Below are 58696 nucleotides of genomic sequence, written 5' to 3'. Positions count from 1 at the left end.
TTTCACCCCAAGGGCAATTTCACACAGGGCAGATTTGAAAGAGATGGGAAATCCACTGCATTTACAGTAGCAGCAAAGTGCATGGGATCTTCAAAATCTCATTCGCATGCAGTGGGAAAAATTCACAGAAATTGACAGGCGGTGCAGATTTAAGTCAGTAACATATCAAATCATTTTTGATGTGGATTTTCTGCTGCAGACATATCACCCCAGAGGCGTAACGTGAAGCTCCTGGGCTCCAATACAAAACCTGGAACGGGGCCCCCCAACTATAATGCTTTATTCATAGTAGTGGGCTCCATATATAGAGAAAAGAGGCCTTATGGGCCCCCCAAGGCTCCTGGGCCCAGTTGCAACTACATCCTCTATAGTTACGCCCCTGTTCCACCCCATGTGAGCGCGCCCTCAGACTACCTGGCATATTTACAATGTAGTCACACACCTGGATGATTTTGGGGTGGGGATTACTACTGTTACTATTGTAACACCAAAGAGGCAAATGGAAGTCTGAGCACAGAGTTACCTGCTTGTATCATGACACTCACACCAAGGTTCCTGCAGGAAGCTGCATGATTACAAGGAGGAGACAGATGTTCCTAATGCACCCACCCTCATATTGTGCACCCTCAGTCCACCCCTTCAGGCCCAGATGAAGGGCTAATACTTATGCACACAGGACCTGTGGACGCCCTGCTAGCAATGGAAGGGTTAATAAGGCGGGTTCAGATACAATCATTGAGGTGGTGAAATGTGTTCAGACTGAGGGCCCATTCACACTGTTGCATGCGATTTACCATTTCTACTGCGTGCGTATATGCACTTTTTGGGGCATATATGCGTTTTTTTACGTCCCTGTTGCATCCATTTTCAGTGTGCTTTTTATGAGTACACAAAAAATGCTAGAAGGACCAATTGATGTCCCTTTTTTCTTCCACTGTCTCCTGGCAACTGTGGGAAAAAATACGGTGAATATGCATGTAACATCTGTTTTCGCTACATTTTTTATACTGCCATAGACTTTTATGGGAAATTTGGGTCGGACCAAAATAGGATATGCTGCGGTTTTATTTATTTTTTCACGTGTGTAAAATATTCACGTCTGAGTACACCAATTTAATTCAATGGGTCCGTATTCAGGGCTTATTCAAATGCGCGTATATCGGCCAGTTTTTCACACCCGGGCCGATATACACTGCCCCTCTGATGCATTGGCTGACAATGCATCAGTGCACAGGGGCGTATATCAATGGCGTGAAAGCGAAGGGAGGTGGGAGGGAGTTTAGCGGCGTGACTGCTAAACTTCCTCCTCCTTCTCTTCTCCTCTCTGCCCCTTGCCGCTGTTTGCAATGGGAGGGAGTGAAACGGGGGCGGCCCCCTCCCATTGCAAACGGCCGGAGGGGGGAAGAGAGGAGGTGAGCCGGCAAATGGCAGGGGAATGTCTTCCCAGGCACCACAGTATTTCAGCCTCGGCGTATATGCGCCTGAACCTTTCCTGTTCAGGCATTTTTACGGCGCCTGCGGGCGCACGTAAAACGCCTACAGCCATGCAAACAAGCCCTCAGGCAATAAAAAAATATGGACTGCATATGGACTGAAAATACACCCGTGTGAATGCGCTCTAAGGCTATTTTCAGTTGAGTGTATTGTAACACATCCGTATTACGGATGTGTTACCTGTAGAGAACATTATAACCATATGTCATCAGTATTTTAATAGTATTTGATCCGTATTTGGCCAATAGAAAATAAAAGCAATGTGCAGGCAAAAACGGAAAAAATAGCTCATGTTGCATTTTTAAAAAAACGACCGTGAAAAATACGGCCGTGTGAATACATGTATAAATTTACATTAGCTCTCTATTACAGTCCGCAAAACGCAGACCAAATACAGAGCTGAAGTACGCTTGTCCGAAAGTGGCCTTTCCCACATGTAGTATTCACCAGGTGCGGGAAAGATGGGGCGGGTCCTATCTTTTCTTGGCCGTACAATTAACGGGCGAGAATCCCGATGATGAAAATGAAACTACTGAAATCCGATTGAAATCAGTGGTTTCGTTTTGTCCCGCTATGCGGCCGTGATTATCGCAGCTGCAGAAAGGGAGTAAAACACGTTCGTCTGAATCTGCCCTAAATCTCATTCACACGCTATGAAAGAAAATCTACATTGGAATTGACTTGCGGTGCAGATTTCAAATCCGCAGGAGATCAATTTATACTGCAGATTTACGACGCGGATCTCACCCTTTGCTAAACGTAGGATGCATTCTGCAGCGAATCCACATATAACACATGCAGATTTGGTTGCGGATTCACTGCAAATTTTCTACTGTGGAAAATATGTCTCATGGTAATGCACGCTTAGTGGATGTGGAGGTATTCTCCAAGAAGCCTCTAGGAGAAAATACTGCAGTCCACATGCATAGTTGCCAACAGTCCTGGAAAACAACTGCAAAGGGATCAGGGCTTTTGCTCATTACCCTAAAGAGGGTGGGTGGCTTGTAGACTTTCCTTGGTGATTTCTGCCCAGTCCCTTTCTGTTAGTAAGGGATAAAGATAATGTATAGTTAGTGGCCAGACGTCCAGGGTTAATTTTTCTGTAGCAGTTAATGTACAGATTACAATACTGTGAATCGTTGTTGTGGTGGAAAAAAACTGACAGGCACCAGATTTTAAAGAAGTTCCGTTTGTAAACTGTGTTCCTAAGGGCTTATTCAGACGACCGTATATCGGCTGGGTTTTCACGCCTGGCCGATATACGGTGTCCTTGTCTGCAGGGGGAGGAGGATGGAAGAACCAGGAGCAGGAACTGAGCTCCCGCCCCCTCTCCGCCCCTTGCCACCTTTTGCAATAGAAGGGGCGGGGCGGAGCTAAGTACTGGCGCTTAGCTCCGCGGGGAAGGGGTGGGAGCTCAGTTCCTGCTCCTGGCTCTTCCATCCTCCCCCCCTGCAGACAAGGTCACCGTATATCGGCTCGGCATGAAAACTGAGCCGATATACGGTCGTCTAAATAAGCCCTAAGAGTGGTGCCAACCATCAAATGGAGAAGATGGCAGGCCCGAGTCATGACTAATGACCTATTGTCACAGTATGTTAATACTTAATTGGGCCTCCTTTGGTCCTTATGACATTTGACATTCTCTGTGCCATATTTAATATTAAAGCTTGATACACTTCAGCTGGTATTTCCCTCCATTCATCCTGAAAATGTCTTGTGAGTATTCTGAAAGAAGATGGGCATTGGTTATATTTCCTGACTAGAGATGAGCGAGTATACTCGCTAAGGCACATTACTCGAGCGAGTAGTGCTTTAGCCAAGTATCTCCCCACTCGTCTCTAAAGATTCGGGGGCCGGCGCGGGTGACAGGTGAGTTGCGGCAGGGAATGGGGGGAGAGAGGGAGAGACAGAGATTTCCCCGCCGCTCCCCGCCGGCCCCCGAATCTTTAGAGAGGAGCGGGGAGAGTAATGTGCCTTAGCGAGTATACTCGCTCATCTCTATTCCTGATCCAACATTCTAGCTCATACCAGAGATGTTCAGTAGGATTCAGGTTAGAACTCTGTGCATCCAGTCCAATCGTGTAACATTCATATCCTCAAACCAACATAAAACAGTGTTAGATTTGTGACAAAGCCTGTTATTTTCTTGAAAGTGTCGCTGACCAGTCCCAGAGTATTGTCACAATATCAGACATGTGGGAATTATAATACCCAGAAAGATGATCAAAATCGGGGTTATTTAATTTAAAAAACATAGACGGGGTTCTTTACTGTAAGAGCAGTGAGACTGTGGAACTCCATACCCCTTGTTAAAGTCTTGTTTCTAATGGAACACATTAGCATATTCTGTGGCTCCTACTGACATTTTCATGTGCCTCCTATTTGTAAATAGCACGCCCCCAGTATGCCCGTTCACGTGATATCAATAAGTGTCACGCCCCCAAAGCGATGTCACCACATTAACCCACATGGTACCCTCACGGCCATTTTCTTCACGTCATTACGCCAAATGAACACGTATCACGGCCTGCAAACAGCGTCATCATGTCAGCCCACGTGATACCTCCACGGCCATCCTTTGACGTCACCCACATGACATTATCCACAAACCCCCCACCCCCTTGCTTGTCTGCTAGGCGCTAGGTATGATTGTGCCCCATTGAAAATGCTCGTAGTCTATTAAATATGACAATTTTTCACATGCGGCGTCCCATCCCTGACGCTATTATGTCACGTGACAACAACTGCGCGCCTTCACCTCTTGACGCGTCTATCAGTGGCACGCATCGATGCGTTCCATTGAAGCCGCCGGAAGTGACACTAATCTGACTGGAAGGCATGTCAGGATTGAGACGCCGAGACCAACCGGAGACTCCACATATACACGGGGAGGTAACCTTTATTTGTATATATTTTGTGTTATTTGTAATATATTTTATGCTTGATAAAGGCTTCTTAGGAGGCCGAAACGCGTTGTATAATAAACCTACTGAACTTTGAAAACATCTTCCTAATCTGTTTTACTATACGCCTTCTGGGATTGAGGGGTGCCGTGGACCTGGCACCCCTACGAAGTAAGTTATCCATCATATCCATACTGCTGGAGCGCCCGGAGGTCGTTTTTTCACCGTTGTCTAGCATCCTTTCTTTTCCCTGGTATCTATATACCTAGAGCCACCTCGCGACGCTCTCCCCCAGGGATGTCGGTCCTACCAGCTCTATTGGATCTCCCATTGAATTCCATCAATTGAATACAACCTTGGTTACTCTCTGCCTCCCAGGATTCTGGACCTTTCGGGCCACAGGAGGGTCCCGTTATATCTGGGTGAGTCCCATACGTTGTTTAAGAAATTCTTTGTATCTCAATTATTTTCCGTAACCATTGGAGCGCTATCATTCTGTTTCTTGTTTTGCCTGTGTACGTGGGGATTGCTAATTCATTAAGAGAGTACAAGAGGGGCCTGGACATCTTTCGTGAGCGATACAATATTATATGTTATAATCACTGATTACTTCAGAAGGGTCGGTGAATCGGGGATCATTCTGATTGCCAGACTGGGAGCCCCGAAGGATTTTTTCCCCCTTAAATGAGGAAAATTGGCTTCTACCTCATTGGGGTCTTTTGCCTTCCTCTGGATCAACATTGGGAGGTAATAGGCTGAACTGGATGGGCATATGTATTTTTTCAGCCTAACATATGTTACAATGTTACTTGGGACTACTTACAACCGCATCTGATATGGCTAGTAAGGTCTAAAGAGGAGTTACATCCGACCGATAATGGTCCATATCTCGTTACAGAGAATATTAGCATGGTAGCGCCATCATTTACAGTTCACCACTCATTCTGGACTTGTTATTTTGCAGCCGTATCGGCCGTGCCATTTCCAGTTCAATAAAAGTTCAGTAGTGAAAATGAGACACAGTTCTGAATACTTGGCCTGCCCCGAAGCTCACACCCACCTATCCTATCTCAGAAACAATACCATGAGGTCCGGCACAGGCCTGCTGTGGATTGTAAAAGGCTGGGTCCTGGCCATGAGGCTTTAATTTCATACTTTCCTTCCACTGTAGAGAAAGAAAAAAAGGATGCCCAGGAAAGCAGCTTCAGCCTGTCAGATGGAGGTCTAGCTGCTGGTTACTGCCTCGGCCACAACAACTTCCCTGATGGCAAAGGACTTACCCCAACCACCACCTCGGCCATCCGCTTCTCTTGCATGAGAGATCAGATACACCAGGTGGTTGACAATTGCTTACCTCCCAAAAAATAGCATGCATGTTCTTTTCTGCCAGATGTATATGCTTATGAGATAGAGCTACCAGACGAATAACATAGCCAACAGTTACATCAAGTATATGGCTAACCTTACTTTAATGCACGTTGGACCCATGTACTGCTGTTTCTGTATGCTATTGTTGTTGACTTAGAGGTTTTCTGGGCTATTTTTATTGATGACTAAGGATAGATGATCAATAGTTGATCAATATGGGGTCTACCGCTTGGGACCCTGACCAATCAGCTGCTCGAGCATCCACTATCACTGGCAAAATATACACAGCACAGAATGTAAGCCAATTCCTCTGACCCCTGTATAGTGGCCGGTGCTAGTAATTGCAGGCTCAGCTCTCATTAATTTTAATAATAATAATTCACTATACAGGTGTCAGAACATCAGCTTCCACACTGATCTGTCAGGGTCCCAAGCGGCAGACCCCAGCCGATCAACTATTTATCATCTATCCTGAGGATAGGTCATCAATAAACATTGCCTAGAAAACTCCTGTAAACTGACCCTCCAGTTTCGGGAAAATAATTCTGTCCTGAAAGGAAAGGGTTGTGCATTACCTGCAGTTGTTCTTTTCTGACGTCCCTCAAAGCTATCAGCTTGGGTCCTGTTTTCAACTGTCCAAGATGCCCGATGCAAGCTTCTGACCACCTAATCGCCAAATTGGGCATTGGTAGCATTAGACTACCTGTTCTCTGATTTGCTAAAACTGATCACATGATCAGCATCAGTGAATCAGAGAGAAGTGCATCAGGTAGTTATAAAATTGCTGCAGCCATCTTGGACTGCTGCAAACCGAAAACTGATCATAAGGGCGGCAGAAAAGAACAACTGCCGGTAATATACCCACCTCCACTTCTGGTCCCGGGACACAATGTTGTCCCAAAATTAGAGGGTCACTTTAAGTTGTGTGCTTACCATCAATGTGGCCTATAGCATTCTGTGTTCACATTGGCTCCAAAAGTTGCATTAGTAGCTTCTGGCACAGATCTGTCCCAAAATATAGCATGCTGCTCTGCATGGGAAAATGCTGGAGAGCAAAAGCTGAACGACCCCATATGGTCAATGATGTTCATCTGACATTGTTCGATTCCGACTTAGGGTCCATTCGGGCAGTGATTTCGTTTTACTACTGCCACAATGGAGCAGGAAAACGGAAACCCAAAGTGAGTCTGAACGCTGCTGTGAAGCTGGCCTCATAAGTATATCTTTGTATAGCTAACAAATAGTAAGTTTGTGAGATACCCATAACTTCCACTGGGCCAAACATGCCAAAGCAGCGTCCGCATATAAAATGTGATCTAAAATGTGCTCTAAGGCCTACCTGGCTTTAATAGTGCCCACGAATGTATTTGGTGATTTGGATCCACACAGGTTCATATTGACCAGACTGTAGTTGGCTGAATAATATATGTATTATATGTAGCCATCAGAAGCTCTCAGTAGTGCAGCCTCAGGCTTCGGGACGGTAACTTCAAGTAATCATATCTCAGCATAGCAGTAATATGTTAAAAAAGCATTTTCACACATTGAAGCTATGGTAAAGGGCTTAGGATCTACAGAAACTGTTGATGTTCTTGATGACTTGTATGATTATACCATATAGTGTTGAGTAGAGATGAGCGAGCGTACTCGCTAAGGCAAACTACTCGAACGAGTAGTGCCTTATGCGAGTACCTGCCCGCTCGTCTCAAAAGATTCGGGTGCCGGCGGGGGAGAGCGGTGAGTTGCGGGAGTCAGTCTTGTTTCGGATAGAACTTTGCTAAAAGAAGAAGGAAAAGGGAGAATGCAAAAGAAGAAGGAGAAGGAAAAAGAAGGTAAAAGAAGATTAAAAAAAGAAGGAAAAAAAGGAGGAAAAATAAGGAAGATGAAAAAGAATGTAAAATAATTGTTCCTTCTTTTTTCATGTTCTTCTTCATTAACTTTGCCTTAAAACAGCTCAAAAGTCCTCAGATACACTTCTAGGTGACCTAATAGTGTCATGCAGGGCTTTATGGCTCTTAGAAGGTGTCATACACTAGTTTTAGAGATATTGGTGAAGTTCCGGCTCAGTTCAAACTGAACCAAACTTTTTGCCGAAATTCGGCAGACCAGCCGAACTGCACTTTTTTAAAACTAATACCAAATGATGTATATGTGTAGGACCGTTACAGAAAACAACCGAGTCTCCATATTAAAGTTTTCTTTATGACACATATACTGATCACAGAACAGACATTGATCTGAATGAATGATTACAGCTGTCACAGATCAGACATACAACACATTGAGATACCAGCATGCAAAGATACGCAGCTCTGTGTCTGCTGTGGCCACACCGGCCCAGCCTGTCCCATCCAGAATGCATGTCCCCAGTTCTCTGTGCATTCTGCTTTGCAGCGTCCTGCTTGGTGCAACTTCAATATGCTCCCCTAGCAAAAATCCCTTAATAAGAATAACTGTCCTCTAATGGTGGCCTAACCCTTGTAGGATCAGCATTAGATTGCTTGTAAACATTGCCTCCGTGACAGGTATGAAAGTCTAGATTTTAGTGCCTTTACCCCCCCCCCCCCCTCCCTCCCCCATTGGGTAACTACAGAGATATCCATTATACTGGAAACCTCAGAATAAGCTTGGCCGCGGTGTGTGACGATGACATTGTGGATAATGATCACTCTTATCATAAATATTCTCCCAATATAATTACAGTACGAGCAGTCAAGGTCATAAAAAGAAAAGAAGAGAAAAGTTGCATGAGGCCATGTGTAATTTACAAATGCAAGGAATGGATACATGGTAAATCCATTCAATGTTGTTTTTTTTCATTTATTTTTTCATGTTTTTACATGCATTTTCTTCTCTCTTCCAGGAATCAAGTGTTACAGCTTGTGCTTAAAAAAGACTGGCTGTCAACTGGGAGTTTTGCACTCTTCTCCACCTACAGGACATAGCAGGTAGTACAAGTCATTTTAAAAAGTGACTACAAGACACCTCTGCAAGTAAAGATAAAATGTAGTTGAAGGTGTTTATCTCCTAAATTTACTGAATAATGATTTTTTTGCTCATGTTGCGTATTATTTAGTCTGATTTATATTGTAGTTACTGTAACAATGGTGTTTCACCTTCAATATTTTTTTTTTACCCACTGTTTCATTGACTGTGACTGTCAAAGGGGTTCTCTGGGACTTTTACTATTCATCAGCAGGAGTTTGCCGCTTCGGACCCCTACCGATCAGCTGATCAAGGGGCTTGCTGTCAGTGTGGATAGCAGTGGAGACAGATAGTGCTGTCCGTATTGCAGTGGCGCGGTTTGGTACTGTAGGCAAAGCTCACACTAAATTTAATGTGAGCTTGCTTGTAGTACCAAACCAAGCCACTGCAAGCTGACAGCGCTATCTGCTTCCAGCATTGTCAGCAGGCCCAGTGATCAGTGGGAATCTCAAGCGTTGGACCTCTGTTGATCAACTATTGATGAAGCATCCTTAGGTCATCAATAGTAAAAGTCCTGGACAACCCCTTCACACAAAAATAAAGCTTATTCATCGTATAATGAAAGGTTCTGAAGCGTTCGAATACACTTTGTGTTTTGATTTTGTAACTATTTCAAGATCTATGATTGCTATTAGTGAATGGTAAGTATTATACATCCCCGGACTCAGTAGGAGTCTATTTAAATTGAATGTCCATTTTTTTTATCTATAGGTCCCAAGTTATATGCTGATTAATCTTTATTAGTATATCATTGTAGCGGTCTAGCTCGTTTTTTTTTCAATATATTTCCAAATCCAGTGCCTTGCATAGACACCTCATTAATTTCTACTATTCTGACGGCCTTCAGATGCCACTATGGGGAATTTAGGAGCTTACTGCATACTGTTTAGTTTAATGTCTGCTTCTAAGCTTACCTTTTTGATGCTGCAGGCAGTCAGAATATATTATTCAAAGATATTTTCCAGGACGAGGATATTGGTGACTTATCCTCAGGATAGGGCATTAGTATTCAATTAGCAGAGGTCTGACACCTGGGACCCCTGGTGATCAGGTGTTTGAAGAGGCCAATGATATCACATTCATTTGTCACTTGGTCTTTCAGCAGCTCATTCCCATTCAAGTGAATAGGACTGAGCTGCTATACCAGACACAGCCACTACAAAATGTACGACACTGTGCCTGGCATGCAGCGAAGATGCTACAGAACTTAGGTTCTTCAAACAACGGATTGGTAAGAATCCTGTGGTGCCGGACTACCACGGATCTGATATGATGGTCTACACTGAGGGTAGGTCATCAACATCCAACTCCTGGAAAATCTATTTAAGACTGGTGACAAGTGAGCATATTATGGCTGCCTTTATGCATTCATAATATGGATCGGTGCCCTGGCCTTACTTACCAAGGGTCTCCTGACCTGAACTATGAACATCACTCATCTGTTACTGGCCATACTGTCTATACAGAGGATTTGAAGCTCTGTATGATAAAAGAAATGGAGCTTTGATAACTATAAGAATATGCTGAGAAAGTAAAGGGGTTGTCCAAGTGTATATATATATATATATATATATATATATATATATATATATACACTACGCTGGTTCCAGATGAATTTATTACAGCTGTATTTCTACATCTGCGGTATGGATGTGTGTCCTGCACTATGATGCTCCAAGTTCTGGTCAGTAAACCCTACAGTTGGAGCGGTGGGGCATGCCCGTATTATGGGTGCAGAAGAGCAGTCATAATATGCTTGTCTGAAACTGGCATTAAAGAGCCTGTTTGACATGACCGAGTCAGGTTTGTAGCCTCTGGACTGTAACATTCACTACAGCAAGCAGAGATCTTGAAAACAGTGAAAAACTTTGTAAAAGTTCCATAACTTTTGTTACATAATAACTAAGCTTTATTTACATCAGTCTGGAAATTCCTGATACCTTTGGTAATGAAAGGAATACGAAACAAACGGCAAACGCAGTAATGAAATAATCCGTAACAGAACAATTACAACACGAACCTCCTACAATGAATATTCTGAACGACCCAGATTTTTGGATTTGAAGAAGTGACGGATGACCAATACGGGGGTCTTGCAGGTTGGCAGTGTGACACACAGGAAAGCCATTGAAGAACCAGGCTTGTTTTGGATACGTGGAAGCCAAAGCAGAAGAATGAATCAAAGAGCTGCCATCTTTTAAAGCTACGACCTCTTGGAGTTAACGACAAGCCTCGGACTGTGAGGTCCCTGTTAACTGATCCTTGGGACATTGTATTTTATACTTAAAGCTGCTTTTTAAAAAAAATGTTTTTCAGTCCGCACTGCCCAAAGTCCTTTCTCCACGGTGACCTTTTGGTTTAAGTATGAAGTTTGGTGGCTACTGTCTAGTTCCACGTAGGGTTGTGAACTGAAGAGGTAGTGCAAGAGAATTAAGAAGGGCAGTAATCCGTGCTGAGATTGAAAGTCCAGCTGTTCAGATCTCCTCAAATCCACCTTAAATATAGTGCCATGTGGAGGCAAGTGCATTGGATCTAAAACCTCACAGCATTCTGTGGATGCAAAGAATGAGTTACAAAAAACTGGCCTACAACAAACTGTGCTGAAGGAAGTGCGGGGAAAAAACATGGAGATTAACAGAACAGAAGGCGCCGCGAGAGACGGCCACAGTAACAGGGAGACGCCTGCATGAAACATGGAGGGATGCCACCTTAAGAGAACGGTGGCCATCAGGATATCATACATACAATAAAAAGGATTCGAGTAAAGACGCAGCATCTCGCTGCTATAAATACGCACACACATCAAATATTTTATATATTACTTTGTCGTTTTCATAAGATGTATAAAAAAATAAAGATCCGTCATATCTGAATAATGTAACGAGGTGGAAGCGAAGCAACATAGGGGACGCATTTAAAGGAAAACTACCAAGTGGATGTCTTATAGAATAGATGTAATCCAGATTATTAAAACGCTTGATGTATTGTCTTATGAGACCCCCCACTCCCCTAAAGGACAGAGACCCCCTCCATTCTATGTGCTGAAACCATAATAACCCTATAATATCACTAGGATATGGTGATATCTTCTTTATACAGAATGTTTTACCTGTGCTGTCATATCAATGGGCGACAGGTGTCTTCTGAGTGCATTTAGCATTGTGGCCAGCAGGTGTCACTATAACTACTTAGAGTAGTTCTCAATACTTTACACTGTTTGTCACCTGTTTCCCTCCAGCTGTTGTGACACTACAACTCTCAGCATTCGAAGGGTGCAGACCAACGCTCTGCCTAAAAATGGCGCTTTTTACTTTTACTGGTTACATCTTTGTGGACGACCTTTAAAAAAATGCATTCTTATGATAGTTTTCCTTTAAAGACCTTGTAGGCGTGAGGGGAGGGAGGGTGACAGACATACTTGATTTGCACCATGTGATTTGGATACGCTCTCATTTTCTAAGCTCTACCAAAATCCAGTAAATGCAAGAAGCCACATTACACGGGTGCTTTGGATATCGCTAGACCTCGGCTGCAATGATATCTGTGTTTGGTTGCAGTTGGAATGGTGACGTATGTTCACCCTTGTACTGCGCATTTCATATTACTGACCTATATTCCGACCCGCTATAAGAAAGGGGCGGACGGGGAATTTCGGAAAAAATCTTTGACTGTAGAAATGTTCATTACAAATTGGATTTTGCATGCGGAAATCTGCAGCCTTTACGATAACAGCAAAGTGAGCGAGATTTTAAAGATAGAACTGCGGCAAAAAATTGTTCAAAATACGTGCGAAAATTGACCTACGAAGCAGTTTCTGCATCTGCAGCGTGTCAATTTTAGCATCGGATGTTGGGTACATTTACTGCGTATTCTTGCCATAGACTTCAATAGAGAAGCCAAAATCCACAGTAAATCTGTACCAGTAGCTGCGGATTTGCTGCAGATCTTGCACAGCGCGCTAAAAATACACAATTAACCCTTTCCAATCCAATTTGTATCCTGGTTTTCTAGGGGGCTTACTCTTTTCTGCCATTATACAACGGCGCCATATGCTGGCTAAAGCCAGTACTGCATGAGACGACACGTTGGATAGGCTCCGACAGCAGAGAGGCTGGCAATATACAGTAAGAGAACCCCGACGGACGTCTTCCAACATTGGAGCTGTGCAGCCTTAAATCATAATGTCTTCAGAGGTCAGACAGTGGATTGGAGAGGGTTAATCTGCAGAAAAATCTGCCAAAAATTTGCAACAGTAGCCGCGGACTTGTAAAGCTCAGATTTTCTGATCATAGCCTTACATTTAGGGTTCATGTAGGTGAACCGCACATAATATTAATCTGTAAACACTAAATAAATGATACATTACTCTGGTGACCCCGTTATGGTTATGTTGCTTATGTCAGCAGATTAAAGTAGGATTGGTCAATTTCCAGGGGGAGTAACTATAATGGGTGCAGAAGATGCAGTTGCACCCAGATCCTGGAGCCTTAGGAGGCCCATTATGGACCTTTCACACGGGACGGAATACTCCACAACAGAATATGCCATCGGGTGAACTAATCAGCCCACGCATACGCACTGCTAATAAGCAGATTTTGGTGCGGAATTGAAAATGGCAAAATCCTGCCAACCATTCTGCATCAAATTTCGCAGCTAGCAGTTCGGATTTCTGTGCAAAATTCCCCAGCTGTGGATTTGGCTGCGTCTTGCGGCGAAATTGAGTCCTGTGTTAAAGGTCCCTTAGGTCACTGTTCCCTAGATAGCACAAGCAATGAGCTTCCCCTTCCTAGAGCGATCTCTAAAGAAGAAGAGGCAATTTGGCTTCCTGTTACGTCATAAGATGCCTCTTGGCAGTACCCATTGGATTGGCACACTGGGTCAGGGAACCCACCACATGAGCTCATTAGCCTACGTTTCCACGTAGTAGGGTAGGGTGATTTAGTGGGTGTAATTGCCCCTTCTATTAGAGCTTCACTAGTGTATGGCTCAGATACCCATATATCACAATGACAGATTCCATTTGAAATGCTGTGACCCTCAAAACGACCCTCGGTTCCCGGACAATCCAAGATGGCCACACTATTTCTTTGACTACCTGATCCACACTGTGCATTAGTATTCGGAGGTAGTCTAAGACACTACACCTGCTCTGATTGGCCAGTGCTGCTCACATGATCAGAGTTGGCCCATCAAAGGGGTGTAAAGTGTTTTTGACTATCGATGCCTACTAATGTAGTCAGAGAAGCGGTGCAGCAATCTTGAATTGTTCGGGATCAGTGGGTCGCTTTAAAGGGGTATACTATTAATGATGTACCCTCAGGATTGTTCATCAATATCAGATCAGCCGACATCTGCAACCTCTACCAATCTGATATTGATGACCTATCCTGAGGGTAGTCATCAACAGTCTACTCCTGGAAATCCCATTTAACGAGCACTGTCCCCAAAACAGTTGTGGCATCCATTTGGTGGGCTGAGCTAGTATGCACTAATGCTCTTATTTCATGGCTGTTGTTCATGAAGCCTGGCCAGTTTTGTAAGCCACTGGTTCCTAGTAAATTGGTTTGCTGCATCCTTATAAAATGGCTTCAGGCCACAAAATATGCCCACACTGTAGGTGGCGCTGTGGTTACAACTAGCTGCCTTCAGATAGCTCTAGATTGCGTTATGCTAAGAGGTTACTATTTCAGTTACTTAGTAAATGCTTTATAGGCCTTGACTGGGGTCTAGTCCTGTAAATATATTAATCTGTAAGGTCAGGGCAAGATAATTAATGACTAAAACCAGTCCCAGATCAGTGGTCTGCAGCCTATAGCTATAACTCCTAGCATACCATGGCAGGGTTTGCCTGGATTTGTAGTCTCAAAACAAGAAAAGATTTGGGGGATACTGGTTCTCCTTGTGGAGATGCAACTGGTGTAGGGAGTCTTACATGCAATGCTTTCTGGGAAAAAGTATGCAAATTAACGTTCCTCCAGAAGGAACAAAATGGTTTCTCTAGTGCCACCTATAGGTACAGACCAAAACGCTAGAGAATTATGTAACTTGTGATCTGGAATTAAAGGGGATTTCTGGGTATTTACTTGATGACCAATAGTTGATCGGCAGTGGTCTGCTACTTGCGGTCCCCGCGATCAGCTGATCCTCTGCTCTGCTGTCAGTGCAGCCGAACTGAGTGTCCACATTGGGATTGGAACTGGAAATGAAACAATAGGAGTGATGGCTTTTGTTACATTTTCAGCTCCAACCCCAATGCGGATGTCCGGCTCGGCAGCGATGACAGCGAGAGGGGCGGGGATCCTGAGTAATAGTAAGTACCCCTTTCATGAACTTCTTTGTCTGAAAATAGCGCCAATGTCCTTGGATGGATGTTCACAGTCCTAAACGGGAGCACATGCTACATTATATGGTGGCTTTGCTGTATGTTAAGGAGTAGATAAAAATATTTACCTACTCCAAAAAAAATGGCGGTGCTCATGTTGGGACCGCTGCATGAGTCCCCACTTTCCACCCCTTGTAGGATAGAAGAGAGGAAGCCCTTCACATGCCACCAATGAGGAAGAGGGATAAAGCCAACCTTTGTTCCTCCACCCACCGCCCCATAGCTGCTTCTGTGCCCCGTGCACCCCTTGTTCTGCCCATATTCTTGGAAACAGTCTTGGAATCAGGAAGGATCCTAATACATCTACAAATAAATCCGAGCGGGGCTGTTAGGATTCTGCACATACCGTTGCTGTATAATCACTTGTCATGAGTCAGAATCTCTGAAAATTTGTGAAAATAATGGAAACTTCGATGAACTGTGAATTATAAACAAGCTGCCATGACGTTCATACCCGAACTATACTTAGGATAGTAGTTGCACGTTACGTAAGGATAAGTTTCCCTTTTAGGGTTCACACGGGCCAATTTTGTCCCGGCAACATATGCACCCTGCTGGCAGAGTGCCACTGACTGTTGCCATGCAGGCTGCAGTATGTAATTGGGGCACAGTTGCTAAGACAAAAATTGTGTGAAGAATACATTGGAACATTTTTACATTTCCGCTACTGTACTTTTGTGTTGATCTAATCGTCGCCCATCCATTTTTTTTTTCTTGCAAATATATGTCGGAGCCCGAATTTGCCGCGGACTCCCCGTGCATCAGTAGCCTCGCACTTTTCATATTGCACTCGTGTCCCCATAATTGGGAATTCTTTTGCTTTTATAAATAAAAAATAAAAACTGTACAATTATCCCCATTGTGGGCTAAAAGTCCGTGAGCCAGGATGGGGAGGGTCCTGGGTTCACCTCCCACCAGTCCCCAAATGACGCGTTAGCTGCAATAATCCATTAAATATTCCATTCAGCGAATCTCCACACGTGACACAGAACTGGGGGGGTTGTAAGCGGAGACACTTATACACAAGATCTCAATGTCTGTCTGAGCAGGACAGAAGACATGTCTCTAGGCGTCTTTTTCTCTCCCGCTCGAGCGATCCAAGAGCTGGACAAGAAAGCCTCCTGGACGGCTGAGCAACAGGAGAGACAATGTACTAGAGGAGAGGTAGAGGAGGAAGATCCAAGTGCAGCGATGGTGGGAAGAACCTTCATTGGAAAGTCGCTGTGAACCACAAGTTCTGCGCACCCGGCAGAACTTGCAAGAATGCAATGGGCATCTGTTCTCCGCAGGTGACTCCCTCCGCTCCTCTTGCCATGACGGACCAGGCTTTGGCAGGGCTGGTAATGTTTGGATTAGGGTTTAATTTTTGGGATTTCTTTATTAAGAGGTGTTCTTGGTGTCTGACATTTCTTGGCTGTCTAGCAAGGTAGTTTCATTTGTATATCTGTGGTATTTTTTGTTTTTTGGATTTCAATTAGGTTTAAAGCCAAAGAGTTGAGTGAAGTTTTAAGTAAAATAATTTCCACACCCCCGTTATAAGTCTGTTCCCCCCTTAAAGGGGGTTAAAAAAAAAAACACAAAAAAAGAAAAACAGTGGGGCTTTTGTACAGTTAACCACACTGACACAGATCCTAACCCACCCAGAGGCAACAGGGGGCAGCGAAGTCTTCACAGAGCCCCTTGTTGCACCTGTTGGGTGCAGCTAGCCATGTGGCTTGGTCTGTGTTGGCTGACATTTAATGCCTGTTGTATCCATTAGCGAGAAGCGGTATCCAGCAGGAGAGGTGTTGCAGGGGTCCCAGAGCGAGAGGCTGAACTGCTTGCAGTGGGACTGGCCGCAGGTGTGGCTGGGGTGGTTGGTGCTGGTTGTACAGTGGGTGGGTGGTGCAAGGATTGGCCGCAGACATGATGGTGCTTTTCCCAGTCTTTGTGTTGGCAGAAGGATCCGCAATATCGTGCCGTGTTGCAGCCGCTGCAGGTCTCACTTGCTTTCCGGCCACAATTCCAACAGCTCTGCGTGAGATGAAAATATTGAAATGTCACTTTTGCTAATTACACTTCTCATTAGCCCAGTTTATGAAAACGTAAAAATAATGATGTGCTTGCTATGTGTGCATATGGCCTATACAGTAAAATACTAATACTGTTTTGCATCTTATGACACATTTGCCAAAATACACTCTTACGCTTATTAAAAGATTAACCATTTCGCCACCGCCCACTGTAAATTTACTTGGCTGCTTGCTGGTCTTTATGTAGCAGCAATGTAAATTTAAGTCTTGCAGGCAATGGGCGATGGTGGACCTTCCCGAGAGGGTGAAACACCTGAAACGGGTAGTAACTAACAGCCTGTGGTTCAGGTGCTTTCATTGGGACCTGATTGGTTCAGGTTCTGATGATGTCATCAGAGCTACAGCCATTTGAAGCACCTGAAGGGAAAGTTTGCTCGCATTTAAGTGTTGTAAAAGCCTCTTCCTCTCTTCCCTGTCACTGTGAGATCAGAGGAGAGGAAGACAGAGCACACAGAGGATCTGGATAAGTTGGGGGTAGAAAAGTGGCAAATGAGGTTTAAACACTGATGTAAGGTTCTGCACATGGGCAGTGAAAATACGTGTCACCATTACACACTGGATAGAAAAGGACTTGGGGATTTTAGTTGACTGTATGTTTAACTGGAGCAACCAGTGTCAGGCAGCTGCTGCCAAGGCAAATAGGATCATGGGGGTGATGAAAAGAGGTCATGGAGCGCATGACGGGAACACTGTTCTTCCTCTTTACAAGTCACTGGTCAGACTACACATGGAGTACTGTGGACAGTTTTAGGCATCGGTATTCAAGAAGGACATATCAGAGTTTGTGCGGGTATAAAGGCGGGCAACTAAAGTAATAAATGGAATGGTGAATAAATTAGGAATATTGGCTTCTTTCTACCTTATTGTTTTTTTTTGCCTTCTTCTGGATCAGCATTATGGGCAGGGGGATGAGTAATCGGCAGAACTGGATGGATAGATGTCTTTTTTTCAGCCTAACATATTATGTCACTTAGGGCTTATTCAGACGACCGTATATCGGCCAGATTTTAACGCCCGGCCGATATATGGTGTCCCACTCTGCAGGGGGAGGAGGCTCGAAGAGCCATGAGCAGTGCACTGAGCTCCCACCCCCTTTCCGCCCCTCTGCACTATTTGCAATGGGAGCGGCGGGCCCGGGACCGAGCTAAGTCTCGGAACTTAGCTCAGCCCCTGTCCGTCCCTTCCATTGCAAATAGTAGAGAGGGGCGGAGAGGGGGTGGGAGCTCAGTGCACTTGCTCATGGCTCTTCCAGCCTCCTCCCCTGCAGAGAAGGACACCATATATCGGCCAGACAAGAAAACCCGATAAATGGTCGTCTGAAGCCGCCCTTAGAGTGACACAAAACAGATTTCCAAAATTTGGCTTGTTCATTAAGGCCCAAACAGGCTCGGCCCTGAAGGGGTTAAAAATCTTTTGGAAAAAATGCGATCTGCTCATGAGCTTATCCTGCAGCCTGATCATTGTAATAATGTTAAAACCAGAAAATAAGATTTTTGTAAATGCCTCCACGGCCGTTACCTCACTTGAGTCTTCCTGCTGATTGATGACGGACACGGCATCCTCTGACGCTTGCCGCTTTGCTTCCGCCAATGCTCGCTCCATTTTGGCTCTCTCTAAAGTGATGAGGTCGTGAGCCTTGCGTTCTGCTTCCGACACAGCTTTCTGCAACTCCGACATGGCCTGGCGTTTGACTTCGTTCACCGCCTCCTCTGTGCGGGCAGAGAGACAGCTCAGATGGGAAGATGAGCCCTGAGAGGTGGGGGGGACTCAGGTATAGGAGGGGTTTAAAGATTTAAGTATATACCCTACAACACAACTTTTAGATGTGCACCTTCCATTTTGTAGTGGCCACATAGCACAAATGCATGCATTTATTTGCTATAGAAACTGCAGCTCGTACTGTAAAACACTATATAACATTTGACTAACATGTATGCTATATTGCCAATAGTTATCTAGGGCCCAATTTACACTTTAAGAGCCCCTTGTAAACAATGAACATAAAACTACAGGATCAAACAATGGAAAAAAAATGGTGGGTGCAAAGATAAATGACTGGGACAAAGTTAGCAGCAACATCATGACATTAAAACTTCAATATGGACTGCAGAAGATGCTTATGGTCAAAATCACATTATTTGCTGCTCATTTCTGCATTATGCCCTCTCAGTAATACCCACAGAGTCACCACTCACCTGCCTTCCTCCAGATCTCTTCTGGCATATACCCGGCTGGTGGCCTATGTAGAAATTCCCGTGATGGTTCTATAGGGTTAAAATTTAATGCTATAAGTTCAAAGGGTCAAACAGAAACAGTTTCCTTTCCAATTCCAACGCCACAATCATTCGCTTGTTACACTCAGATGCTACTTCTGCTAACCTGCTGGGGAGGACTCAGTGCTAGAAGAACTGCTGAGATGTCTTGCAGGCTGAGGCACGGAGCTGACACTCTTTTTCAGGTCCTCTGCATCGCTGTAGCGGCGTATCCAGTGGTTAAGCTCTTCCCTATCTGCTTCTTGGCAGCGGCGGAGGACAGTCAGTGAACGGCGTGTTTTTTCTACCATATCCATGATACAGTTTAGCAGCTGTAATAAATAATAGACACGTTTTTTTAATAATCCACTACTTCAGACTTTTACCAATAAGGCTTTGTTAATATCTGGCCGACCGTTCTGTAAATCCAAAGGGGAGAAACTCTTTTTCTAAAGTAGTATCAGTTTCCCTTTAATACTATGATTGCTGCCTACTCACGTTGTTGAGATGTTTCCATTCCTCCGCCCACTCGCGTTCCGTCAGCCTATGATCAATTACTTCGTGCACAGCTGAAAAGCGAAAACACAAGCTGGTTAAATGAGGTCCTTTGAAACAATTACTGTTGGTTTGTTTTATAGTAGCCTGTTGGGCCGGAAGTCGTAGGGTCTTGTGTATGAAGTATATAAATGGACTGACGGGTGGACTGAGCAGGCATATTTTAGACCTTTCGTAATGTCAACCTACAAGCCCGCAAGAGTCTTGTATGTCAGTGGTGTGATCAAACTATTCTCCGGTAGGCTGAGAGGCACGTAGGATAGTGGTGTTATCACACAGCACAGCAGTTGATGCATGAGTGACACACACTGTAATGGTGCGATCACACAGTTTTATTGGCATTTGCTAAATTATAATGTAAAAGCACCAAGAATAGAATCCTTCTGACAATGTATATTGTAACTCTAATACAAATCATTGGATACAGTTGCGATCAAAAGTTTTTAACCCCGACATTCCATATTAGGTCTTTTTGCAAAATTTACAAACTTTGAGCTGTTAAGAGCACCCATTTGAAAATCTGGTTTGTCTCAAGCACACCTGATGTAATCAAAGGCTTCACTAATTACATCAGGTGTGGTTGAGATAAAATACATCAAATACCTGGACTGGCTCAGGCTTTGTTGACTGTGATGCTTAATTGCATGTTAGAAATATGACAAGTCAAGAGAGTGGTCCAAAAAGTTAAAAGAGGAGATGATCGCTTTGCAGGAACAAGGAAAAGAATACAAAGAGATAGCAAAGGCACTGAATGTTTATAGAGATACAGTTGGAAGCAATTAACAAGTTGAAAGGTGACAGAACATGGGCTGCACTACTATCTGGACATGGCAGAAAGAGGAAGCCATTACCAGCTACCACCTGATTCCTGAGGTGGTCAAAAACCCTCCAGTAACTGCAAAAGATCTGTCACAAAATTTGGTGGCAGCAGACACCGTGGTTTCCATTTGCACAGTAAGGCTCATACTAAATGCTGATGATCCTCATGCCCGAACTCCAAGACGTACACCTCTACTGACCCAAACGCAGAAGAAAAGTCACCTCTAATAGCTTAAAACCATATGAATAAGGCACAGAAGTTTTTGGATTCTGTTCTGTGGAGCAATGAAACAGAACTGGAACTTTTGGGTCTCTGGATCAGCAGTATGTTTGGAGCAGCTCTCCATTCTCATTCATATTGGGGGACTCCTGAGCTGGTGACCCCCATCTATGATGTTCATATACCCTAACAAGATGTATAGGCAGGGGTTGCAAAGTCTTAGCACACAGAACTATCTCCCTCACCTGCCTGTCGGTGACGTTCTCGCATCTCCCGTGGATCTGTATGTCGGTAGTGGTGGGCTAGTACCATATCCTCTAAGCGATAGTGCTGGGTAGGTGGAGGAGTAGGGTGTGGGAGACCATTGGTGGGTGGGTGAAGGAGTCCATTACTTGGACTGTATCTTTGTGCTGGACTTGTGGTGCATGGACGCTTTGGGAGGTGATCCGGATGGAGACCTTCCTGCGCGCTGTCTTTGGTCCTGATAGTGAAGAAGAGGATGCATATTAATTTCTAGTTACGAGTCCATGTGGTCCTCTGCCTTTCTGCAGACATATACGGCAAGATAAATTAATCCTTTTTGCAATGACCTATACACAGAAATTTGCTCCGCTTTGTACAACCAGAGATATGCTAAAGATGATCATGAATGGAGACCTTGAAATAACTTGTGAATGAACATGCCTTCACTGGCTCCAGCAAAGACTCACTGAAAATTGGCTTCACTTTCCTCGGGCCATGTATCCATCATAAGCAAAAACTCCTATGGGACACATTTACTAAGACCAGCACTTCATAGCTGGTTTTAGTTCAATGCCCACTGGAGTAAGATGTGAGGCATTTATTAAGAGAAACCTTATTGGATTGGTAACTAATTCTAAAAGACACCTCTCTTTGGGCCAAAGGCCTCATTAGAAGGCTTTTGACCGAAAGCTAGGTTTTTTTTTAGAGTTAGGAAACCATCCAATAAGGTTCACTTAGACGTGGCAGATGGGCCCAATGTTTTGATCAAAATATGTGCTGAAAACCTTGCATTTTAGGCATTTAGTATAAACACCAGCTATGCAATTATTGTCAAACATTAAATGTGTATAAGTGCCGAAGCATGTGTTTCTGTTACTGTATATGTTCCACCTTCACATTTAATTTATCTGTTGGAAGTGCTGACTTTATTTTTTTTGTTGTATGTGCATTGGTGAAGGAGTAGCTGACTGCATTTTTGTTACGCACTCCATTCACCCATCTGTTCCGGGAGTATATAGTCCAAGTTCATTTGGAGGCCTTTTGCACAGTTAGAGTTAGAACCCATCCAATTGGGTTCACCTGGACATGGCGGATGGGCCCACGTGTTTTGATCAAAGTATGAGCTAAGAATCTTGTATTTTTTTGCGATAAGTATAAACAATTGCGTAGTTCTATGTAGAAATTAGACGTGTATGAGTGCTGATGCATGTGTTTCTGTTACTGTATTTGTTGCAGCAATGACATACGGTATATGCATTTAATTTATTTGTTGGAGATGCATATTTTTTTGTTGAATCTATTTCTTAATAAATTTGGCGCATCTCTGACCATCCATGCTCCAGATGGTCAAATCCAGGCCTGCTCTGGCGTAGACTGGTGCTATTGGGCGTAAACTATAGTAAATGTGTTGAGCCACAAGCTTGGCCCATCCTTTTGGCTAAGTTCTGCACACTTTTTCAAAAAGCACCATGGATGGCAGAAAAAGGGCAAGAGGTCACAAATTTTTACACAAACACAGATTGCACAAAAATACGCTACTTGTTTACACCAGAGCTGCCCTTCGTAAATACTTCTAATGTGCATGCACCGGTCTAATGTTTTTAGATGAAGCAATCCCATAATGAAACATATCAGATACCAATCTTCCCCTCAACTATTGCCTAAACCTCTGATCATCTCTGAGAAAGCAGCAAAAAATGTTAGTTCTTTATTCTTGGTTTTCTCTTGCGGGGGTGAAGGAGGAAGAGGGGGGGGGATATGTTGTACCTGTCAGGGGTCCTCCTTTTGCCATTTTCATTCACTTCCAATAAGATCTCAGAAGAATCGCTAGGAGAGCTGCTGACACTGGTGTCAAGGAGGAGCTGTTCATGCTGTGCTAAATACTGTGCAGGACTTTGCTTCGCCAGGCGAGCACAGTGGAGGAGCTCTCGCTGCAGTAGTGGGAGGTTGGCCTGCAACAGACAGTAACACCAAGCCTATAATTTAATGTACTTCAGTACTAGGATGTGCCAGTCAGCAAGGAGAATTTAAAGGACGTATATCATAGAGCCAGATGAAGGAGGTAATGCTACCAAACAGCAAGACCCTACATATATATAGATACACATAGGATAGATAGAAGATAGATAGATATGAGATAGATAGATAGATAGATAGATAGATAGATGATAGATAGATAGATGATAGATAGATAGATAGATAGATAGATAGATAGATAGATAGATAGATAGATAGATAGATAGATATGAGATAGATAGATAGACTATAACAATGAACATACTACTGCTAATTCTCCTAATAATATAAGTTAACATATAGGTTTATACGCCTCATAGGATGATTTTATGAGTTATACCTTAAGGAAAGGGATGACAAATGGCCGGAGAGGAAAGTTGGTGGCTTCTTGTAGCTTCGAATGAAACTCCTCGATTGTGAGTGTGGAATTCTGCAAGAGTAGGAAAAAAGACAACCTTTACTCCTGCTGATTCATTCTAGATTTTCCCTGGATCTCTATGCCATTTGTAAGGAATTATTATTCGAATGATTAAAGGGGTTCTCCGAGACTACTTGGAATCCTCACCGATCAGCTGATCCCCAGGCCTGCTTGTCAGTGTGGACAGCGCTGGAAGCAGAAAGTGCCATCCTATTACAGCGATATGGTTCAGTATGCCGGCACAGATCCCATTTAATTTAATCGAACGTGTGCCTGTAGTACCAAACTGGGCCGCTGCATTGTTGCTATCTGCTTCCAGGACTGACTGTAGCCAAGGAATCAACTGATTGGTGGGGATCCTGAACAGCAGAGCCCTGACGATCAACTACTTAAGATCTATCCTGAGGCTAGGTCATCAATAGTAAAATCCTGGAGAACCCCTTTAAATTGATTGTTCAAAATTCTAAAGTTATCCTCTATCAACAGGACAGTGGATAACTTTAGGACTGCTAAGTTCCGACTGCTGGGACCCCTCACTGATCCCAAGAACGGAGGTCCGCTCAGGCCCTGGGCGAATGGAGTGGAGGTTGTGCAAGTACGCTGCTGCAACATTCAGTGCAATAACAGTGCTGGAGATTGACGATGCGCTTGAACTCGATAATCTCTGGTGCTGTCATTGACGTGAATGGAGCAGCGGTGCACTTGCGTGATGTCTGCTCCATTCATTTAGTGACCGACTAGACCCCTGTTCTTGGGATCGGTGGGGTTCCCAGCAGCCAGCCCCATCGCTTGGATAACTTTAGAATTTAGCACAACCCCTTTAATGCAAATTAATGGTTGCCAGAAAGTACAAATCTTTTAGTCCAGCATCTAATAATGTCAATTCCATTAGTAGTACATCTTAGGCTCTATTCACACTTAGCTTGTAGCTTCCATCAAAGGCATACGTTGGGAGTATTCTGAAACATATGCCTCTGATGTGAGCCACTGTGTCATTTTGATTATTGATTTCAACTGTCAAAAAGACATACACTACATGGTATACAGTAAGAATAAAATGATATGATGACACATAGCAGTCCAGCGTATGCCAGAAGAACATTTTTTGGCGTATGTTGGGTACATGGGGCCGATAAATATGAACGGTATGTGAGCCGGAAGCTTTCCACACTTTTCCAGATAGCTCCATCCCCTATGTAGTGGCTGTTGCTCGTAATTGCAGGCTGGGGTCCCATTGATTTAAGTGAGAGCTGCGCCCGCAATTATGGGTACCGGCCACTACTCTGGGTCGGAGTAGCTACTTCCGCTCCGACCCCGGTGTATCCCAGCACTGACAGTCAACTTTGCTTGGAAAACCCCTTTAATATGTATACAGGATCACAATAAATCATTAAAGCAACCCTACAGTCCTGAACAAATGAAGATGGAAGCATCGCTTCTCTGAATACCTGACACGCTGTGCATTGTTAGTGCAAGATCAAGTAGTCAGACAAGAGGACATCTTTGTTTCATCAGGACTGGACTGTTGCTTTAAGGAAAGAGAAAAGTTCTGCACATTGGTGGTGTCCCAGTTGTGGAACCCCCAACAACCAAACATTTATGGCCTATTCTATACTGGAATACCCCTTTAATATATGTGATATACACACGTCCAATAAGCTACATTTATTTTTTAGCTATATATAACTGATCACGTTTCTAAATCTTTTCACTGAATCGGGTTTGGGATGCTGCTTTCAACTTTTTCAATCTTGTACTCACCACGAGCCCGAGCACCAAGGCCCGCACACGTTCCCCAATCTCTGGAGATATATCACTGCCAAACTGCTGTAAGGTAGTCAGGAAGCGCTTGAGTTTGCTCAGCTGACGAGCTCCGCAGGCAGGCGGTAACTGTTGGTTGGTTAATGCGGCAGATGATGATGCTGAAGGTCCGTTACTGAAACCATTGGGGGTAGAGGGCGCTCCGTTGATGGCGGTGGGAGAGTGGCTGCTCCCGTTCATCACTGTAAGGAAGAGTCATTAAGGATTATTACTTCATGAAACTGCACAGTTGCACAACCCAACGCGATATTTATAAACCACACACAACATTCCAGTCCTTGTCTACCCGGCAGTTGTGACCAGACAAGCGGAGACCAAAAATCCCACCGCAGATGCATCTCTCATGCCTGTGTAGCCCGGGTAACCTCTTCTATAATAAATACTCTTGGATTTCTAGTTTACCCCTTGAATAGCAAGTGCAGAACCGAATGACTATGGTTGAGTAAAAGACTTCAAACCACTGTAGACAATATGCAAAAAGGTGAGGGCTTGGAGAAGCATCCAAGGGACCTAGAAATCACCGATGCAGAACGTTTTGCCAGTTTTATCAAAAATTCCATTGCAGGGACACAAAAAATTCTGCAAGTATATCAAGCAACAAATCATAGACTGAACCCAACTGCCGCATCAGAATCCAACTCACACATAAACATAGTAGTAACAGTCTTCAAAGCATTATCCTTGATTCTGTTCCAGTCTCGCCCATCAAAATTCTCTGTAGCTATTCCCTTCGACCCATTTCCTATATTCGATATGCATGCAATAGAATGGCGCGCAATAACAAGGCATCAGATACAGGAGCCTCCAGGGTCCTGCAGCCTCCACTTACCTTTCATGATATCTCTACCCCTATCCCTATTGCCTTCTGTTCTCCTAGTACTAGCACACTGGCACCGAGTGCAAACTGAGGGGCGGCCCACGAAAGAGCAGCCCAAAATAACCGCATGCCCACAACTGACAGGTGGGATCCCAAAGTGACACAGAGTATGTGTGTGTGTGTCCCCGTCTCATATGCTCTCTATGTATCAGTGCTGCATGCTTGTCGTAGGGATAAAAGTGGAGAACAGACTGCGGGGAATACTCGTGTGTATGCAGAACATAGAAAATACATCCCGGCCGCACAATGGTAGACACGGGAGGCGTGGATTACAGACACAAAACACACACATTAGGGACACGGATTACGGACACGCATACACACACATGCATCTGTTCCTCCACAGCTTAAACTAAAACCCATCAGATCAGAAGCTTCTACAACCCAACCTCTAATTAGACAACATCTGGCCAAAGACAGCAAAGCTGGTAGACCTGTCGAAAGGCAATGCTGTAGAGTACAAGAGACGGCAAGAGTCACAGTCACCTATTTTCATTAGTTGCGGGCCAAAAAATACCAAGGTTTAAAACATGTGCCCAACAAAACTAGCCTTTCTCAATAGCTATGGTGAAGAAGTGTCAACAATCATTAGGTAAAGGCTTTAAAGGGATTCTCCAGTTTTGGGACAAAATTCTGTTCTTGGATCAGAGGAAGAGGGGGTATATTACCTGAAGTTGTTCTCCTCCAATCTGCTGGTTCCGGGTTCTGTTTCCGGGCATCTCAGATGGCCAACTCAATCTTCAGACTACCTAATCTCCACAGTGTGTTGATAGTGTTAGACTACCAATGCACTTTCACCTGGTCTGTGATTGGCCAAAGCTGCTCATGTGATAAGTGCTGGCCAATCAGAGTGTGTATTAGGTAGTTGGAAAATTGCTGCAGTTATGTTGGATGGGTGAAAACAGGGTCTGAAACTGGTGAATTGGAGCAGTGGCAGAGATGAACTACTGCAGATAATAAACCCTCTCCCCCCCCTACCCCTTCGGTCCTGGGACAAAATTTTGTCCTGAAATTGGAGGGTCATTTTAATCATGGAACCATTTCTGGACAAATTTGCACAGCAAAATAATTTGTTCTACTTGCAATAACAAAGACGGCAACCAACCAGGAGATGGATATCACATCAAAGATACTAGGAAACGTCAACCAGAAGCCAGCAGACCCAACAGAAGACGGGACATCCTGGAGACAGACTATTCATATGGTCACCATAGCCAACCCATTTTAGGGTGCCTGTACAAGTTGCTGATCAGCCACGGTGGATCATCGCTAAATGCAAGGTTGGACTGGATATTGCTTCAAATGGCAAATCAAGGTGCAACCAGGTAATTCATATGAAGTTATGCCAGCTCATACACATTGTGTACAGGCAGCTGAAATGAGAACGCTGTAATTGTTCCACATATGTTTAGCCATAATCAACTAAATAGGTGTGTATGATCCAACAGCAATCCACTGCATAATCCGTAGCTGATCAAGACCCACTATAATCAGTAGGGGGCTATCAGGCAGTCAAAGACAGAAGAGAGCATGGCACTGTACACATGGCATTATATGGGCAGCAAAAAGGGGTGACGACTGAGCAAGAGATACCGAAACCTCCAAAAATGGTAAGCAATTACAAACATCTATGCCCTCATTTCCTAAAGGAGGATGGGTTAATGGGCATCAGTCATCAGGTCTAGAAACAGGTTCATCTATTATAGGGGTATCAAACTCATTTCACCGAGAACCACATCAGCCTTATGGTTGCCTTCAAAGGGCCGATTGTAACTGTAAGGCTTTATTCACACGAGCGCATATACGGCGCGTTTTTATGCCCAACCGTATAAATGCGACCATCTGAGGCATTGGTTTCCAATGCATTCGCTCACATGGGCGATTATGCGGCTCATAAAAACGGCGACCCGCTGGAAATAGAAAATATGCGACCGAAATACCCACCGACACATATATGGTGGCCAAAAAGATTGTTCTAACTAGCTCTGCCCAAGATCGCCGGAAAACATCCTTTTAGGCGATCATACGGCGCGGACGTGCGAACGTAAAAACGCCTACGGTTGTGTAAATAAGCCCTAAGACTGTATAAATGCAACTACTCCTTAACAGTTCAAGGGATTTCCATGGAGAATACTAATGATGACCTATCCTCAGGATAGGTCATCAATAGTTCATCAGCTTGGGTCCATCGCTCGGGACCTGGGCCGATCAGCTGATTGTGCACCGCCTGATGGCGCCACAATTACACAGGGGTTGGAGCGGAAGTCTGCGCGTCGACCTCTTTGTAGTGGCCAGCGCTTGTAACTGCAAATCAACACGAGCCGTGCCTGAAATTACAAGTGCCAGACACTACACCGCTGTCAGAGAAGAGACCTCCGCTGCTTCCACTCCGACCTCTGTGTAATTGCGGCGCTGTCAGCGGGCGCACAATCAGCTGATTGGTTGGAGTCCCAAGCGATGGATCCCAGTTGATCATCTATTGATGAGCTATCCTGAGGATACATTATAGTATTCTCCCTGCAAAACCCCTATAAGCCAACTAGGTAGGTAATTCCCCCTTATAAAGTAGGTGCCCCCAGTAGATAAGACTCTGTCGCAGCACGCAGGAGCTCCTGTCAAACCTAGAAGTCCTGCTGCTGCGGCGCTGCATGTAAAAACTGGATTCAGGTTCTTACATGCAGCAGACCTTGTGAGCCACATATAATAAGGGGGTGGACCGATTCGGCCTGCAAGCCTTATGTTTGACATGTGTGATCCCATAATAGAATCAAGCTATACAACAAACAAGCCATCTTGAAACTATTCTATGCCCTCAACCCCAAGGGGTGCAACTGCCATCCCTAGCCTGCTGATCTGCAAATATCCTAATTTACACAGATTTGTATGGTAAAGCAATTATAGATGTCATGATGCAGATGGTGGATCAGCTCTGCAACCAGTACTGGAGATGATGAAACTGATCCACCTGATTCCAGGTTTCTGATCAGTGGATGATCCTTGGTAACTGCATATGGATTATTGCCAATTGTTGGCTGCACCTGGTCTTGCCGAAAAAACAATACCAAGTCCAGGTGCATGCAGCCCAGCAATTAGTGATAATCCGCATCCAGTCACTGTGGATCATCCCCAGGGTGTACGGACACCCCAAGGGACCTTTCACATGGGATGAAATAGACCGCAGAACGCACCGCAAGCAAAATCCGCAGGCAGATGCAAAATTGATGCAGAATTGAAAATGGCTCAAAATCTGCATGCAATTTTGCATGAAAATTCAGTTAGACCCACGGATTTTGGTGTGAAAATCTGCAGCATAATTCCATCCTGAGTGAAAGGTCCCAAGGATTGAGAAAATACATCGATCCGACATGTCTGCTACTTAATATCTATTTTGGATTGCTTTGTATTGTCCAGATTGGCCAAAGGGGTAAAAGTGGCAAATCCGACGGAACGACTTGGGTAGCAAATGTGAGCAGAAGTTGCCTCGGTCTACACGGAAGCCTCCATAAACAACATAAATAGGAATAACTCCATAGAGGAGCATGCTATAGCGCCATCTCACTTGTGCTTGGGGTGAAGGAGGAATTACGGTTGGCCCCCTGACTCAGGGCAGGTGATGGAGGGGGCATATTGGGCGGAGTGGTCCTTGTCTGGGTCTTCACATCAGCTGGGGAGTCTGGCATTGTAATGGCTGTATTGTCGAATTTGCCTGCGAAGAGAAGACAGACGGATGATGAGTCAAAGGATGGATGCACCGAGAATTTTACATCATCACCTGGAGGAAAAACAAAAAAAAGTATGTCAGGCGGGATGGATGGAAATTACCATTCAGGTGGAGTGCGCCGGAGAAGGAAACCGGCGGCGGCGGACAGGGCAAGAAAGCAGCAGTTAAAGCTATTCCCAAACACCTGCTGTTAGGATCAGCTGTGCCCCCTCCATTACCCTCCCTCCTCCCGCGCCACGCTTTGCTATTATTAACCCTTGCCTGGCCGCCTGCGCTCTTATTCCTTTGCCAGCAAGTACGGTCCTCAGGGTTCACTGCAGTTTGAGAGCTAAGGACAGGTGTGCGGCAGCTGCTGGGATCTATCCCGCTCTTCAATGTAACTCCGGCCAAGACCAAAGAAGGGAACATAGGGCAGGAGACAGGAGGGGAGAAGTCTGCCAGGGGCAGCCTTTTCGCCCGCAGCCTTAACCCATTCTTTGCTGCACCAAAAAACAGTTCCCAAAGAGTTTCCTTACAAACCGTGTTGTGTCTGTATTGCGTTGCGTACGCCCCTTTCGCGGTCACAACAACATATGGGACCGTTTTTTCTCCAGCGCCCCCTCCGGGAGGTGATCTCACAGTCTGTGCCACAGATAGGAGGCTTCTGTTATGAGAAACAATCTCTCACCGCTGGGATTGTTTTTGCAATGCGTTTTTGACAGGTCCCTGGAAAACTCCAGCGCTCCCAGCGCGGGCTCCAGCCAGGAACTCTCCTCCTCTCCGCGGATTATTTTTATTTGCTCTGTAATGGACTGCAGCTGGACGCTTGTGCGAATCCGACATCTGGATTCCATCACCAGCCGCCCGGGCGGCCAGAGAACCGAGGCTCCTCGTCTACTTGCATCTCGAACAAATGTGCCACATGCACAGAGAACGACGGGAAAGAGGGCACCTACCCGCAATCTGTGCCACGCAATCAACCAGAAGTTCCAGCAAGATCTGCCAGCTGAGTCTTGCAGTTTGTGCCCAGCTGAAGAGACACCAGTAGCCTACATCTGCTCAGACTGGACAAAACACGGCTCGCAGCTGCCTTCCGCGCAAATGAGAAGAACAGTGATAAATTCATTTGGCAGCCATGAAAAATATGTGTAAATTACGTAAAAAGTTGCATGGCACAGCTGCCCAGAAGAGGTGGTTGTGCCAAATTACCCATTGTTAATACATGGCGTACTCTTTTTTTTTTTATAGGCTACTTGGGTGGACCTGAAACTTTGTGGCATGGAAAGCTAGTAAATCAATAGCGATAATATGTGCGCAATTATCGCACGGTCCAAGGACAGTAGGTTGTCATCCAATATGGCATAACATTATCTTACTGGAAGCGCTGTGAACACATGATACATCTCTATATACTGTTTCATGACCCCCTCGATTTTGTGCACTATCCAATTATGTTGTGAGCTGCTATGGTTGCCAGGAAGCCTCAGTCTTAGGGCTCATTCGGATGAGTGTATGCATTTATACGTTTGCCCGTTCGCATGAATTCATTTTTGATACGATCGACTCCTGATCCTAATTGGCATTTTTAAAGCTGCTGCAGCGTGCAAGTACAAGAACACGCTGAAGTGATGGCAATCAACAATCAGCAGAAATGCCCGAAATAGCAATGAAATGCCTAATTAGGGCGAGCTGTCTGGTTTTCTCTGCGTTGTATGCAGGGTAACTCCCTCCCCCTCCCTTTTATCCAGCAGCTATAGTAGTCTATGGGAGCTTGCTACGTAACACGGTGGAAGATAGGGCAAGACCTGTCTATTCATGCCACATATATAATATACAGCAGTGAAAAATAGGGCAGGTCCTATTTATTGCGCAAATACCTTGTGCGGAAAAAACACGTTCATCTGAGCGATGCTATTGAAATCCAATGCATCGCTTGGTCGCATTTACAAGGACCATCCATTAAAAAAATGCACGTGAATACATATACCGACTTTAACAGGTCCAAGTTCTGTCAGTTTCCAATTTGGGCCGAGCTTGGACATTAAAAATTGCCCGTGTGAATAGTCGCTAGAGTACGTCCACATGGGACAGATTTTCTGTAACTAATCAATGGCAAAATGCGTATGTATTGAATACGGATTTGTCATGGATTTTGCTGTGGATTCAATGAATGGCTGTGATTGGTACATCCAGCGCTGGCTCTGATTGGCTGAGCCAGCACTCGATGAACCAATCAGAGGCATCGCTTCCTGAAAGCGGAGATTTTTAAACTCCTGACCAGGAAGCAATGGTGGAGGACTTCAAACAAGTGCCAAAGACGCAGAGGATACGCACGGTGGAGCCAGACAACGCCTCTTAGGTGATGTATTGTTTTTTGGGTTTTTTTTTTCTTCTTGCAGCCAGGGCTTATTTTAGAAGAAACAGTAGGATTTTCTATTGTAAAAGTTGCAACGCACAACATGAAAACCGCGTTTTTGTGTGATGCAAAACAAAGAAAGGCTCCATAGAGATACATGGGCTGCAAAACAGCGCAAATTGCGGCTGTATAGAGCATTGTATTCTTGCAATGTAGCAGGCTACAAAACATTGCTCATGTGAAAGAACCTATAGCAAAGCACAGGCTTCACATACATGCAATCTGTATTACTGTCGCATTGCGAAACAATCGTGCAATTTTGTCACCTGTGTGGAAGTGGCCTACAGTCATCAGAATTCCAAACCTCCCAGATTTGAACGTAACCATATTCACTGTGATTGGTTGTGATGTAACAGTGCAATATTGTAATCTTTATGCCTTGTGGGTAAAGTCACCAGGTAGCCCTAACCTTAAGCAGTTAAGTTTTCATTGCACCTTGCAGATCTTTGATGTAGGTGCTGTTGGGGACATTAGATGATATAAAACAACTCATCTCAGCCGCGCTAGAATCTATAACAGAGGATATATTGGGAGGCGTTTGGGCAGAACTGGACTACAGACTTGACATTTGCCATGTCATCAATGGTGCCCACATCGAACATCTATCTGTAAGGTGCAATAAAAACTAGAAGAGTACTTCTATCTTTTCAGATCATTCTGTGGTAAGTCAATTCATGTATCAAGAAATCAACTTTACTTTTGCACCCTTCTTTTTTCATCACCCTGTACAATGTTAGCTATAGCTCGCTTTGCAGTTGTGGCTATATTAGGCAACGCTGAGATGGGAGCCATAATGGAGGCCATATTGGTTATCAAGCAGCTTACTGAATAATAAAAGGCTACATTATTTAACAACTTTACAGAGGATGACTCAAGAACGTTTAGCAATCAATATTCTAGGGAAATGCTCTACAATTCACTCCAAACCAATGGCATATGGAGAATAAGGTGCCTAAGTGATGCCGTCCCATTTTCTACATCAGTTAAGTCCATTTACCAGGAAAGAAAATTAAAGTGATTCATGCTTGTCATCTATGACTTTTTAGTTGCACATTGGTAAAGTGGTTTAGGTGACAGGTCCACATTAGGAGCACAGGGGGGGGAAAAAAGGTAAAAAGCTCATTAATGTCACAATAACCTAATAAATTCCTGAAGAATTAATGGTTCGAATAGCGGTTTATTCCAAAATGGCCGTCTGCACTGTGTGTAGCTGACAGATAGACATTAGTATAAAAAGAAGTGAGGAAGCGGCAAAAAAGAGGAAGAAAATTAACTATATTAATGCAAACAAGCACACGGGAAGAGGAAGAGCGAGCGTGAGAAATGGAGATGCGCTGGGATCATACGACCATATGACAGAGGGTGAAAAATGACAAGTAGAGAGCGTGGGAGGAGAGCAAGGGTTAACAGATTTCCCTCCATCAGTCCCGTCCATGCTCTTTAAATGGATGGAAATGCAGAGCAGATGTTGGGAGGCTGATCCCAGCCAGAGCCGGCCCTGCTCCTAAATAAAGTAAAGTATTCCTGAAATTCAGGACTAACCCCGCCAAGAACAACTCCAGATAAGACCCTGAGACACTGGGCTCCATCTGGTCTGTGTTATGGAAACACTCGGTGCAGCTGGGAGCCAGTCAGAGGTTGGAGCTGGGAACGAAAGAATGTGCGTCTTGTAAGGGCGAAGAGCGGAGCGGGCGATACCTGCGCAAATAGCCCAAGTGGGACTTTATTACTGAGCCTTCTCACCGATCTTAAAGGACAAGTCAACCCGTAGAATATCTACACATTGATACATTCTGCAGTCATATATACGTACAGCATTAGCGCCGTTTTGAAAAGTAATAGCTTCTAAATGCCCTTTTTAAAGGCACTTTCAAACAAATTGATGTGTTGTTGACAAAGCCGAATTATCGCCCATCCGCTAAGTAGGCGTGTTTACTTTTTTTTGGTGGCATGTATTTGCTATTTCCACACTCCTCCGACCCTTATGCATTGTTATCGGTTGTTGCATTCACTGCCCGACCAATGAACATTACGAAAACACATAAGTACTTCATACGCAAAAATTGCACATAATACGCACAGAATAGAAGCCATTGCTTTCGGTGGGTTAGTTCACACGCACGGATTTTTCCAGCACATATTGGTTGTGCGAAACAAAAACAGAGCTGCTGTATTTTCCTGCACATTTGCACACCAAAGATCCCCATAGAAGTCAATCGGGGTGCGCAAAATACGCGAGGGATGCGTGATACACTGCGCAATTCTGCTGGAAAAAGAACACATCTGGAATTTATTTAACTAATTAGTAGAGATGAGCGAGTATACTCGCTACAGTCGATTGCGAGTATTGCCTTTAGTGAGTACCTGCCCACTCGAGACGAAAGGTTCGGGTGCCGGCGCGGGGGAGCAGTGAGTAGCGGCAGTCAGCAGGAGGGAGCGGGGGGGGGGGGGGGGGAGAGAGGGAGAGAGAGATCTCCCCTCCGTTCCGCCCCGCTCTCCCCCGCAGCTCCCTGCCCGCCGCCGGCACCCGAACCTTTTGCCTCGAGCGCGCAGGTACTCGCTAAGGGCAATGCTCGCTCGAGCAATTGACTTTAGCGAGTATACTCGCTCATCTTTACTAATTAGCCATTTAAATTGGTGCGTCTTTGTTTGCCGCATGCAAATGAACATGCCTTACAGGCGCAAAACAGTACAGTAAAATACACCGATGCGCACGCAAAGAAGCACTGTTCATTCCGCAAAAATGCTACGCTCATGCAAGCGCAAATACTTATAAGCTCATTGGAACCTTATGGGGAAGCCTTCACTGAAAAGGGAACAGCAATTACTGGTAGCTGTGTTTACACGGTACGACTTTCGCTGAAAAACTCTCTTCGGACGATAATCACTGCTCGTAAAAGTACCTCAAGGCCCTAAAAGTACAGGTCCTTTTACATGGTCTGATAATCTACCCGTGCTAATGACCACTGACCGGCAATGAGTATGTCGGTCAGCACTTGCTCCCTCGCTGGCAGATTATTTCCTCTATGGGGGGCGGGCGATCATTCGTCCCCACACAGATGACAATGACATGATCAGTCAATGAACGTTCACTCCTTGTCAGCTGATTGTTCAGCCGTTTACATGGCCCAATTGTTGGGTGAATGAACGAATGAAAGTTCAGGCCCAATAATCAGCTCGAGTTAAAGGACTATAAGGACTGTTATAAGAGGTGGTGCATTCAAACCCGAAAGCCCCATCCAGAGTGGGATATCCTACATACTACTCTGTTCCCGATGGAAAGTGAGGCCGAAGTGTTCAGGAATGGGAAAAAACGGTCTACTTTGTTCTTGGTCTGTTTTTTAGAAACAGCACCACTCCTGTCAATAGGCTATATCTGGTATTGCAGCTTACCCCTTTTCAAGTAAAAGCGGCTGAGCTGCATTGCTAGACTTAGCCAATGGACAAGTCTTGCCAATGGTAACAAAGTAGAACTTTTTTTTCATCCCAGAAAACCTTTTTAACTGTGCACATATTTGTCATGTCTATAGGGGGCAGTATACTGTCAGCTTACTTCACCAATTTCTCAGACAGAAATGTGCTCATGACCGCCCTTCCTCCACTCTGCTGGGCAAGTCATATAGATTGCTACAGAGCGCTGTCACACATACCGGAATATTCCACAAGACACTGAGGAATATTGCGCCATGCACCAAAATTCGTATGTCTGAACATGTAGATTTTGATGCAGAATTCTACATCAAAATCCACAGGGCTAACTACGAATTTTAAGGTGGAATTGCAGGCGGATTTAAGCCATTTTTATTCTGCATCAAGATCCGCACTGAGCTTTGTAGATTTTGGTGCAGAATTTACTCCAAATGGTGGTGCGGGATGCAGAAAATTCTGCCCATGTTAAAGGTCCCTAAAGGACCTAAGATGCACCTTAATCTGCTCCATAGACCGTAATGTATACATGCAAAGTTTGGTGCAGAATTTTATGCGTCTTTATGTGTGTCTTGCAGAAATATTTAATGATGCACAGATTTGTCATGTCTATAGGGGGCAGTATACTGTCAGCTTACTTCACCAATTTCTGAGACAGAAATGTGCTCATGACCGCTCTTCCTCCACTCTGCTGGGCAAGTCATATAGATTGCTACAGAGCGCAAGGATCTTTCACATGGGTAAAATTTTCAACATTCTGCGCCGCAAGTCACGGTAAATTCTGGATCAAAGCTTGCGGATTTTGATGGGGAAAGAAAATGGCTTAAATCAACCCACAATTCCACATCAAAATCCACAGTTAGTCCTGCAGATTTTGGTGCGCTATTCTGCAGCGTCCTTGTGGGAGTATTTTGCCCAGATGCATGGAATATTTCTGCGATATACAATTAAAGATGCAGGAAAATCAATACCAAAATCGGCATTTATATATTATGTATATAAATATATATATATATATATATACATATATATGTGGGTCAGGGAATAGAAATCCATAGCAGCAAATTAAGCTCCATCTTTAGGTGCGTCTTGCAGAAATGTTCTGCATCTCTGAAAGGTCCTTTACAGTAACTACCATGGCTTTAAGGTTCTATCGAACACTACTTGTGCGGCAATGACCGCTATACCTAGATGAGTTTCTTGCCACATGGCCAAGAACTACAGTCCAACTGGTACATATTCACATAGTATAATCCATGGCCTTGGATTTCCACCATGGATTTGCATTGTCGGTAAATTGAGTACCCAGCTTGCTGGGGGGTAAAAGATGACTGGGGAAGACAATGGCAAACCAGTCTGCCCAGAAAACATCACAATGTGACGTCACCCTAGGAGTCAGTCATGACTCGGAGCTTGCACAAGGGGGCTTTACCTTACCTGTGTCAACTTCCACTCTGTGAACAAGGACAAATGGTGGGTTATACCCGTGGTTCATAGTCATTGTCCAAAGACCTGAAATAGCATACTGCAGTGATATTCCATTGCTATCTCTTTCTCTATCTATCAGAGATAGGAGAGTTAGGAGAAGTTAGACTGTAGAACTCTTTGCCTGAGGACGTAGTGATGGCAAAATCCATAGAGGAGTTTAAAAGGGGACTTGATGTCTTTCTGGAGCGGAAAGATATTACAGGATATAAATCTTAGGTTAACTGTTAATCTTGGTACACAGCAGGTAGGAAATATTAGGGGTTGATCCAGGGAACAGTCTGATTGCCATTAGGGAATCGGGAAGGAATTTTTCCCCGTAAAGGGCTAATTGGCTTCTGCTCTTGGGGGTTTTTGCCTTCCTCTGGATCAACACAGGAGGATAAAGTGGCTGGACTAGATGGACATTGTCTTCATTCAGCCCTACAAACTATGTTACTATATCTCATATCTATCTATATGTACAATAACCTACCGTCAAAGCCTCCTTCACTCAGAAGACCACCCTTGATCTAGACCAGAAAGAACTTCCCTTCTAGTGGAGTAATTTTGGGAGGCCTCACTGTATCTATCTGTATACAAGTTGTAACTCAATTAAACTTTTTTGCTTAGATATAGTATTGTAGCTGTTTTTTCAAAATTGAAGCACTTCCTATGAGTTAACCTCCTTTTGTCACAGTCGGCTGAGCCTATCCAGTTCTGAAGCACCTAGCGTGCCCTCTATTATAAACTTGCTGAGCATAATAACACCTTTAATACAGATCTGCACAAGCTAATATCCCATCTGTTACAGATCTGCAAGAAGCAGTCATCCACAGACACATCAAGTGTAATGCTGAGTGCATGGGGTACCGGAGAAGAACAAACCACCTACGGGCGCAGATCAATACAAAGCCGGCATCAGATATTAATAGGTTAACACCGCCCGTGTGTCACAGCTGTATATCCTGATGTATGTGAAAACGTCCAGGCAGTTCCTATCATTCCTGGCATTCGCATCTGTAGTCGTTGAAGATGTCTTCTGACAAACATGAGCTTTCTGTGGATCAGTTTCAGTGCGAATCCACATTAGAGACCTTTCGCACGTGCGGAATATTTTTTTGCAAGACGCACCTAAAAACGTAGCAAATTCTGCTCCAAAATCTGCATGTATATATACAGGTAATGGAGCAGAAATCCGCAGCAGCAGATTAAGGGCTAAGACGAATGAACGTAATTTCGTCATGTTTTGCGTCCGTGATTTCAATGGTTTCCTTTCGACTAGCAGGATTCTTGCATGTGAATACTACATGCGAGAAAAGATATCCGCGCGCAGTGCAAAAAAAAAAAAATGGACTGGTCCATGCACTAATACACTCCGTAAACAATTTAGCAATGAAAGGGGTCAGAGGAGGGTGTCAATAATTGTTCTGCCCAACAGGTGCTGCACAGTCAAGCAGGTTGCAACTAACTGCAACGCTGGTGCTCCAACTAACGTGTCCTAATGCGGGCGCGAATTGCTTATTCCGCGAGCAGAAGAAAAATCGCGTATGTTGTTTTAGCTTGGATTCCACACGGACGGCCCTCATTGAAGTCAATGGATGCGAGTGCTCCGTCGCCCATAACAATTAACATTGCGTATGAGCGGCGGAAATACTTCCACGGCAAAGGAAAAGCCGGAATGCCAGGTGAACCGGAGAGAGAGATTATTCTTCCACTGGGACGATATGCTGTGTATAGCGCCAAATAAAACCGCTCACATCCGCAATTACGTTCCATAAATTATCTCAGGTCTGAAGAAATCCGTTCGTGTGAGCCCGGCCTAATGAGTTACAGATATGTTCTTTTACTGCGCAATTATGCAGCGGAACCCACATGTTCGCGCACATTGACTTCCGTGGGGACGTTTGGTGCGGAAATGTGCAGCAAAATAGAGCAGGCTGCGGTTTTGTTTGCGCAGAAATATGTGCATGTAAGGATTCCTGGCCTCCATCGATACAAGCAGACATGGTGATATGCTCTCCAGCATACTTGCTCCATTTCTTTGCCATGACTCCACGCGGGTCCTGAGCGGTGACTGTTTTCCGTTTTTTCGGTGTACAGAGGTCATCGGAGTCCTGCGTCTCTTCACCGACACGGCAGTGATAAAACACTTTACTTTTAGAACATCGCACCTCGTTCACTACCTATGGGAATGGGCCATCAGTAGATGCCTTCTGCAGCGTATCACGCATCACCTTGTCTAATGAACAGTCTGCAGACTATTTTCTGACTCTTGAATGACAGCCAAAATGGGGAAGGCAAGATAGAGCGCGATGTCCCTCTGGGCTACGGGCTACGCCGAGACGAATTTTTTAGTTTTTTTTGGCATAGGGAAAAATAATTGGGATTCAGCAATAAACTATAAAGCGCCAGAGGGGCTGAGTGATACCGCATGGTGCATGCGGAGGGGAGTCACAACTTACCTGCCATGCCAATGAGGGATTTATACTTGTACCCCTCAACTCCACAAGTGATTGCCCCGTGATCTCTTATCAGTCTAATGAGCTGAGTGGCTTGACACAAGACTTTATACTTGGCAGTTGGGCAATCTGTTATCTCATGTGCCACTTCCTCCTTCCCTATCTATAATACAGCAAAATTAATCAACCATCTACCAGTCCAGAAAGTCTGATAATCTGGCACAGTGCTGCAATGGTTCTCTCTGGTCTCATGAAATACCACATTATATTATAATGTGACGTAGATTATAAGAGGTCGGATAAACTGGAAAGGTCCTTTCAAACCAAACAGAATTTTCCCGCGGGATCAAGGTGCGGATTTTGTTGCGTTTTTAGCTGCGGAACGTCTTGTAGAATTTCCTTTCCACAGACTTTAAATGCGGAATTACACTTTCTGTAGGTTAGAAATCCGCAGCAAGAATTCCGCAAGACATCCTTAACTTCGCAGAAAGAAAGCTTTTCCGCTGTGAAATTTAATCTTGAAGTAAAGGCGTGCGGATTTTAAAGAAGTACGGAATTCGAGCCCCATAGGATAACATTGTGATGCAGAAATGTTCGCACTGACCAATTCCGTCCTGTGTGAAAGCTCCGTAAGTGAGCGTTCACACAGTCAAATTAGTGTCGGATACATCGTGGATTTTTCCAACGTGGATCTGACCTCTAAGGGCTTAAACGGTGAGCGCATGCGGAAATACGTTCGCTGCTACGGAGTGTATTTGTGCTTTTTTTTTTGTGTACCGTTTAAATTTCAGGCTATTGCGCGTGGTAAAAAAGAAAAACGCAGAAAGACAGGTCCTGCCCTCGCTTTTCTTGCACGTAGTAATATCACGTGAGAATCCCACTAGTCAATACGTGATTTTAACGGCCGCAAAACTTGACCAAATCACATTCATCTGTTTAAACCCTAAATCTGCAGCAGAAATCCAAAGTTGAGCCTCCGAGTTCTGCTGCGGATTAGCATGGGGATCCCTGCACGGATTTAGTCCCAAGCAACGTGTGCAGCTTAATGCGCAGAAACAATATTAGGAATATTTCAAAATGCGGATTTCAGAATCGGTGCCAGATGAACTATGGCGCGGATTTCCGCAGCATCCAACAGAGTGCTAAAAGTGTACAGATCGCATTGCGGAGTGCTGACCGGATTCCGGGTAGATTCTGCATTGTGAACTAGATATGTCCGCACAAGACGTCATTACCGCAGCAGAAAATCCACTGCAGAGTTTGACGCAGATCCGCATCCAAATCATAGTAACATAGTATGCTAGGCCGAATGAAGACAACGTCCATCTAGTTCAGCCTGTTAATAGTTCCTACCTGTCTGTAAGACCCTGGTCAACAACCTGCTGCTCCCCTAAAATTTATATCCCGTAATATCCTCCGCTCTAGAAAGATGTCTAGTCCCCTCTTAAATTCCTGTATGGATTTTGCCATCACCACATTCTCAGGTAGAGAATTCCACAGTCTCACTGCTCTTACAGTAAAGAACCCTTTTCTGTGTTGGTGATGAAACCTGCTTTCTTCTAGACATAAAAGGATGCCCTCTTGTTACCGTCGCAGTCCTGGGTATAAATATATCATGAGAGAGATCCTTGTATTGTCCCCTAATGTATTTATACATAGTTATTTGGTTGCCCCTTAGCATAGTAATCAGAGATGAGCGAGCATACTCAAGCGAGTAGTGCCTTATGCGAGTACCTGCCCGCTCGTCTCTAAAGATTCGGGTGCTGGCGGGTGAGAGTGGGGAGGAAAGGAGGGGAGATCTCACTCTCTCCCCCCGCTTCCCCCGCAACTCACCTGTCACCCACGCCGGCACCCAAATCTTTAGAGACGAGCGGGCAGGTACTCGAATAAGGCACTACTTGCTCGAGTAGTTTGCCCTAGCAAGTACGCTCGCTCATCTCTAATAGTAACATAGTAGATATGCAGATTATATGCAGATTTTAACACTGACTTAAGTGCAGATTGCACCCTTCACATTGCATCTGCTGTGAAATCCGGTGAATTCCGCGTGTCAATTCCACTGCGGATTTTTGTAAGATTTCTTGCAATATCATCCATGCGACTTGTACAGTAAATGCATATTTTCCATCTGCTGATTGCGCACAGAAAATCTGCAGCACTTGAACATACCTTTAGGGCGGTCTGGCAACAAGCATGTCCATTGTGTCCAAAGACAACTGGCAGAATTATGATTGCAGCTCCGGATTATAACAAAGACTGTAACTCAGGATCAGTAACTGCTCAGGTCCTTACGGGCCGCCATTATGGCTCAGTGCATTTCAGGTAAATCTACAAAACCCTTAAAGTGACTCTCTGGTTTTGGGACAAAGTCTCCCCTTTGAGAGAGGGGAAAGGGAGAATGTTTTACCTGCAGTTCTCCTCTCTGCCTTACATCTGATCTGGGTTTCAGAACCCATTTTCAGTTGATGACTGACACAATCTTCAGACTACTTAATTCCCCAGAATGCTTTGGTTGTGTTAGGCTACCAGTGTTCTATACCTGCTCTCTGATTGGCCAGTGTTGCTCATGTGACCAGCTCTAACCAATCAGAGAGCAGTGCATAGTATATAATTGGACAGATAGAAAATTGCACAGCCATCTTGGAGAGATGACAACCTGAACCAGAATGGGCAGAGAAGAACAAGTGCAGGTAATATACCCCCAACTCAAGGGTCACTTTAAAGGGGTTGTCCAGGACTCTTCTGATTTTTTCTATTGATGAACTTTCCTGTGGGGTTTGACCGGATTAGCTGATTCTCAGGCCAGCTGTCACTATGGACGGCAAAGGAGGAAGATTACGCTGTCAGAAGTGCTGCGGCTAGGTTAGTAGTGCAGTTGCAGCTCCCACTGAATTCAGTGGCAGCTGTGCCGGTAGTACCACTGCACTACAATGTTATCAGCGTTATCTGCTTCCAGCCCTGACCACATTGACAACGGCTCCTGGTATCAGCTGATCAGTGAGGATCCTGAGTGGCAGAACCCCGCCGATCATCTACTGATGATAGAAAAAATCCAAAAAGTCTCTGACGACCCCTTTAATGCCAACAAATACAACAGCTACAAGGGCAAAGAAGTGGGCATCTAAGCCGGACATGCATTAAACAGCAGCATTTTGCTTTTTACAATTTGCTGTTTATTTCCACAAATTACCATCAAATGAATCTAATACTTCTGCTGTTGACCTACATGTGAACTACTACAGCAGGTAATTGTATCGATGGGATGTTCGGAGCTATGGTCCGTACCCAACTGAAGGGGCCAGGGCTGAATCCATCCGATTAAAAGTGTTCTGTTGCACTGAGCGGCATACTGCAAGGCTGCGTCTTGGCACCTCCGCATCCATCTGTCAGGCTATAAATGATAACCATTTTCACCCCCCTTAAACCAAATTGTGCGGACTTCTGCCAAACAATATAAATGACAGTCTGATGATCTTTGGGTTTTGTGGTCTAATTGTCCCCGGGGCGTCTCGATGGCGCTCGTTGTCAGCCTTGTCACACTAGGCCTGTCACTCACGCGCCTCACTTTTGTTTATATAAACAGGTGAATTGTTTGATGCCACAATTAAAACCATCTGCCATGCAAATGACTGCCAATTAACTCATCCTGTTTTAATTACCCTGATAATTGAACTCAATGTGTGGAGAGAATCACAGAGAAATACTAAGTGGTCATAAGGTTCAAAATACCCAAAAGCGAAGCACGGACGACTTCATATTTAACTCGTTCCCTATAAAGGGTGCCTTTGTGGCACCGTGACATGGCTGCTGGTCGGGTGCCAGCTGTGAATGTGTGATTATTTAATTGTACACATGTATTTAATTGCTTTATGTGACAGTAGATAACACCCACTTGGTACCGATCCTTAAAGGGTAGCCTAATTAATATGACTCTGTATGGCTACAAGGAATCGCTGGATTGGCGCGGCTTAAAGACCAGTTTCAGATGAGCGTATTGTTATGTATTCGTTATACGGATCCGTATCATGGACGTGTGACCTTACAGCCGTATGTCATTCGCTGCAAATCAACTTTCAAATTTTACCCCTAAGGCCTCTTTCTCACGAGCGTATGCATTTTTACTCTTGGCTGATTGTGGTCTCCTTTTCCCAGCGTTGAACGCGGCTAAACTCCCTCCCCCTCCCATCCTTTTTCTACGGGAGCTTCCAGTGTATCTCCCCAAAAGATAGGGCAAGACCTATCTTTTCACACGCCATGTAAAATCGGCGACCAATGTGCTATTTTTACAGGCGCAATTTTGTACGCTCCCAAAAACCGTTCATCGATCAGATGGTTGCGATTTTTAGACGCAGCTACAATAGCTGTGTATATACGGTCGTGGGAATTAGGCCTAAGGGTGCCGTTCACACATAGCGGATTTGGTGTGGATTTTCCACAGTGGAAAATTTGCACCAAACTTTGTGAAACTCCGCACCACTTGTTTTGAAAATCTGCAGCAGAATTCACATCTTCAGTTGAAAGGGTGATATCTGGAATCAAGGTAAAAAGTGTCTCAAAATTCGCAGCGAATCGTGTGGAGTCTGTTGCGGATCTGCATAGGCCTCATTCACACGACTGTATATATGCGGCTAAGGTAGCCACGTTAAAAAAAATCTGAAAAATTGAATTCCAATGTATTCATTCAGATGAGCAATTTTTAGCCGCCTTAAGACATTGCGCCGGGAATAATAAAATGTTGGCGACCGTAAACGGCTACCGATTTTATATGGCACATGAAAAGATAGGTCTTGCCTTATGTTTCCCTCACGTAGTGCGGACCCTGTCATACTGCTCCATAGCAGCAAGCGTAGCTGTTAGAGATGAGCGAATATACTCGCTAAAGCACATTACTCGAGAGAGTAGTGCCTTAGCCGAGTATCTCCCAGCTCGTCTCTAAAGATTTAGGGGCCGGCGCGGGTGACAGGTGAGTTGCGGTGGGGAGCGGGGGGGAGAGAGGGAGAGAGAGATCTCCCCTCTGTTCCTCCCCACTCTCCCCCGCCGGCCCCCGAATCTTTAGAGACGAGCGGGGAGATACTCAGCTAAGGCACTACTCGCTTATCTCTAGTAGCTGTGCATACGGCCATGTGTTTTTGCCCTCAGAGCGGATTCAGATGAACGTACTTTTATCCCCTTATCCATTATAATCATAGCCGTCTAAGGGCGCCTACCCACTGGCGATTTTTTTTCCTGCGATGCTAAATTGCATTTTGCGTTTTTTCTGAAGAGCAATTAGTATAGAATGTGTTCTTGTCCAAAACGCGCGGAAAACGCTGCGTTTTTCACGCACGAAAATCGGCAACGCCAGTGGGTAGGCGCCCTAATGGGACAAAATAAAACCACTGATCTCTAGCGGTTTTCAGTGATCTTGTTTTCACCACCTCTTTTTCCGGACGTGCGGGGTGGATCGGACGGACGCTAGCTTCCCGCCTCTTCTTTCAAACTCCTGCGCTCTGGCGTGGAGTTTGAACTGCCGTCGAGAAAACTCCCTCGCTCAGGCGCAGCCACGCTCCGTACTGCCAAGCGTATTTGCACTTACAGCACTGTGAATAAGCCCTCAGGCCTCTATCACACGGGGAACGAGGCGCGCAAAAATGCAGCCGTCCCATATGGGGAGAAAAACAAGTTCCCGTGTTTTTGCCCTTTGGCTAGAGTCACACACATTCCGTATGCGTAAACCCTGCCAATGATCGCGGAAATTAATTGCGTATGGACAGTGTAGAAAGCTTGCAAGCAGGGAATCTCTCTCCTTTCTTTCTTCCATTTCTATCTGGTCTCCTTAAAACTTGAGAGTGAATGCGCGTCCATACACAATGTTAATTGCGTATGCACTGCAGATAGAACACATCTATAGAGATCAATGGAGCCAATATGTGCGGAATCCGGGGTAGAATACAGCATGCTGAGATTTTTCATCCGCTCGCGAAACCTGCTATTCCTACCCGCCAGTGTGAACAAAACTTCGAAAATCCATGACTTTCACTGCCAGCGTGTTACTGCGTCACGGACGGCGAACGCGGAATCCACAATTCAAACCCGGTCGTGTGAGACCGACCTTAGAACGGAACAGAAAACAGAATACTTGGCCAAACAGGTGAGAATGTACTTAGAATATATTGAGTTTTATCCAATTATCAAGTCACTCAAGGTGGCGCTGCACAGAAACTGGTCAAATCTAGTGTATGGGCTCTGCCACCAACCAATCAGATCTGACCAATTTTATGTCTGGAGGGGTTGAACAATAGGGGGCACAAATCCATTCCTGTAATACATCGGCAGACGTGGCTTCAAGGAACTGTCTGGATATACATTGCTGGAGCCTATGGGCACACATGGGTATCATGTACTATAAAGGTCTGTTCGCCCGGCACACTTTGGACCAATGGGGTTCTGGGTTTACTTTACTACAGCAGTTAAACTATTTCTGAGACCTCATGGGAAAACAAGGCCTTGCAATATTATTGATGACACAGTCTGGATAAGGGCATCATTGCGCAGATCCTGTCAGTATTACTTGGCATATGCCAGGCTGAGGCATTGAGGGGGTTGAGGTGTCTCTGCATGCTGGGTGCGAGGATGATCGCGCAGCACAGATAGCACACTGTTTGCACAGGAACAGAAGGGCTGGCACTGATCAGTATCACGGTGTGTGGACGGCACGGCGCCAACTTTGACAGAACTTAGAAGGAAGGCGAATGCTCAGAACTGGTAGGGGAAAAAATAAGAAAATCCTAGTAATCTGCTTGTGTTTATTCATTGGCATGAGCCACTATGTATCAGATATGAAGCTGTACGGTATATACCAGCAGACATAACAAGAAGCCAGTGTCCATTGCTGCTAGAAGTTTTCTGCCGGCACCTGGCATTTCTGGGTTTGCCGATGTCGATGTGTTGTCATTACTTGGATCCTAAGAAAATCAAACTAGCTCCAAGAAGTGGTCTAACTAGTTCACAGAGTCTACAGGAAGTTGGCCACGTCTGGTATATATACAACGGTACGTATGCTTTTCTTGGAAAATGACGTGCAAATGCACTGAGCTGCCAAATCTCGCTATGGAAGTAGAAAACTTCTCAAGTAGATTTGGAGAAGGCCACATACTCTTCCGCCATGGTTAGAAAGCCCTTTTAGATATCCTTAGGTTGCACGCCTCACCACCTTGCATTAGCACCTTTGTAAACTTTGTACTAGTTCTGATGGGTGTCATATAACAGCATAGTGCCACACAATTGTCTGCTGATATTCATAAGACTTGAAAAAGGTTGCCTTGATGCTTTTTTCGCTGTCGTCAAATAAAAGCTAAGTCTTTGAAGACCTTTGGTGCCATGGAAATATTGACTTTGGTTGACTGAACACTCCCAATGGAACTCAAGGATGGGGCACACATAGTTGTCATCTGAAAGCCTCGCCAATTTCAAGAACGCGGGTCAATTCTCCCCCATTCACACCAGCGCTCCATTTACCGTCAATGGGACTGCGGAGATACACAGGCGGGTGCTGCTCAGCTATTTCCGGCAGCCTATTTGAAATGCGATGCTGACCATGCATGCTCAGCCAGCTCTCCATTTACAGTGATATCACTGCGGGGGGAAAAGCGACCCAGCAGTGACAAGCAGAGGGAAACATGGGAGTCCCATTCTCAGGATTCAGTGAAGGACCTCCACCGATCAGCAAGTTATCCCTGTGAATAGGGAATAACTTGCAAGCGTGGCACAACCGCTTTAAAGGCAACCCATCACCAAGGATGGCCACTCTTACATCAGTCAATCTATACAAAGATCGATCACAGCTGAACTACTGGGCACTACTGCACCCACCAATGGATTCCTGATATGCCAATCGTGGCATGTAGAAGAAGCATGCTCTACTCTTCCTATTTTGAAGGAGGACTACTGGGAAGCATCCCATGTAATGCCTATGGCTCTGCTGAATGGCTATGAAGGCTCACAGCGTAGAGGTACTTACTTGATAAACTACTGTCAATTACTGGGACTTTTGGTTGGGCGGGGGTATTTCATATTTGTTTTTTCTTTTTTTTTAAGTAATGTTTTTTATGTAGATTGCAATTATTGCATTGTACAGGTGGTGACCCAACATACAGCCACATAAGCGATCATGTAATGTGTTCTTGTGCACATAACTGCCACTGAATTAGTGAGCGACGACTTTCTCTTCTAACATCTGGAAAGTATCTACGGAATGTAATTATTGAGCCATTTTTAATAGCTCATCAAATTAGCTACAATATCCATAATGGGTGCATATCAGAATGAATAAACCCATAAGAATCAGTTTCCCAGTTGGAACTTGGCAGGACGTCTCTTCCTATGGGGCTTTCGTGATCTCATCGTTACCCACACAGGAAGTGTGAGAGCAGAAGGCGGACGAAGGAAGAGCGTGTCAGTTTAATTTACCAAATAAAAAAAATTCATGTTGACGATTAAACCAAACCTAAACGTCATCTTATCTCCCTTCGCTGCGCGAGTGAGCGCGATTATTTTTCAGCCATTCCCAGTTGAATAAATGACATATCCATAGCGCACGTCAGATGATACAGAACAGTGGGGGTCCAGCTTATGAGACGTCTACAATTCTGAATGTGGGTCTCGTCTCTGTAACGCCCATTTACTTCAATGGAGTAACAGCATATAGTGCAGCCTGCTCTCCGCCGGCGGCTGGGAATACAACTGGCCCATACTTGGGAGGCAGATATATTACAGATTTTTAGATTATTCTCATTTATAGAATATACAGGAAGTGCAGCTTCTAATGTCTTATTATTGGAAGTGTGATGTCAACATGTCATCATAGTCTGAGCCTCCTGACAGTTAGTGGAATGTGATAGTCATCAGAATAAAATCCGTTAAGAGACACTAAGGGGTACATTACAAGGGGCGATAGTTACCCACGTAAGCGCTCAAAAGACCAATTATGGGCAACTGTTGTCCAATGTAAACATGGGTCCGGATAGGGGAAGTGAGTGAGAGTCGCTCACTTGATGGAGTTGCTTGGTTTTTAGCTCACTTAAAAGCCAAGCGACTATCAGCCCATATGAACAGGCAGTCATTTATGTATAAGTGACTGCCTGTTCATAGTGAATGGAGGTGGGCAACAGGAAGAGATCTCCAGCGCACTCCATCTCCATTCACTGAATGACTATTGCTCCTGTGTAAAGAGCGATAATTGTTGGGACGGCTGTCAGGCACTTAGGGTGGCTTTACATCTCCTGGGCCTCAATGCAAAATCTGTAAAAAGGTCCCCACCTACCATGTATTATACTTTTTGGGCTCCCATTGGCACCAGGGCCTGGATGTTACTGTTACTCTGCACCCGCTATAGCTGCACCCCTCAGGTATGAATTTCTATACATGCATGATGAATTTCACAGTAAGAGTCAAGAAAAGTAAAAGCATTCCTCAAATGACACAAATGCATTACCCATGTCCAAAAAAACGGACAATACAATGATGTTTTTCAGACATTCCAGGTGGACGAATAACTAGAAACCAGCCATAAAGCACCGCAGCACAGTATCAAAAATAGAATCTATTGTAATGTTCATCCTGAGCTTGCTGGTTCATAATCAGACCACCAAAACGGCATCAATATTACACTAAGGCCACATTCACATAAGCGTATGCAATTTTGCTGCATTAGAATCGCACTGTTTAACCGTATGTTTATGTGCATATTTAGTGCATTTTTGGTGCATATGCATGTTACGTCTATATTCACTGCGTTTTTCATGCGTGCCAAAAATAAAGAGCAAGAAAGCCCAATTGATGTCACTAATTCTTTACCCACCGTCTCCTGCCAACATGCATAAAAATGCATTGAATACTCATGCAACTGCGTATTTGCTGCGTTGCTACCCGATCCCATAGAATAAAATGGGTCGGGTATTAAAAAAAGGCACATCTAATACCCCAATGCAAATCAATGGGGTAAAGAATACAGATATACTATGGACAGAAAATATGCCCTTAGAATGGCAGAACAGTAGTGGAACAGATATAATACTGCATAACAGTACATACGCCATGCTGGGTCTGCAGAAATGTGGGCGACAACCCCTTTGGACATAGTAATGGCTGGCATTACTGGTTGTCAGATAGGGAAATCCACCACTACTTGCAAGAACTCAGGAAAGGCTGAATAGACTATTGAAGGTCTTTACGTCAAACGATGACTCAGGGACATGTAGTTTTAGGTAATTTTTTGATTGGAATCATAAACACATATAAAGATTTAATGACATAATTATAGTTTAACAACCTAAACAAACACAAGCGCATCAATTTCTTTCATCAACCTCATTGCCACAGAAAAGTGAAGCAAGTTCCCCTATGGAAGGAAGCCTACAAGCCACAATTTCTCCCTTGTAATGCCGCAGCTCTAATGCAGCAATTCTCGTAAGTACATAGACTGATCACAGGCAAAGCAAGGAACAAACTGATTTATACAGGTGCAGTAGTGCTGAGTTTGTCATGTGGCACAACACACTTTTACACAGAACTGCAGGTAAACTGAGTGCACTATCCTGGCGGACAAATGCTGCAACCCCCAGAAGTGTCAAAGGACAAATTCAGCTGAAGGAATAAATCATGTGAGCGTTGTCTTGATTTATGCTGAAGTTGTTATCTTCCCGAAGACTTTGTATCTAGTGAGGGGGATTCCACAACACTGCATCTGTACAACTTCTGGAAAGGAACCCTGCAGCTATTCAACCTCCTCAACTTTTTGCTATAAAATCTGAACTATTACTCCCAAGGGGCCGTCCACACTAGTGAAACGCCCCCTTTCCACCCCCCCCCCAAAAAACGGATGAAAACATACCGTTTCACTGATCCATAGGTTGGAATGGCTTAAACGTAGTCAAACCATGCGTACGTGTGACCACGTTTAACCTTGCATCTGTTTCTGTGCATTTTTTGGGTGGAATTGAAAAACGTTACCCTATAAAGTTTTTTTCTGTCCCCCCAAAAAATTATGCATGAGAACATGTACGTTTTTTTTAACATTTCACAATGAATGAAAATCGTATTTAAAACGTATGGCTGAATGTCACCATACGTTTAATTCATACGTTTTTGTAATCAGCGGGGGAAAAAAAGTGTTGAACTAAAAAACTTTATTAGAAAAAAAACAGTCTACAGTAAAAAAAAAAAAAAAAGTATACGCTTTTCTTAAAAAAAGGATCAAAATGGATTAAAATGTATAATACGCATATGATTTTAAAAACGTACACGTATGCCTAAAATGCACGCGTGTTTTTGTTCATACATGTTTCCCGCAGACGTACATGAAAGTGGCGGTGTGGACAGCCGCTAAGATAAAATTGCTAAAAAAGCGCGATCGCAATGATTGTTCCATATGCCGTAGAGATACTGGAATACGCCTTTTAGATGCACGCACTTTTTAAATCCTGCCGTTTTACCACTTGTAGTAATTCTGATTCACAAAGTCAATCCTCTTCCATCCCTAAGAAGAGAATTTGCAAGATGCTCCCCCCTGAGAGACGCCACCCAGAGTGTCACTATAAAGCATGCATCTATGGAGAACTGTCACCGACTGCAGCTCCCTGCAACGCATACGGTCGCCTATAAGAGGTCTATGACTTTAAAGCCTCCCTGTTGTCACTGCTGTCCCTGCTTGTCACCAGCCAGGTGTCAGGGACCTCTCTTCTGGTACACAGCAGGCTCCCTAACACTCTGTGTGACAGACGGATTCTGCAAACAATACCCTGGCAGTGCTTAGAAGAAGATTACATCTTGTATTGTTTGAGAGATGACAGAGCTTACTAAACAGTGCATGAAACATCCTCCTCTACTGATGATCTCCAAAGCTGATCATCCCCGGACTTCACCAAACAAGAAACACGCTTCCTATTCATACATACAGGACTGGATTGCAAGCTCTGCAGACAAATCCCCCCACTACTTTATAACCAGGCATAGATTTCTCATTAGCTTTCCATAAGGCGAAGTACATGCAAAAGATTTTTGGGTTTTCTCTTTAAAAATGTCTGAGTCTGGAAGCTGTTGGAGCCGGGACCTGATTTGATCCACCCCACAAGGGGCTTCCTTACATTCATTGTTTTATGTCTTGGTAATATGATGCAGATGGGAGATGTGATACATTGTATACAAAACATATGGTAAATAAAACACATAGTTACAATATACAAGGATTAGTGTCACAAGAAACATAGGTACTTTATATAAATAGAAAAAGATAAAAAGTACACCCCATATCCTCTACAGATAATAAGTACACCCCATATCCTCTACAGATAATAAGTACACCCCATATCCTCCACAGATAATAAGTACACGCCATATCCTCTACAGATAATAAGTACACCCCATATCCTCTACAGATAAAAAGAACACCCCATATCCTCTACAGATAATAAGTACACCCCATATCCTCTACAGATAATAAGTACACCCCATATCCTCTACAGATAAAAAGTACACCCCATATCCTCTACAGATAAGTACACCCCATATCCTCTACAGATAAAAAGTACACCCCATATCCTCTACAGATAAAAAGAACACCCCATATCCTCTACAGGTAATAAGTACACCCCATATCCTCTACAGATAATAAGTACACCCCATATCCTCTACAGATAATAAGTACACCCCATATCCTCTACAGATAATAAGTAAACCCATATCCTCTACAGATAATAAGTACACCCCATATCCTCTACAGATAAGTACACCCCATATCCTCTACAGATAAAAAGTACACCCCATATCCTCTACAGATAAAAAGAACACCCCATATCCTCTACAGGTAATAAGTACACCCCATATCCTCTACAGATAATAAGTACACCCCATATCCTCTACAGATAATAAGTACACCCCATATCCTCTACAGATAATAAGTAAACCCATATCCTCTACAGATAATAAGTACACCCCATATCCTCTACAGATAATAAGTACACCCCATATCCTCTACAGATAATAAGTACACCCCATATCCTCTACAGATAATAAGTACACCCCATATCCTCTACAGATAATAAGTAAACCCATATCCTCTACAGATAATAAGTACACCCCATATCCTCTACAGATAAAAAGAACACCCCATATCCTGTACAGGGTCACCTGGATGCCAACATGGCAGAGGATCAATAATAGTGAAAAAGTCAGGTTAAATGGGATGCCAGTAGTGAAAAGGAGAGTGCAGAAAGTCAATATGTTCTATGCATCGATGATAGATAGATAGATAGATAGATAGATAGATAGATAGATAGATAGATAGATAGATAGATAGATAGATAGATAGATAGATAGATAGATAGATATAGGATAGATAGATAGATAGATAGATAGATAGATAGATAGATAGATAGATAGATAGATAGATAGATAGATAGATATGAGAGGGGTGGATGGATAGATAATGCTTTGCATTTATTTTAACACTATGAATATATTAGTCCAAAGCAAAGTTATAATGTCCCCTGTATGAGATAGATAAATAGATAGATAGATAAGATAGATAGATAGATATGAGATAGATAGATAGATATGAGATAGATAGATACATAAGATAAGATATCTGGATTTACTTGCCATTTTATATGTAAAATGTGAATATAATGAAGATATAGTGTACACCATTCTATCTATCTATCTATCTATCTATCTATCTATCTCACATCTATCTATCTATCTATCTATCTATCTATCTATCTATCTATCTATCTATGTTATCTCAGGTCACCTGTCACTCACCTTCCCAGGATCAGACTGGAGCTGGAGGTTACAGATCACTAGGCACAATGATGAGGTCCAAGAGGTAGCTGCACCATGTCACATCCTGGGGTCCCCCATCCCAGCCTAGAGGTGCCAGTCACAAGCAGTGTCCCCAGTGTCTCCTTGCACAATCTACAGAGCTGTTCCGCAGTTGGTGGCTATCCCTTCCCAGGGGCTTGTGCCCTGTTCCCTTTCTGGCCACTTTGCAATCTTTGTGCTTTCTTCTTTTCTTGTGTTTAGTTGCTTTGAATGACAATGGTGCCTCCAGCAATCCCAGATCAGGGTGTCCCAAGTGTTGGTGCCCAGCTCCTGCCCAGTGGCAGCGTGTCCCGTTGCAGGGTGCCCTAGATGCCTCCTCCTTGGTTGGCTCTCAGCCTCACACTGCCGCTTGCTTCTCTGCTTCTCAGCTGAAAGATGCACAGGCTGTAGTCCCAAGAAAGGCCTGCAGGGGGAGCTGAACTCCTGTCTCTGCTTAGTTAACCCTGTCCTGCACCAAGCACAGCAAGAAGTAAAGTCTGTTCTTCAGAGGGGAGGTATCAATAAGCTAGTCCCTGGTCAGATTTGTCTGTTTTGGGTGCAGCAAATGCTTAGTTGTGCATATAGATTTCAGAACATGAAAGCAACATGCTTCAAAGCTTGCTGTGATATCCATCATTCATTCTGCACAGAGGAAGAGGACTATAGATAGCTCTGCAGTCCCAAAATGTGGCAGCTGCTAAGGCTTTAAAGGTTGCACATATGGACTGGCAGGGTAATCCTAACAGAGCATCATGCCTGCAAACTAAGCCTAGCAGTATGTGCAGTGCTGTCATACCAACTTGTCAAAATGTGCCCTGTGATAAAGCAGAGCATCAGGCAGGAGCTACATGATGACAGCAGACCCCTACCATCCCTAATTGTGGAATGCTCTGCCACTCAAATCGTATGATGGTCTACGATGCGCCGTCAGGCATGGAGTCGGCATTCAGGCAAATACCCAATGGTCCATAGTTTCCATAATAATAAGCACTTTTCTTTTTGCATTGCTCTAATAATGCATAACCCAACTCAGGTATGGCATTGACCATGGTGGTTGCTAGGGGTCCCATGCCCATTAGGGCCTCAGTTTTGCAACTTTCTCTCTTCCGTCTCAGTTTTTCGAATAGGAAATGCTAATAGGAAATGATATAAGATCGTATATAAATACTAAAAAGATGCATCAAAATGCAGAACTCTTCAGTGGTTGATGGCTCGTAGATTCAGACTTTATATAATAGGCTTACGCAGAGATTTATGGGTTGCAATGACAAAAGAGAACCTTGTGCAATAATGCAACCCACAGAATTGATGCCGTTCGTTCGTCTGCAGGCCCCAAAATGCATATAACGGCTCTGATAATGTTATACAGCCATAAACTAATGCTCCCCGTGGCTTTCCAAGATGCACAACGGCTGCCATGGCGTCTCCTAGTCTAATGTGCATGGAGGCAGTATAAATATACAGGGTGTAGTCAAAACTGTATCCAGCGCTGTATCTCTATACTGGTGTCCTATATTGAAAAAACAATAGCGTAGTTGAATAGGAAGGTATGGATGAGCTACACAATGGTATGGTAGTTGGGCCCCCGGGGGCCCTGGAATATGGATTTCAATTTTGTATTGCGACCTCTGTAAGAGACAGAGAGTAAAAAACCCAATTGCAAAGTTGAAGAATAGCATGTGAGGAGCAGAAATCCACTTTCCGCATCTCTATAAGCGTTGCGGGATCACTGCTATTATGGAAGTAAGGAAAGCGTACTCAGCGTTGCCTCCCTCTGCTATGATACATGCATGGAGCCATTGCAGTCTAGGGCTGGCGCTAGAGCATAACCCAATTAGAATACAATGTAAATGTCAGCATTAACGCATGGGTTGGAATTTGGCGCAATCGCGTTGCTGGACCTATATTCCTTCCAGGGACTCTCAACGCAGATTGGTAGCTGAATCTCCTGCAGACGATGGTGGATGATCTGCCCCTATCGTAGCAGAAGAAGGCCACTTCCAGTACGCATTCCCTAGTTCAGTCATAGCAGCGGTCCTACGGGACTTAGGCTGGCTGTCCATGACCGGGTTGGATTCCGCATGTGTGATCCTGCAGCGGAATGCCACCCTGTGCCCAGCCGGCATCCACGCATACCTGCCTTTTCTGTATCTTCTCTGTACTGTGGATGGTCCGCATGGCGATTGACGGACATGCACAGTACAGATTTTTTTTTAAACCACAGCTCTTCCCACGTCATCACCTAGCGATGATACGGAATCCGCGACCTTTCCGCAATGTCATCGTAGAAGGGCCGCGAGTCGGCCAGTTTCCATTGACTTCAATGCGGAATCTGCATTGAAATAGAGCATGCTGCGATTTTTGATCTGCAAAGAGAAATCGCAATTGATTTCTGCTCGTGTGCAGAAAAAACGCTTTTCCTAGCATGCCGTGGGCGGTATTTGCTGCGGAATCAGGAGGCGGACGCCCGCTCTAGATTCCGCAATGCAAATCCGACCGTGTGCAGAGAGATGCGGAACGCGGATTTCTGCTTCTCACATGTTACTCTTCAACTTTGCAGATGGGTTTTAATTTCTCTAAAAAAAATTGAAGTCCATGTTCTGGGACCCCCAGGAGCCCGTGTGCCATACACTATTGTTATATAGGACACCAGTACTGAGATATAGGGCTGGCTCCGGCTTTTTGATGACACCCTATACAATAAATTGTATATGCCAGAAAGATAACAAAACTGTTATTTTACCAACCCACCCAGATGGGTTTGCACCAGCATTACAGAGGTTAATGATGTCTGATGTCTCCCCCCTTGGTGTCACACTGTCCCTGAGAAGCATGACCCGTCACTGCTGGTTGTCAGCGACTCCCTATCTCTCTGCTGCCTCTCCGTGTGGCTGCAATTACCGGCACTTGGAAGACAATGCTCCCTCTGTTGGGGTGACGGATGGATCCAACACTCAGGGCTGTCATATCGCAGCAGACAGACAGCTTGCCCTCATTTCTAATTACCAATGTATAGATAGCAGCGCGGCAACTCAGGAGTTAATCCATTCATTGGCAAGGCCCTTGGACCATTCAAGGTGAACTGGCTGGTTAAAAGGGTTGGTCTTGAAAAACGAACATGGGCATAAATGCATATTGGCCGCGCAAATACGCTTGTGTTTGCGTGGCCAAAATTGGCACAAATAGACAAAAAATGCGCACTAAATCACATTGATTTTGCGTGTATGTGCGCAGTGAATATGCAGGTTCAACGCAAGCCCAGTTGATCTCAGTGGGCTATTGCTGTGCGCCAATTGCGTACATGAAGGGTTATGTTGTGTATTTTTTCATGCGAATGCACACCGCGTGAAAAAAATACGCTCATTCGAACGAACCCATTAACATGAAAGGATTCTATTCTTTGCGTGTTATGGGCATAAAACGCTTGGGGGAATGAGCCCTTAGGGCAATTTTGGAAGGAACGAATATCGTTAAGATCCTCGATGGATCGCGAGATTCTGAACGATAATCGTTCAGCGTAAATGCTTGCACGATCTGAACAACGAATGATCATTCGTTCGCTTATTATTCGTTGCTCAGTTTCCGCAGTTTGGTCGGCCGGTGCAGACAGGCAGGCGCTCATCTGTTTACCGCGAATGGAGGCGAGCGTGCTGAAACGATCCGCAGCCCACTCCGCCTCCATGCACTGAGCGAGGAGTTGCTCTGTAACAGCATAGGAGCGATTATTGCTGGGACGGCTGTCGGTCGCACCAGCGATTGAACGATGAACAATGATTTGTTCGTTTATCGAACGTTGATGCAGGCATGAAAATTATCGGTCAGCGTTTGCCATCCATTGACATTCCCAGCAGATAATTCGTGATTAGAGATGAGCGAGCGTACTCGGTTCGGGTGTTTTTGCACTCGAGCACCGCTTTTTCCGAGTAACTGACTACTCGGACGAAAAGATTTGGGGGGCGCCGGGGGGCGGCGTGGTGGAGCGGGGGGTAGCAGTGGGGAACAGGGGGGAGCTCTCTCTCTCTCCCCTCCCCCCCACTCCTCTCTGCAACCCCCCGCTCACCCCCGGCGCCCCCCGAATCTTTTCGTCTGAGTAGTCAGTTACTCGGAAAAAGCGGTGCTCGAGTGCAAAAACACCCGAACCGAGTACGCTCGCTCATCTCTATTCGGGATCTTTTATATGGGACGTAATATTCCGAGACAGCGCTGTGTAATATGCCATCCCTGCGTCTAATGCCGGATTTATAAGACATATTTGCGCACGCAAAAAAGAAATTTTTGTGCATATTAATGCACCAAATGTCCCCATAGAAGGCAATAGGGATGCGTGAATGTGCATGCGATAGGCTTGGAGATGTGTGAACACATCTGGAACTCAATAGACTAATTATGGATGGGAGCATCGGCGCGCAAAAAGTATAGTGAATTGTGCCAAAGCACATGCAAAAAAGCAACATTCGTTCCCCAAAAAACGCTGCGATCATGTGCGCATAAGTAAGCATACGCTCAGGTGAATCCAGCTGAAGAGAAACAGGAAGGCGAGACTCCAGTAGGCAGAAGAGAGCAAAAATTGGATGACTGCGATGGCTCTGGACCCTTGTACTCAGGATCAGTGGGGGTCCCTGCAGTCAAACCCCCTCCAATCAGCAAGTTATGCTGTCAATAGGGGATAATTTGGGAATACCCCTTTAACAGCGAATTTGCAGCTGTAAAACAATCACAATCAAATTTTTGGTTTGTGCAACTTTTCTGAGACTTCATTCTGTGCGGCCAAAGTCTGAAACAAAATCATATCTACAAAGTGGAGTTGCCCTTTAAGAAGCAAGAAGATTACACCTGGCTCAGTAAAATACAGTACAAGTCCTCATAGCCGTAATACACAGATCAAGCACGTATATCGCTCACATGTGATAAGACAATTGACATTTGCATGGAAAAATAGCATTTTAATATCTTTACCCACCAGCGAT

General features: G+C 44.5%; 1 protein-coding gene across 6 annotated transcripts; it reads right to left on the bottom strand.

The window, feature by feature from the left end:
* Positions 1–10348: 10348 nt before the first annotated feature.
* Positions 10349–54068, bottom strand: CBFA2T3 (CBFA2/RUNX1 partner transcriptional co-repressor 3). 6 transcript variants are annotated; one of them, XM_066583053.1, is made up of 11 exons: positions 53680–54068; positions 29985–30131; positions 25489–25730; positions 23650–23739; positions 23061–23245; positions 21296–21531; positions 19955–20025; positions 19584–19788; positions 19400–19468; positions 18723–18913; positions 10349–17145 (listed from the first exon to the last, which is right to left on the bottom strand). In XM_066583053.1, exons 2-11 carry the CDS (start codon positions 30103–30105, stop codon positions 16888–16890), a joined length of 1668 nt encoding a protein of 555 aa, XP_066439150.1. In that variant the 5' UTR covers positions 30106–30131; positions 53680–54068; the 3' UTR covers positions 10349–16887. The 6 variants fall into 6 exon arrangements, with proteins under 6 accessions (XP_066439150.1, XP_066439147.1, XP_066439149.1 ...); XM_066583050.1 differs by having other exon boundaries at positions 53691–54068; XM_066583052.1 differs by lacking the exon at positions 53680–54068 and adding an exon at positions 30666–30767.
* Positions 54069–58696: the final 4628 nt, after the last annotated feature.

The sequence above is a fragment of the Eleutherodactylus coqui genome, chromosome 11 (assembly GCF_035609145.1).
Source record: "Eleutherodactylus coqui strain aEleCoq1 chromosome 11, aEleCoq1.hap1, whole genome shotgun sequence".
Lineage (NCBI taxonomy): Eukaryota > Metazoa > Chordata > Amphibia > Anura > Eleutherodactylidae > Eleutherodactylus > Eleutherodactylus coqui.
This window is presented reverse-complemented; position numbering and strand designations above follow the sequence as displayed.

What these genes read in the sequence shown, in the direction of transcription:
- CBFA2T3 (XM_066583053.1), bottom strand. Translation starts at nt 30,105, where the DNA reads ATGCCAGACTCCCCAGCTGATGTGAAGACCCAGACAAGGACCACTCCG. An exon ending in AAAAGGAGGACCCCTGACAG is followed by an intron (nt 21,532 to 23,060) that starts GTACAACATATC and finishes CTTCACTATCAG; the next exon opens with GACCAAAGACAGCGCGCAGG. An exon ending in AGAACGTCACCGACAGGCAG is followed by an intron (nt 20,026 to 21,295) that starts GTGAGGGAGATA and finishes TTCGCTTTTCAG; the next exon opens with CTGTGCACGAAGTAATTGAT.